This window comes from Coenobita brevimanus, chromosome 67 (genome assembly GCF_032717465.1).
Source record: "Coenobita brevimanus isolate Jiangsu-jjx chromosome 67, ASM3271746v2, whole genome shotgun sequence".
Classification (NCBI taxonomy): Eukaryota; Metazoa; Arthropoda; class Malacostraca; order Decapoda; family Coenobitidae; genus Coenobita; species Coenobita brevimanus.
The window spans coordinates 8,471,872-8,543,960 of record NC_137020.1 but is presented as its reverse complement, the minus strand read 5'-3'; the positions used below and the strand labels follow the sequence as shown (position 1 = coordinate 8,543,960).

General features: G+C 41.0%; 1 protein-coding gene across 1 annotated transcript; it reads right to left on the bottom strand.

Moving 5' to 3' along the window:
- Positions 1 to 12,163: 12,163 nt before the first annotated feature.
- LOC145405534 (zinc finger BED domain-containing protein 5-like) lies at positions 12,164 to 34,768 on the bottom strand. The gene is made up of 2 exons (XM_080276878.1): positions 33,303 to 34,768; positions 12,164 to 12,236 (listed from the first exon to the last, which is right to left on the bottom strand). Exons 1-2 carry the CDS (start codon positions 34,766 to 34,768, stop codon positions 12,164 to 12,166), a joined length of 1,539 nt encoding a protein of 512 aa, XP_080133004.1.
- Between the last annotated feature and the right edge of the window lie 37,321 nt (positions 34,769 to 72,089).

Genomic DNA, 72,089 nt, shown 5'->3' with positions numbered 1-72,089 from the left:
CAACTCCCAGTTTAATTCAGAACATATCAGAATTGTATGAGTTAACTATGCACAGTGATCTTGACCTTTGATCAGTCACTGCAACCTTCATCTTTGACTGATCTCAGTATTGAATCTCTCTTACTATCAACTTTAACCCTTCCTGAAAACCTTGTTGGACATTGGATGATAGCTGTTAAATTATCTACACTGTGTGACTTTCCCTCTAGACATATTGTTCGATCTAAAGGTCAAACTCTGAAATTGTTTTTTTGACCTTGATTTTGACTGATTATTTTTAAAACTGAATCTCTTTGTTCTTGCCTGACCCATAACACTTCCATCGAATTTGATTCAGATCAATCAGAACTGTTTGAGTAATCCTCGCCTTTTAACCTTGATCTTTGACCTCTCCCTGTGGCCTCGACTTTTGGCTAAGTTGTTCTCAAAACTTTACTTTTTTATATTGCCATATAGCCAACTCTTCCACGAAGTTAAAACAATCGGGTAATATTTAAGTTGGCCTTACCCTTTGACCTGACCTTTGACCCATTGTTAAACAATGCTACTCCATAGCTGACCCTAAATGCCTCCACCAAGACAGGGTAAAACTGGATCGCAAGTGTTGACTTTGTTACAAATATAAACCCAGTTGTGACCACCTCTGACTGCTTGTTCTCTCAAATTTCAATCAAATCATCATTGCCTTACCCTTAACCATTCCCCTATGTTTGGCCAAAATTAGAGAAAAGCTTTTTAGGTTGATTTTGCTAGGACAAATTTTGACCTAGCTGCGTGACCTTGACAGTTTGTGTGTGTGTGTGTGTGTGTGTGTGTGTGTGTAACAATACACCTCGTAAGGTGAAGGTCTTCACTGAACACCAACATTCCGCCCTGGTGAGCTTTGTGCTATGACTATCATTCTGTCGGCATTATTTGCCATACAACTTCCGCATCTTAACCTTTAACCTCTTGTTACAAAAAAATAGTTTCTTTCAGCCCATTCACCAAGTTTTGTTAAAATCGGACGAATTCATTTGAATTATTTTGCTTACACACACACACACACACACACACACACACACACACACACACACACACACACACACACACACACACACACACACACTTCTCAAAACATAACTTCCATTCTCTCAGCGAGGGTGGGTGTATTGAGTAACACCTCCACTGTTTCTATATTTTGTTACTGCCACGTAATTACTTACTGTGCGATTAACGTCTGACATTCCATACTAAACTGACGGAAAATACTCTGTATAAAAGGGATGTAAACAATAAAAAAACGGTAACATTTTTATTCCTGCATCATCCACTTGTATCCTCACCAGTAGTATAGACTTGGGTGGCAATATTTAACCTGTGAATCCTAACCAATCCTCGAATTTTAGCCCTTTTGCCTACATCTTGGTGGGATGCCTTAACCCACTAAACGAATAGGTATATGATTACCAACCAACATAGAAAATGGCTCTGTGGGTTACAGGATACCTTCTGATTTTTCACTCATGTTTAGTTACCAGAGGGTAAGACTTGAATGTAACATATGAGTGGGTGGTGGGTGCGCCCACCTACCACAGAATCTATTTTGCTAAACAAGGAGACATATTTTGAGTATACTTCACCATGCCCTTGGGTGGGAAAGGAGGTCCGGATGATGATGATGATGACTATCAATATTCTACTTAATATTAATGTCAAAGAAATCACATACAGTAGCTTTCCTACAAAGAAAGACATTAAATGGGCATGCTTAATGTTTTGTTAAAGCTATTTATCACTAGTGTTGGAACTGTACCCGTATCCATGACCGCCTTGGAGAGAGCTCCAACATACTTGACCTCTTCCTTACAACTGATCCTTCTGCATACACTCTTAATCTTTTCTCTCCGTTGGGCTCCTCTGATAACAACCTTATTACCTTAACCTGTCCTATCTCTCTGGTACGGCCTGTGGACCCTCCAAAGGAACGTCGACTATGGCACTTAGGGGCTGTGGACTGGGAGGCCCTCAGGCAGTACTTCTTTGATTTTCCATAGAATGATTATTGCTTCCATGGCCGGGAGTCATCCGAATGTTCCATGCACATTACGGAGGTTATTCTCTCGGGCATGGAAGCATACATTCCTTTCTCATATCCTTTGACTAATGCAAGAAAGCCTTGGTTTAATCACGCTTGTTCTAATGCTATCTGCAACAAGGACAGGGCCTATAAACGGTATCAGAGTTAACCCATCCCTGAATCAAATCTTTTTTATGTTTCTGCCCGGAATCGTGCTAAGTCTATTCTTCGCTCTGCTAAAAAAAAATTTCATCCGTACAAAATCCTGTCAACTCTCCTACTCGAATTCTTCCCGCTCCTTCTGGCACCTTGCCAAAAACCTTTCTACCAACTTTACCTGATCATTCTTCCCTCCTCTTTTCTACTCTGATGGCTCTGTAGCTATTTCTTCTGCTGATAAAGCAGATCTCTTCGCTCAGACTTTCTCCTCCAATTCCACCTTAGACGATTCTGGTGCTGTTCCTCCATCACTTCCCCCCTCTGACTTCCTCATGGCTGACATAAAAATTTCTTCAGCTGATGTATTTTCTGCCATCACCGGTCTCAATACTAACAAGGCATATGGGCCTGGTGGAGCCCCTCCTATTGTCCTAAATAACTGCCCTTCTGTGCTTACACGCTGCCTTGGTAAACTCTTTCGCCTTTGTCTGTCAACTTGTACCTTTCCTTCTTTCTGGAAGTTTGCTCTCATTCAACCAGCCCCAAAGAAGGGTGACCATCCCCATCCCTCTAACTATTGTCCAATTGCTCTAACATCCTGTGTCTCAAAAGTTTTCGAGTCAATTCTTAATAGAAAATTTTAAAGCATCTTTCCTATCATAACCTTCTTTCTGATCGTCAGTATGGGTTCCGTCAGGGACTCTCCACTGGCGATCTTCTCACCTACCTTTCAGACTCCTGGTCATCCTCCTTTAGGGACTTTGGCGAAAGCCTTGCTATTGCACATGACATCTCAAAGGCTTTCGATCGAGTCGGGCATGAATCTTTAATTTCCAAACTGCCCTCTTACGGTTTGTATCCTTCTATCTGTGCCTTCATCTACACCTTCCTTTCTGGTCGTTCTATAGTCGCTGTTGTAGACGGCCATCGTTCTTCTCCTAGATCTATCAATAGTGACGTTCCTCATGGTTCTGTCCTATCACCAAATCTCTTCCTTTCCTTCATCAATGATCTCCTAAGCTGTACATCTAACCGTATCTACTCGTATGCTGATGATTCCACCCTTCAAATTTCCATTCGGTTCCCACAACGTCCATCCAAGCAATTAATTCAACAAACAAGGGATGAGGCTATGACACTACTAATGTCTGACTTGGCTCGTATCTCTGACTAGGGCAAAAATAATCCTGTTGTTTTTAATGCATCTATTACTCAGTTTTTACACCTATCAACCTGACAAAATCTTCCACAGGAGTACCCATTAATGTTTAATAATATCCAGCTCAATCCTGCATCATCCTTGAACATGCTTGGAGTTTCATTCACTCGGGACTTATCTTGGAAAGCTCATATTACATCTCTTGTAAAATCTGCTTCTAAGAGATTAGGTCTGCTAAGCCGACTCCGTGCCATCTTTACCCTTGCACAGTTGTTGACTTTATACACGGGTTTTATTCGCCCCTTTGGAGAATACAACTCTCATGTGTAAGGAGGCTCCCCACATACAGCTCCTCTCAATAGGGTGAAGTCAAAGGCTTTTCGTCTCATGAACTCTCGTCCTCTTACTGGCTCCCTTCAACCTCTGTCTCTTTGCCGCACTGTTGCCTCTTTATCTCTTTTCTATGGCTACTTCCATGGTCATTGCTCATCTGAACTGTCTGCTTGCATCCCTCCACCTCTACGACGGGTGCGTAGCACCCGTCTGGCAACAAACTCTCATCCCTTTTCTGTCCAACTCTCTAATGCAAAAGTTAACCGTTACTCCCAGTCCTTCATTTATGCAACAGTTCAGCTCTGGAACTGTCTCCCTCTGTCTGTATTTCCTATTTCCTGTGATCTCCAGTCTTTCAAACGCAGTGTGTCTAGGCCTCTCGAAATGAACGGATCTTGAATTTGGCTCTTTTTTTTAGTTTTTTTTTTTCTTGGAAGGAACTATTTTGCTGGCTTCTAGCCTTTTTTTCTTCTTCCTTGGATAAATAAAAAAAAAGTGTGAGAGCCTCTGTTTCATAAAGCGTTCTCCAGCTATTGAACCGACCAGTGTTCGTTCTCCTGGCCTTTCTTTAGCCTTGTCACTGACGTCCCTCTTGCCATGTGGGTAAAAGAAGTTTTGCTAGTGACTGTACACTTTCACTCATCGATGTCTGTTTCAATTCCTCAAGTAAACACATCACTCCACTCTCTCAACTACACTAAATCATCTCTGCATATACCTTACCAAAACTTGGAACTTCCCCATTCTTCAGTCACTTCACAACATTCTTTTCTTCCGCCAGTGTCACCGTTCCTGGCACTACATTCCTTCTTTGTACACCAAAACCAGTCATGTTTACGGCCGCTCTGCTGTCATCACTCACATTCTTAAGCCTTTCAAAATATTCTTTCCATCTGCTCTTTACTTCATTTTCATTAGTTAGTATTCATCCTTCAAAGTTTTATGTTTCTCTCCACTTTCAATTCTACATGTTCACACCTCTTTCCAAAGCAGTTTCCTATTGCCAGAGGAAGTTGTATTCATTTTTTCTTCCACGAACATCATTTACCTTCTTTTTCATCTTTACTAGTTTCTTTTCATGCATCTTAGTCTCTTCGTATTCGCCTCTTCTTTCATGTGAATTAAATTTCTTGAATCCATTCTTGCCGCTTCGTCCTCTGTTCCTTCACTACCCTCTTAGCCTTCTCCTCCCACCACGCTGTACAGTACCTTTCTTCTTATTTGATAACCTAGTAACACCAGACACTACCTTGCCATTCCTACACAAACAGTCAATATATGCATTATGCAAGCTGTTCAGATACTTTTACTTCCATTTCTTGACTCCAATTCTTCCCCTACTTTTATATGGTATTTTTCTGCCACTACTCTTTTTTTCAGCTTTTCCACTTTCAGTCTTTAACTTGACTACTCCTTTCTCTGTTTATCCATCTCATTCCTATCAGCGTAACGTTGTATATCACATAATATGATATGATAAACCTCTGGATCGTCCTCTCACTGCCCTTGTGTCACCAACACTCTCAAGTATCGTTCTTCCTGCAACCAAGTATATTCTCATTCGAGGTCCTTTCAGCATTGTCTCCATTCCCTTAGTTCCATGTAAATTTGTATTCATCTTTATGCAGTACACACGTTTCAGATTCTTTTCTGTCACGTCATACAGACTCAGTCCATTTTTTTTCTCACCTGGTAATCTACAACGACCCATTATATCATTTACAGAACCACTGTCACCTCTCCAACTCATGTCACCCATCATAAACAATCAATGACTTCTGGGCATCTGTCTTATTGCTTCATCGAGCTGATCTCAGAACCCATGTCTTTCTGCCTCACAAGTAGAGCAGTCACTGGTACCTTCACCATCTTGAACTGGAACTTGACGTACGTACATACATCTCAGGCTGACACATTTATATTTCATTTTCTACTGTCAGTCATCATTCATCAGCAACACACGTCCTTCTCTGTATCTTCGACAAGCTTTGTACCCGACCGTACACATTTCCCACCCTCGCGTTCCTCCACTTAACACCTTTCCATCTTCAGGATACGCAGTGCCATCACGTTGTACCTAGCACTGTTAAAAACATACACCACTTCCACCTCCAACTTTCCTCATTCACAGTTCTCATATTCCAAACGGACATAAAAACATGCCCATTTTATTTGGGCCCTGATAGTTGCTGAACCCTCCCAGGCTTTCTTAATTTTATTCCATAGTGAAATTATTTACAATAGCTGAATCTGAGGACACTACTCGACCAAACTCCTGATTGGTATTCAAAGCTATTCGTCACCAGTGTGAATTGCCAACTATGGCGAACGAACTCGCCTGCCCTGCTGGATGTCCACTGGCTCGTGCTTGAATGCTCATCTGCCCCTTGACAGGATTTTTTTTTTTTTTTTGCTACATTGGATGCCTAGCCACTCTAGTCACTGAGCAAAGTTGTTCGATTGCCGGCTTAGTCTCCAATGACCCGACCATGAAACATGTATTACTGGATTACATGGTACCAGAAGCATGTCAGCAGATAAATAAAATAATAAACATTTTATATATATATATACATATACATATATATATATATATATATATATATATATATATATATATATATATATATATATATATATATATATATATATCAGTGATGGTCCGAATATTCGCCTGCGCATTCCCATTAGCAAATAATCGCATATTTTTCGATATTTGCATTTGCATGTCGTCATGCAATTATTCTGCGTATATTAATAATGTAACATTATTTATAAAATATAAAGAAAATCAGATAAAGAGTATAAGCATGAACTGAACAAGATATAGGATAGTGTTGCCAACCAAGCAGCTGTGCTGAGCTAGTTAGTGCTGTTTGCTTCATCTTGCAATGTTGCTAGATTCCCAAAAAAGTCTGGATTTTTCCAGATATTTTGCCTAATGACAGATTTTCAGAATTTTTCATGAAAATTTGGATAATCCAAATTTTCGTTCATAACCAGAAAAAGTACTTTAAATCTCAAAGATTTCTGAGAGAGAGAGAGAGAGAGAGAGAGAGAGAGAGAGAGAGAGAGAGAGAGAGAGAGAGAGAGGCGTCTGTCTAATGTGATCTGTTCTCCGTCCATTCGAAGTTTGTCCAGGATGCGGTGATATCCCCGGGCCGATCGCCATTACTTCAGTGAGTTCAGTGACTGAGTTACCACCGACTGCACCGAGCCCCTTAGGTGTGTTGCGCATGTGTGTGTCCAGTGTCGCTGTGTCTCACACTCTCCTAGTCATTGATAGATTGATACAACTACAGAGCAGCCATTACAGATTCTGACTGATAAGTAAGGAAGTTAGCATGAGTAGCAAAATGATGTCATCAAGTGAGGTGTGGCAGTATTTTGAAAATGTGTTCAAAGATGTTGCAAAATGCAAACTATTTATGCAAAACTATTCTAGAAAAGAAAAAAACAACATCCGGTCTCAGGAATCCTCTGAGTGGTAAACACCAAGAAGCTGAGAAAGCTATGCTAGACAAAGAGGACGAGAACAAGGAAAGCAAAGAAAGAAAAACAACCCTGACACCGTTGGTGAAAATAAAACAGCAAACTTTAGAAAGCTGCTTTGAGAAAAATAAAGCATGGGATTGTAAAACCCAACAGTACAAGGTTTAGATCGTCACGTTGCCGAGATGATAGTCATGGATGATTTGCCATTTTCACAGGTAGAAGACATCGGTTTCGCTTGTTTCATGCAAGAGGCAGTGCCACTATATCCACTGGGACATCGCAAGTACTACAGAGACCTAATTTGTGATGGTTATTTAATCTTGTTGAAAATGTAGTGTCTGATTCCATCAAGACTTTGAAAGTCCCTACCAAATTAACATTCACAACTGATTAGTGGTCAGACACTGAATCTGGTGTTTCTCTTTTCTCACTGACGAGTCATTGCATTGGCAAGGAGTTCATGCGCCAAAATCACATTTTATGTGTACATCCACTCTCTGAACGCCACACTGGAAAATAGTTAAGTATAGTATTCAACTAAATTCTTGAAAAATGGAGCATTTCCTCAGACAATGCTTGCGGTGTAACCGGTGCTAATATTAAAAAAAATGTTTCTTTCGGCCATCAACAATACAATCAGTAGGGCAAGAGGTGATGGATCGCACAGTGGGATGGTTTGGACACAGCATTTCCTGAGAAAGGTATGTGACCAAGGGCAGCGAGGTCTTGCGCGAAAGTGCAAAAATTTGTTTGCTTCTACCACACAGAACCTCCAGGTTACGAATGTCACACCATATATATATATATATATATATATATATATATATATATATATATATATATATATATATACAGTAAAAGTCCATTAATCCGAACATTGATAATCCGAAAATCCCAACTGGGCGCCAAATGCACCGAAGTGCCGAGCGGTGTGGTCATGGAAGTTTCATGGAAGGAAGCTTCTGTATACAGTACTTTGATAAACTTGTGCATTTTGTTGAAGAAAATAATCATTACAGTGGGGCTGACGTAATCAATTTCCATATCTTGTGAAACGAGTTCTACACGAAACGTTCACAGGCTGTCAGACAGGCTGATATCCGTGACTGGCTTAAGTGCATGAGCAACCAGGCAGGTAAATCCACTGATGGTTTAGGGACAATTCACCGTCAAGTCAATTCGCCGTCAGGACAATTTGCACCCTGGACGATTCCCTGTCATTCTATAAATATACTTAGTATTGATTAATTGATACTTTAATAACTAATTTTCAGGGGGATATATCAAAGTCTTTGTTCATTTAATAGCGTAGGTTTTGGATATCATTTATAAGTTGCACATTTAGACTACAATCAACTTGTTTCTACCTCGCCGTAGTTGACTTTGAATTATATTCTAGCGTCACCCATAGCTGTCTTCATTAATTTCCTTTGGTACAACAACATCCTGGGTATATTTTAAAATGACTTTGAAGAGGTACAAGTATTCAAAAACTAGTGTACTTGCTAAATAAACTATGTAAATAAACGACGGGGAATCGTCCTGATGGGGAATCGTCCATACTTTGACAGCGAATTGTCTGACGGCGAATTGTGCTTTTACATTACGTGCATATTATTATTAACCCTAGACTTACTCTCTTTGATTTGATTTACCTGCCTACAACTGCTGTTTTCAACACTACGCATTACTGGTGAGTCAAACAACCCATAACATCTCTTAATTTACAAATTACAGTTCGTGTCTTTAGTAATAAATTATTAAGTAAACAATTTGTGTAATACATTATGTTATTATGTGCCATATTGTATTATGAATGAATGAAAAGTGATCCATTCGGTAAAATTCAGTTTAAACATGAAATTAAGTGTCTTAGGGGTCCCACCCAAAAATCTGAAAAATCTGATAATCCGAATGATTCTCGATCCACTGTCATTCGAATTAATGGACTCCTATTATATATATATATATATATATATATATATATATATATATATATATATATATATATATATATATATATATATATATATATATATATATATATATAAGGAGCCCCAGTGGTAAAGTGTGCGTTTTCGTACACTGAAGAACGAGGGTTCGCGCCTAGCCGGGGTAATAAACTTTGGGAGCGATTTTCTGGCCACGTACTGCATTGGCGAACATCATGGGTGCTGTGGTTGAACCAGTGTCGCATACTATAAAGTATGCTTGCACCCAGTCGGCTTGTTCGGGCCGATTACACTTGGTTCACAGACTACACACACATCCAAAGCCACTCCAACACTACAATTACACTTACAAGCACTTCTCACCCTACATACAATCTCTACCAGACAGCCTAAGCCACTTGGTAGAGATACATTGGCTGTATCGTCCCCGCTTCGGTTGGGATAGACCGGTCCTGCAGTGGACACTCAAACGGCTGATGAGATTATATATATATATATATATATATATATATATATATATATATATATATATATATATGCACATTCTATGTTATAATTTGAATGAATATGGTAAGCTCTACCTCCAGGAATGTGACAAGCAGCGAATTATTCATTATTATGGTGAATCTGTGTTGAATGTGGAAGATATTGCTATCAAAAACGCATGTCAAACTCACTCGTGTGAAATTTGAGGGTATCTCTCAATTAATAATATAGATTAGAGATGATTCGGACAGTTGAGAAGGGGGATGGGTTCGTCAGCGTCCGAACTATCCCCGGCTACATTATGCGTTAAAAGGTATTATGTCAGTCAGCCAGTCAGTCAGAAACATGGAAATAAATAGATAAAACGAGAGATAAAGTTTCTTTTGCAATCTGAAACATAGGCCTGCAAACTGAGAAGCGAAGTCAATATTCGAGAGAGAGAGAGAGAGAGAGAGAGAGAGAGAAATAAGGCCAATCATGCATCATTTTAAGAAGAGTAAAGGTTAAGTCGGTTATCCATTATTTTGTTGAATTAATTTCAGTTTAAACAAAATATTTCTTCTAACAATTATGAAGAAATTATTTTTGGTGTTGGAGTCAAATTTATGCCTGAGAGAGAGAGAGAGAGAGAGAGAGAGAGAGAGAGAGAGAGAGAGAGAGAGAGAGAGACAGACAGACAGACAGACAGAGACACAGACAGAGACACAGACAGATAGACAGACTGACTGAGACAGAGAGAAATGAGGCCAATTGTGCATCATTTTAAAGCAGAAAGTAAGAGACTAATTTAAATATCCTTAATTCTGGTGAAGCTCATTTCAGTTTTCAAATATTATTTCTTAACAAACATGAAGAGGTTCATTTGGATTCTGATGTTTAATTTTGTACTGTAAGATAATAAGATGTCTCTGAATTGATAAAGTTTGGTTTTTAAGCAATCGAAGTCCCATAGTTTGAAGAATGTGCCAAATAATACTTGTGGTCGAACCATCCCAACCTTCTGTCCGAAGATTCACCACTGGCAGGGATGGTTCGGACGATTTAGAAACTTGTGTTTCGTTAACTATAGCTTATAACTGAAAAGAGCTAAGGTTTGGTATCATCAGGCCGAAGAACCAAATGATGAGGCAATATTTTAATGACCTAAAATAGCTGGTCCAGCTCCCTACTCATAACCTGACTGCCTCGGAGTGAGTTCTACATTCTTTACCTCTTCTTTACAACTAATCCCTCTGCTTTCACTGTTAATCATTTCACTCCGTTGGGCTCCTCCGATCACAACCTGATTACCTTAACCCGTCCTAGTGCCCCATTAACGCATGTGGACCTTCGAAGAAGTGGCGGCTGTGGCACTTTAGAGCTGCTGATTAGGCCCCTCAGATAGTACTTCTATGATTGTCCCTGGAATTATTGTTGCGTCCATGACCGAGAGCCATCTGAGTGTGCCTTGCGCATTAGGGAGGATATTTTCTTGGGCATGGGAGCATACAATTTCTCTTATCCTGTGACTAATGCAAAAAAAAAAAAAAAAATCCTCTAATTCTGGTTATTCTAATGCTGCACACAACATGGAGAGAGCCTACAAAAGTTACCTGAGCCAACCCATTCTTGAATCTCATCTCTTTTATGCTTCTTCCTGGAATCGTGCTAAGGCAGTTCTTCTCTCTGTTAAAAAAGAAAAAAAAAATTCCATTCGTACTATATGCTCTGAACTCTCCAACTCAAAATCATCCCGTTCCTTCTGGCACCTTGCCAATATATTTCAAACAATTTTACCTCATCATCCTTCCCAATTTTTTCCCACACTGATTTCTCTGTACCTACTTCTTCTACTGAGAAAGCATAACTCTGCGTGCTGAGTATCTCCTTTAATTCCACCTTAGACCATCAAGTGATCTTCCTCCATCACTTCCCCCTCTGCCTTCCTCAGGGTCGTTATTAAAATTCCTTCAATTCTTCTGTTTTCTGCCATCACTGGGCTCAAAACTACCTAGGCATATGTGCCTGATGGGGTCCCCCCTGTTGTACTCAAGAGTTGTAGCCTACACCATTATTTGCACCCTGCCTAGGTGAAATCTTTCGCCTTTGTCAACACGTACCTTTCTTCCGTGCTGGAAGTTTGCGTGTCACAATGAAGGGTGACCATTCCCAGCTCTCTATATGAATCCTGGTTGAAGGTCCATCGTAGTAGGTGACGTCATAAGGCGGATTATAGGAATATGTATTGTGGATGTGATGAAAGATGAAGCTTAACAGGCAATTGGAAACCTCCACTATGTGCAGGCCAGTCGGCAGGAGGTGAGGCAGCAGTTCGCTCTATGAGGAAATTATCTGTGGAAGAGGATTGTCATGCAGAATTAGTACTTAATGTCACAAATGCATTTAACGCTTTCGATCGAGAAGTAATGCAGCACAAAATAATAATCAAATGTCCAGTATATGCTCAGTATGTGGAGAAGACATTCCATAGAACTAGCAAACCTTTACATTTAAGTAAGTCAGATGATCATGATGTCGGCTTTATCCAGTCCTCAGGAAGAACGACCCAGGGTTCTCCGTAGCCAAGACCATGTACGCCTTGGCAATGACAGTGCTGCAACAACAGATCAAATACGAGGATACCAATGTAAAACAAGTAGCCTGCCTGTACAGATGATCTCACAGGTGCTGGCAAAGTGGAAGATGTGAGGAAATTGTCGGACCATGTCACATCTAATGGCCTTGAAATAGGTTCTTTCCCTAATGCAAGTAAATCTGTCCTGATTGTGAAACCAGCTTACTATCTAGATGCTAGATGCATAGGACGCCTTCAGAGACACAAAGGTGACAATGACAAAACAGTGCCAGAGGCTTCTAGATGTCGTGAATGGAACGAATGATTCACATGAGTGATAAGGTAATGACGTGAGTAGAAGAAATACATTTTCTATCCAACCACAGAAAAACAGAGCCTCATACAGTTCACACTGCATATACATACAGTATGGTGCAAACCACAAATGGACCTTCCTGATGCTGATCATTTTTAATATAGAGTTGCTACAATCACTGGAGGATGCTAGCAGGTTATCATTCCTCCCATCGCTGACAATGGCCACTTCCTCTTACCAGAAGACAGGGACCTTCTAGCAATAACACCAGGATGGAAAGCCTTGACATTATTTATCTAACAGCTATGGCAGAATATGAACGCAGAAATTCTCTTAGGCTTACCGAATCCTTGTTACAGAAGAATGTACCCAGACTAAGACATGTTAAATTGACCAACAACAGCAGAATGGCATAAAGACACTAATAAGCAATGTGCGGAGAGTGAAACAAAAGGATCAGCTTTAGCACATAGCTGAACGTCTTACATCAAACCAGCATAGAAGAGATGAAATGGCACAGGAGGCTGGGAAATCGAATTAGCAGACAATGCTGCCTCTCAGAACAAAGGATTTCCACTTCAGCAAACAGAATTTATTGACATTATAACAGTGAGGTATGGGTTGCGAATAGAAAATCTACCTCACTATTATGGCTTTGGCATTGTCTTACGCAAACCATTCAGTGGTGTGAAAGAAAAGTGGTTTTGTATGCATTCAGCATGTTAAAATACGATATTTCATTGAGAAAATGCTGAAGGAAATATACCGAGATGTCACCACAGAGCCAGCTCTGCTGCCTCTAAACGGTGAGCACTTCATCCACAGAATGGCAAACACATCAGTAATATTAATGCATGAGTGGAAGTCCGTTCTCGAGGTTTCTGGACCCGTGGACAGGAAGTTTTTTTTTTTTTTTCGACTTCAGGGTATTTGATCCAGTGGCAGTATGTCACCGTAACCTGCCTCCCAAGGCTGCACAGAAGAGGAATGAACAGGAAAAAAACAAAAAAACAAATGACCAATAAATGATCCAACATGTGAACCATGGACGACTCACTCCCCTTGTGCTCACAACAGTAGGTGTGATGCATCCAGAGGCGGGGAGATTCTACTCGAAACTGGCAGAGGTTCTTTCAGTGAAGAAGCATCAACCTCAGTGTTCTGTTACAGTCTGGATAAGGTATCGACTGTCATTCTCTAACGTGAGGTCTGCACTCCTATGCCTCAGGGACACAACATTTTCAGCACTCAGGCCTGTCTCTCTGGCCAGTATGGATTACGATTCTAAAGTGGTCGATAGCTGCAGTGACCAGCAACGCGAATAGGTTAATGTTTTTATTAGTACTGTAATGTTAATGAAAACATAATGTTCATGAAAAAAATTTAATATTATTGACATGAGTAGCTTATGGTTGGTAGGCACAGTCGCATGCTTGTTTGGTCCTACGGATTATATTATGAAGGTTAGTGTTAACCTTCACACTATAACTTCAAATGAAAAATTGTATTATGAAGGTTGGTATTGATTTTCACAATATAGTTTCAAAATGGATGAAGGTGCTTTTTAGAAAAGTAAAAAGTCATACATACATCATCTCATCCTGTGTTGCCCCATGAGGAGCGTAGGAGCCCGGGGCTAGGCAAGTTGGTCCTGACATTTAAGATAAGAGTGACCAGCCTCACTCAACCCTGAGTGGCATTACGTGAGGAATAAATACCAACCACCCCATGGATATAAACCTGCACCGGCTCAATCCGATCGGAGCACCATAATTACCCACTAAACCACAAGGTGCCATAATTTGTTTATATGGTTACCACCCAGCGTAGTAAATTATTTCCTGGTGTACAGGAAACCATTTGGCTTGTCACTCAGTGTAGAGTCACCCATAGGCAGAAGGAAAAGGAAAGAATGAAGGAAATAAAGACAGAAGAAGGAGTGTAAAGTTACCCATAGGCAGAAGGAAGAGAAAAGAATGAAGGAAAGAAAGACGGAAGAGGGAGTGTAAAGTAACCCATAGGCAGAAGAAAGAGGAAAGAATGAAGGAAAGAAAGGCAGATGAGGAAGGAAGGAAGACAGGAAAGTGCAGACACTCAAAGCAGCATTACATCGAGTGAGTGGATGGTGAGCGCCCCTACCTACCACAAAAAAGTAAAAAGTAAAAAAAAAAAAAAACTACAAGTACAAGTAGCAGCAGTAATACTAGTCCTACTAGTAGCAGAAGTAACACTAGTCCTACTAGTAACAGTGACAGTAGTAGTAGTAGTAGTAGTTACTGTTGTTTGTGGTGGGGGTGGTGGTGGTGGTGAAGTAGTAGTAGTAGTCTACCATTATGTAGTAGTTACTGTTGTTGTTTGTGGTGGGGGTGGTGGTGGTGGTGAAGTAGTTGTAGTAGTCTACCATTATTAATACAACTGATAGCAGCGGCAGCAGTAGTACCGGAAATAATAGTAGTACTACTAATACCACTGTACAGCTCCGGACAGATGAAACGGCTACACCCCATCCACCAGCGACTTGGTTTGGGTTTCAGTGGTTCTGGTAACAGTTGCAGGTGGAGGGAGGGGGGATGTGGGAGGGTGAGGAGGGGAGAAATGTGGGCGGAGTTATATAGGGGGTAGTGTGGGAGGGTGAAGAAGCAGCGCAGTCTGGCTGGTGGGAGGGGGAGACGAATGGTTGGGTAGCGGAGACGAGAGTCTGCTGGAGGGTAAGACAGGTGATTAGATGAAAAGAAATTACAAAAAATGAATTATTATAATATCTGCTGCATATATTGCATTTTATCTACTAAACAAAAACACTGTCTATTATTCACCACCGTATTTGGGTATCCTACTCATTATTATTATCCTTTGGATATTAGGCAATAAATAAAGATATTGGACGGTCTTTCGGACCCGAACCAATTTTTTCAAAACTTTTTTCTTCAGCTATTTCCGTATTCCTATTATCCCTCGTGCTTGAAGTCCCCCTTTTTATCACTTTCTCCTACGCCCTACATTTTTTTTAGGCATAAGGCAGTTTAACTTTCTCTTTAAATAACCATATTTGTCAACAAATATTCCTTTCATTAATCTATTTAATTACCTGTTTTCTTTCAATATGCATTTGTCTAATAATGGGTGTTACACCTTAATTGGCGCCGCTAATTGACGTTTTGAATAAATTTGGTCTAAATTTACGCATATATTGCAGTCTCTCTCAAGTAGGCTGGCAACCTCACACATCCTCCCCCCTGCTTTCTCCTTCTCTCGCTACCCGTTCCCTCCTTTCCTTTTGTAGTACTGTTTATCTGTTCTTTCTCATATTTTTAACTTCATTCCTTCTTACAAACTTTTAGTGCCATAGGAATTTCTCCCTTATCACCTACAGTCCTACTACATGAAAGTGGAAAAAACTGCCATCGGGAAAAGAATAACTGGAAATTTATGGCGAAGGTTACGATATTAGTTATTTAGAATGAAAGTGTTGGCAGATACGCATTCTTGACGTGATTATCGCAGCCACAGCATTTCGCCTTCATAAAACAGAAGGACTATAGGTTTCATGCATTACCTCCTTACGTCCAGCATTACTGTGAAGAACGCCATGTATAACACATTAAGGACCACAAGGACAGTACTGGTAGTCATCGTGATTCTCATGAATCTCTCCATAGGCTATTGAAAACAGTGCTTTATGCTCAACTTCAGAATTATGTTCTCATCATGGCAATGATAGGCAAAGATAATAAAAACAATATATACAACCAAATTATCATTTATTATACAACAAAGCTCAAACTGCCTCCGTGCTGCAGTCTCAAGGGTGTAACCAGCTCACACAATCACATGTAACCTGAAGAAATTAAATACATGATCCTATATATATCCATCCATCCATCCATATACCTAGGCTGCTTCCCCCAAGGAAAGGGAGGTAGCCGAGACAGGACGACACACTCCCCATTTACTCATCCATTCAAACACATTCATTCGCATCTTAGCCCCAAAGGGGAGAACGGACAGATCCTCACCGCACCACACCGCACAAGGGTCAACTGCGCAATGCAATCAGTGACATCCGCAGCAGGGCCCGACAGCAGAACTGGTTTACCCCTGCCACATCATAACAGACCCATCCCCTTACCCGCACCTGACCTGACTAGCTGATCAGACCAAATGCGGGAGAATATCCCCTCAGGGCTGCGTCATCACTTATTCATTCACGGTTTCTCTCCATTTATTTCTGTCACGCACAGCCACTCTTCCTTGCTCAACAGACATCCCTCTCGCATCCAGCGCTCTCTTCACACTGTCCATCCATCCTATTCGTGGTCTTCCTCTCAGCCTTACACCTCTCACATCAGATCTAGTTATCTTTTTCACCAATCGCTCATTATCCATTCTCTCCATATGCCCAAACCATCGCAACACCCTCTGCTCAACTCTACCAGCCATCTCCCGAACAACTCCAGTTCTCCTTCGCACTTCATCATTTCGCACCCGATCCATACGCGTCACTCCACACATACTCCTCAGACACCTCATCTCCATTACATTAAAACTTTTCCTCTCTGCTACACCCATATTCCATGTTTCAGCCCCATATAACGCAGTCGGTACCACAACACCCTCATACAGCCTTCTCTTTACATCCATTCTAAGCGAACGACATTTAAACACTTTTTTCATTCCTCCCAGCACCTTTCCTACTTCATTTATTCTAAACTTCACTTCTGCATCTATTCTTCCATCCACAGCAACATGTGACCCTAAATATTTAAAACAATCTACCTCCTCAAGCAACTCACCATTCAAAAATATATTCATCCCCCTACCATCTATCGACCTCGTACACTTCACCACTTTACTCTTATTCTCATTTACTTTCAATTTCCTTCTTTCACACACCCTTCCAAACTCCTCTACCAACTGTCTCAATTTCTCCTCTGAATCAGTCACCAGTGCAGTATCATCTGCAAACAGCAGCTGCTTCAGATTCCACTCTCCACCATCAACATTCACTAGACTCAGACCTCCACCTAAAACTCTTGCATTCACCTCCCTTACAACACCATCCATGTAAATATTAAACAACCAAGGCGACATCACACAACCCTGTCGCTGCCCCACTCTCACGGGAAACCAATCACTCACAGCATTTCCCACTCTTACACACGCTGAACTATTTACATAAAAACTTTTCACCCCTTTTAGTAACCTACCATCAAGTCCATACAATCTTAAAACAGTCCACAAAGCCTCCCTATCAATTCTATCATACGCTTTCTCTAAATCCATAAATGCCCAAAACACATCCTTGCCTTTCGCTAAATACTTTTCACACACTTGTCTCACAGCAAACACCTGATCAATGCATCCCCTCCCTCTCCTAAAGCCACACTGCTCATCACCAATCACTCCCTCTGTACCCTCTCTAACTCTCATAATTAACACTCTACCATACACCTTACCTACAACACTCAATAGACTTATGCCCCTAAAGCTCGTACATTCATACTTATCACCCTTGCCTTTATACAACGGGACCACACAAGCACTTGCCCAGTCAATTGGCACCATACCTTTCTCAAAGCACACATTCAACAATCTTACTAACCAGTCAACAATAGTCACTCCACCACCCTTCAGGAATTCCACAGCACACCCATCCATACCTGCAGCTTTCCCTGTTTTCATCTCCTTTACTGCCTTCTCCACTTCCTCCTTCGTGATCAAAGAATCATTCAACTCTCCCAACACATTTATTCCTTGCACCCTTCCATCCGCCACAATCTCAGCCACCCTTTCCTCCTCTACATTTAATAATCTTTCAAAATACTCTGCCCATCTCTTCCTTACTGCATCCATCTCAAATAACATCCTTCCATCCTCTGCTTTTACTCGTTCTTCCCTCCCAGACTCTCCCTTTCGCACCCTTTTCACCTCCTTCCAAAACATTTTCTTATTCTGTTGAAAATTCTCTGTCAGCCGCCTACCCCACCTCTCATCTGCTGCCACTTTAGCATCACGCACAGCCCTTCTCGCTCTATTCCTCTTTTCCTTATACCTTTCATATGACATCTCATCCTTCCTCTGCAGCCACACTTCATATGCACGTCTCTTCTCAGTCACAGCCATACTTACTTCCTTGCACCACCATTCACTTCCTTTTCTTACACCACCACCCACACATCTCACACCACACACCTCTTCTGCATGCCCCACCACAGCACTCCTAAACAACTGCCATTCCTCCTCCACGCTGCCATTTTCCCGATCTTTCACTGCGTTCCACTCATCTTTCAATTTCTCCTGATACTCTATCTTTTTCTCTCTTTTATCCAATTCACTCGCTTTCAAAACCTCCCTGCCACACCTAACCCTCCTAGCTCTCACCCATTTCTTACCTACTCTTAACTTTCCCTCCACCAAGTAGTAGTCAGACATACCTCCACCCTCCCCTCTCAGAACTCTCACGTCCAACAATCTTCCTATTACATTCCTAGACACAACCACATAGTCCATCAAAGCTCTATCAACAACCCTTCCACCCTCCTGTCTCACCCATGTATACTTATAAATATCTTTCTTCTCAAACAGCGTATTCCCAATCACCATCTCTCGCTCAACACACATCGCTATCATTCGTTCCCCATTTTCATTTCTTCCAGGCACACCATGCATACCAACTACGCCTTCAACTGCTACATTTCCCACTCTAGCATTCAGATCTCCCATCATTACCACATTCACATTCGCTCCAAAACTCTGCAGACACTCATCAACATCATTCCAGAAAGACTCCCTCTCTTGTTCATCCCTTTCACTACCAGGCCCATATGCACTCACAAACACCCACAACTCACGTTCAAATTTCGCTTTCACCCACATCAGTCTCGATGACACCTCCTTCCATTCAATCGCACATTTCTGTACTTCCGGACTCAGTAACAAGGCCACACCTTCTCTTGCCCTTCCTCTATCAACACCTGACAATCTTCCATTCACACTTCCAAACATAGACTCCCCCTTCCCTTTCATCTTCGTTTCACTCAAAGCTAACACATCCAACTTTCTTCTCACAAACATTCTCCCAATCTCTTCCCTTTTAGCCTCAATCATACTACATCCACGCACATTCATAGACCCAATCTTCAGGGTACGGGGATAACTCCATCCCCCATCCCTTTCTCTGGCCTGTCTCTTTTTAGGAACTAAAAAACAGAGGAGGGGGTCCCTAGTCCCCTCACCCCGCCCCTTTTAGTCGCCTTTTACGACACGCAGGGAATACGGTGGCAGTATTCTTCCTAACAACCTGGCCGCAGAGTAGCATAGTGCGGCCAGGTTGTGTCCCCCCCCGCCACAGTGGGGGGACACATGAACAACACTGTTTGATCTAAAATTTATTGTGTTGGGTAAAGCAGAGGACACTAACTAGCATGGCAACCTACCACACGGAAACCACCATGTTGCACTACACGCCACAGAAACCGATGCACAGACCATGATATCAGCGAAAAGACTATGGGAAGAGTATTGCACGAAGCAGGGTTGCATCACAGGACCCTAGCAAACGTTATGTTGACAAGCCAGAGGATTTTTGGAAGTGTGTCACTGAAGGCGCAACTGCTGGAGAAGGAATAATACTCGGTGAGTATTATTTCTGAGGTTTTCGCTTGTATAAACTAAACTATTCAGTCATACATGACCATAAAAATATATTAATAATTACTGCATGGGGACAACCAGTTTCGTTACAACGTCAGTCCATGCAGAGGAAATTACTTTGGGCATATAGGGTTACTCGATGTTAAATTTCATAAGTGTAGAGCCTGTATTATTATTATTATTATATATATATATATATATATATATATATATATATATATATATATATATATATATATATATATATATATATGACAGGTATTTAATTTTTTCAGGTAGCACGGAGGCAGTTTGAGCTTTGTTGTATAATAAATGATAATTTGGTTGTATATATTGTTTTTATTATCTTTGCCTATCATTGCCATGATGAGAACATAATTCTGAAGTTGAGCATAAAGCACTGTTTTCAATAGCCTATGGAGAGATTCATGAGAATCACGATGACTACCAGTACTGTCCTTGTGGTCCTTAATGTGTTATACATGGCGTTCTTCACAGTAATGCTGGACGTAAGGAGGTAATGCATGAAACCTATAGTCCTTCTGTTTTATGAAGGCGAAATGCTGTGGCTGCGATAATCACGTCAAGAATGCGTATCTGCCAACACTTTCATTCTAAATAACTAATATCGTAACCTTCGCCATAAATTTCCAGTTATTCTTTTCCCGATGGCAGTTTTTTCCACTTTCATGTAGTAGGACTGTAGGTGATAAGGGAGAAATTCCTATGGCACTAAAAGTTTGTAAGAAGGAATGAGGTTAAAAATATGAGAAAGAACAGATAAACAGTACTACAAAAGGAAAGGAGGGAACGGGTAGCGAGAGAAGGAGAAAGCAGGGGGGAGGATGTGTGAGGTTGCCAGCCTACTTGAGAGAGACTGCAATATATGCGTAAATTTAGACCAAATTTATTCAAAACGTCAATTAGCGGCGCCAATTAAGGTGTAACACCCATTATTAGACAAATGCATATTGAAAGAAAACAGGTAATTAAATAGATTAATGAAAGGAATATTTGTTGACAAATATGGTTATTTAAAGAGAAAGTTAAACTGCCTTATGCCTAAAAAAAATGTAGGGCGTAGGAGAAAGTGATAAAAAGGGGGACTTCAAGCACGAGGGATAATAGGAATACGGAAATAGCTGAAGAAAAAAGTTTTGAAAAAATTGGTTCGGGTCCGAAAGACCGTCCAATATCTTTATTTATTGCCTAATATCCAAAGGATAATAATAATGAGTAGGATACCCAAATACGGTGGTGAATAATAGACAGTGTTTTTATATAGTAGATAAAATGCAATATATGCAGCAGATATTATAATATTTCATTTTTTGTAATTTCTTTTCATCTAATCACACTCACCTGTCTTACCCTCCAGCAGACTCTCGTCTCCGCTACCCAACCATTCGTCTCCCCCTCCCACCAGCCAGACTGTGTTGCTTCTTCACCCTCCCACACTACCCCCTATATAACTCCGCCCACATTTCTCCCCTCCTCACCCTCCCACATCCCCCCTCCCTCCACCTGCAACTGTTACCAGAACCACTGAGACCCAAACCAAGTCGCTGGTGGATGGGGTGTAGCCGTTTCATCTGTCCGGAGCTGTACCTCATACCAATTAATCTGGCCAGACATGTATGGCAACACTGTTCCCGCCGAGATTCTGATTGGCTGATGGTGTTTGTTCGATTTCGTTGTTGCTTAAACCGATACTATCATTATTATCGGACGTGATACTGAGTTCGTCGACGATACAATCGTCAAAAGCAATAAGAAATTCGTTATATACTTAACAACAATGAAATTTTCGTAGGAAGATAGAGATATGAGTCAACAAAGTGTTATAATAGTCCAAGCCATGGTCAGCATTCGAACAATTCCTTTACGTCTCCGGCACTCCATATTAGAGAATTAAGGAAACCTGATTAATCTAAGCGTTGGTGTAACACATATAAATTTTAAGATCAGTCCGTACTGTGATAAGAGAGGAGATATAATGAAATACTTTTCCTTTAGCCTACTTTGATTTTCGCGACTAATTCTCCGTCCCTCCCATAGGACTCATCTTTTCATGAGAATTTTTAATGATTCAGAGTTGTGGCACGATTTAAGGGCGCGGACTGATCTTATAATTTAAATATGTGTTATACCAAAGCTTAGATCAAGCAGGTTTCCTTAATTTTCTGTTATATTAAGGAGTGTCAGAGACATAAAGGAATAGTTCGAATGCTGACCTTGACTTGGACTATTATGATACTTTGTTGACTCATAGCTCTATCTTCCAACGAAAATTTCATTGTTGTTAAGTGTATAACGGATTTCTTATTGCTTTTTACGACTGTAGTGTCGAAAACTCACGATCACATCTGATAATAAAGAGAGTATCGGTTTAAGGAACAATGAAATCAAACAAACACCTCCAGCCAATCAGAATCTCGGCAGGAACAGTTTTGCCATACATGCCTGGCCAGATTAATTGGTATGAGGTACAGCAGGCAGTAGCAGCAGCAGTAGAAGCAGTAGTAGTATCAGTCAGTGCTGGGCAGGTGCGCAAACACTTGCGCAAAGCGCAATTGTGACCATTGCGCTCCGGTGAATATCATTTGAGCATTGCGCACTGCACGAGACCATGCACAATACTGCGCCTGTGCACATGAAAAGGCAGGTGCGCAAACGCAAATTTAGTTGCGCTTGCACAGTTAAATTAGCATTTGCGGATCTGCATTGCGCACCTGCCCTGTGGATTGCACGCTGCACAATCCAAGGGACACATGGTCTTGGGAGCTTCCCCTATGTCTGGACAAGGGATGGGGGAGGCTCGGGTGGGTCGCGAGGGTTCTGCTAGGTGGAGGCGGGAGGGACGGAGGGTAGTAGCATTTCTTAAAATGCTTCAACAGAGATAATGTATTTTAATATTTTTTGAATTACTATTAGTAGTAAATAATAATAAATTAAAAGTACATGATTTATTAAGAGCAGCATATGTAATTCCTTACAAAAATCATTAAAACATATTATTTAAATCAAATATCCACAGCCTAATAATTTATTAGGCTGTGGATGTTTGATTTAAATAATATGTTTTAATGATTTTTGTAAGGAATTACACATGCTATTGTATATCTGGATAAAATTATTAAATACAACGTCTTGCAAAAATGCAGATAAAAATAAAACTGGCAACATCACAGCCTTTGTTTCCCTGTACCTCCGCATCACAGCCCGCTCACTCCTCTGTTTGAACTTCCACAAGTGAAAAAGTTACTACATGACAGTACTGTGATACCAACTCTAATGTATGGAAGTGAAGCTTTGACCTTGTTGAAGGGACACAAGTCAGTGAGAGCTGAGGAAGTAAATGAGTTATTTGAGAGAAGCATGTGGAGTCACATGCAGAGACAGACTGACAAATGAGGAAGTGAAGGAGCGTTGTGGTGTGGATGTGGATGTGATAGGAAGCGTTAGGAGAAACACACTGAGGTGGTTTGGTCATGTGGAGAGGATGGAGAGTGAGACTAACGAGGAGAGTGTATGTGAGTGAGATGGAGAGGGGGAGAGGGAGGGGGAGGCCAAGGTTGAGATGGAGGGATGGAGTGAAGTATATGAGAGAGGGGTGTGTGAGGTGGGAGCAGGGCAGTGAAATGGCGGGCGATAGGGCGACGTGGAGGCAATTTGTTGCTTGTTTGTGGCCAGTGGCCACTCCTTACGGGATTAAGGCATCTGGCAATAGTTAGATAGAATACTAATAGAAAAAAGTAAGTATGCTAATTTATTTACATATCTCAATATTTTACAGTAATTCCCACAAATATATGCAAATAGTTTGCGTTAGCGCATAGCGACACTGCGCAATCTAAATATTAGATTGTGCACTTGCGCAGTTACAAATAATAGAAAATAATAATAATAAATAAAGGTAAGTAAGTAAGTATGCTATTTTATTTAAATATCTCAATATTTTACAGTAATTCCCACAAATATATGCAAATGGTTTGTGCTTGCACTTTGCAACATTGCGCAAGCTAAATATTTGTCAGATAGCGCACTTGCGATTGTGCAAGGTAGTGAACTGTGGATTGCGCATTGCACTTGTGCAAGGCCCTTCTTCGTTTGCGCTGCCCACCACTGGTATCAGTAGTACAACTAGCTGTAGTAGCAGCAAGATTAGTATTAGCAATGCTGCCAATACTACTGCCAGCAGCCGCAGCAGCAGCAGCAGCAGCATGAACAGCAGATGGGGTGGTAAAGCAAACAGAGAAACGTCTGCCGTTGAAGTGAAGCGAGTTCCATCCCTTGCTAGGTGACTGATTACTTTCATTACTTCAGTTTCGTACAAAACTTTCTCTGGACTTTTTGAAGACTCATCTATACCATACAACTACTCGAGATAATATCCTACCATAACCACGGTCTTGAACTAAACAGTCATATTATGTATTCAGTAGGGGTGGTGGGTACTAGTGTTAAAGTGCTATGGCACTTAGGACTGGCGCTAGACCTCAGGGAACACATTACGACACATTAAAGCTGATTTAGGAATGTGCAAGTAACGCAGGTGTGGCGGTGTGCCACCTGACACTCTGACTAATCTAGAAAGAACGTGTCGGTGGTGATCATAGTTTGCTTCGTGTGACTTATTCACGATTCTAAATGATGATATTGGTTAAGTGGCACACTCTGATGGTGAATCCATATCAATACCGCCGCATCGAAGTATATCTTAGTTGTTACAGTCATTGAGTGAGTTTGATTTACGTGCGTAAACTGTTATCTGGTTTATGGTGCGGTCAGGTAATATGTATTGTGCTTTGGATTCGAACGCATTTTCTTTACATGGAAATACTTTAATCGTACTAGCATTCTTGTTACTCAGTTTATTTTCCTTACATTCATACTACAGATGGTATTAAAGTTATCACATTATATTCCATATGTCTACTGATAATAACATGAAGAAACGCTTCACTATGAGAGGTTTCGACAAAACTGATTATTATTATTCGGCATTAGAAGATGGAAAATGCATTGAAGGTCAACATTACGAAAAGCTTTGATGGTAATTGCTTCCAACCACTGCACTCGACTAGTGTCTCTTAAGGTGAATAAAATCGTCTGGCGGTAGCAAAACTTAAAGAAACAGTAGTTCTAAAGAGTTTACTGAAAGGTGCTTTTAACCATTCGGTGTGGGGCGCCTCCTGGATGAGAAACACCGTCTGCGGAATGCGGGAATAAAAGTCATCATCGTGGTAAACAGGCTGACTGATACACATCTCTTCACAGAATACTTCCGTAAATTTAGGTATGAAAACATGAAACACACACACACACACACACACACACACACACACACACACACACACACACACACACACACACACACACACACACACACACACACACAATCAAAACATGAATGCATGTGAAATACGTATACATGTCATTGAGACAGACAGCCAACTTTTACTGAGTCGCAGCGTTGCCTTCTTGCACGACACAAAATGATCAGATATACATCAAAACTCCATTGGTATTGCTGGGTGAACAGGAAAATAAGTGAAACTGACTTAAAAAGCAACGGCCTCAGAATGGGAGAGTGTGAACGTTAAAAGAATATAAAACTATGACGGAAAGAGAGTGACAGGTGAGTAAGAGTCCGTGGTGACAGACGAAGAAAGTGAGAGTTTAAGCGAGGGAGATTGTGTGGCAGACGGTGAGAGTCTGTGCGATTGAGAATGTGTGGCAGACGGTGAGAATGTGATACCGAGCGAGGGACATAGTGTGGCAGACAGTGAGAGTGTGATACTGAGCGAGGGAGATTGTGTGGCAGATGGAAAGCGTAAGAGTTTGAGCGAGGGAGATTGTGTGACAGTGATTTCAAAAAGGAAATGAAACTGTCTGTTATTAAGGCCAGTAAAGAGCGCTTTGTGAGCGGCTGACGAGAAAGTGAGCGTTTGTGTACATATGACTGTTATTATAATTTCATTTTTGGTGTAACCTTTCAACATTTCTAGTGAAGTAGTTTAACAGTAACAAAAGAATGATTTAGCTAAAATATTTACTTTCTCACGTTTTCTCTCTGGAAGTGCATATAGCGAGGCGCCGCTGCATTTATCGCAAGCACAATGTTCATTTCTCTGCTCCCGACTTGCCGTGTCAATGAACGGCGTTTGTAAAAGCTTGGCTATTGATCGAGTGATAAAACCCAGCAGTGGGACGGCTACCCATGCTGGTTTCATCCCCTAAATATAGAAAAAAACGTTCATGTAAAATTATGAGCTTAATACCGGATTTCTAATTGTTAAAATTCATACAAGAAAACATAGTATTACAAGAAAAAATCTTTTTTAATTCGATTTCATAGTAGAGCATGTCAACTGAAGGCCTCCGTACATTCCCTTGGAAAGCTGGGATTCCATGGGGTTTCTTTGGTCTTTGAGTAATATATAGCTAAGAACAAAATTTACTGACTGTATCAACTACCTACTGAAAGAATCTTTTCTCTATATCACATAGTAAAAAACAGTAACCTCTGAAAACCATCGTGGTGGGGCCGCGTCGTGTCAGGCCGGACCGGGTCGTGTCGGGCCACTCATTTCTCGGCTGAACGTACTGTACCGTAGGGTAAACGTTGCATCTCTCGCTGCGCTCGCTCGCGAGTAAAAATGAGTATGATTGAAAATAAACTCATCTAAAAGAATGAGTGAGAAAAAATGAAAATGGGTAACGATCACTGAGAGAGGCGGAGGCTGCACAAATGGGAGAGTGTGAGCGAACACAAGTAAGAGTCAGTGTAAATAAATGAGTGTGAGTGAAAGGCACTGAGAGTTCGTAAATAAAAAAAACGTGAGGGAGAAGTTTGAGAGAAGGGGTGAGTCACTGAGTGAGAGACAGCAACAGTTAAGGAGAAAGTAAGGAAGAGAGGATATATGTAAGTGGGTGAAAAGTAAATAGGGAGAGAAAAACCGTCACAGTGCATGCGTGATTATGAGTGTGAGAGGAGAGCATCTCATCTCATCTCATCAGCCGTTTGAGTATCCACTGCAGGACCGGCCTATCCCAACCGAAGAGGGGACGATACAGCCAATGTAACTCTACCAAGTGGCTTAGGCTGTCAGGTAGAGATTGTAGGGTGGGAAGTACTTGTAAGTGTATTATAGTGTTAGAGTGGCTTTGGATGTGTGTGCAGTCTGTGAACCAAGTGTAATCGGCCCGCACAAGCCGTCTGGGTGCAAGCATACTTTGTATTATGCGACACTGGTTCAACCACAGCACCCCTGATGTCCGCCAATGCAGTACGTGGCCAGAAGAACGCTCCCAAAGTTTATTACCCTGGCGGGGCGCGAACCCTCGTTCTTCAGTGTACGAAAACTCACATTTTACAACTGTACCACAGAGGCTCCGTGAAACTAATATATATATATATATATATATATATATATATATATATATATATATATATATATTTGTAGTTTGGAGAGAGAGAGAGAGAATACAGATTGCCAAAATTCCCAAGAAACTGTGGAATAGTCTCAATACAGTTGTAGTACACTGACATAACCCTCAGCAAATTACCATAATTAATGAACACACATGAACATAAGACTCCAAAAATCGTGTGTCTGTATTGTTTGGCGCTTGACCCCATAAAGCACACTCTAAAAATACCTAATAAAAGAAACATCGAGAAGGCTGCCTGCGGTTATTCACTTAGGCAACATTTGCGCCAAGTTCGAAGCGAAATGGTGAAGAAATGAAGAAATTACCCCAAATTTTTGAAAGTGTTTAGAAAAAAGAAAAAAACGAAAGAATAAAAAGAAAAAGAAATAATAACAAGATTCATTGGTACAGTACACCCAAAAACCATACCCAACAATACTACGCCTCAGAAGCGTCGTTATTCTTCTACAAGAAAACAGTTCGCTAGACCCAGCAAATGAGACAAAATGACACTTAATTTTTCAGTAGAATGTCCAAACAGAGAGAGAGAGAGAGAGAGAGAGAGAGAGAGACAGACAGACAGACAGACAGACAGACAGGTGAATAGCAAGAGGAATAACATTTGCAAGTGAATACGTTCATGGGACGTATTAAGAAGAAGAAGAAGAATTAAAGTAAGAGCAATCTGTATTATGATGATTCGTATGTTTGTTTATTTGTTATCATAACACAACAAAAATGGCGCATGTAACGCAAATTTTTGTTATTTCATGGTATTGTTAAAATGTCCTAACCTGAAGAAGAAAATAATTTCATGTCCAATCGGGCCATGAGTTATGACTTATTTCTGAAGATAGGAAGTGAAATGACATGGAGTGGAGGCCGCCGAAGGTGGCCTTTAGGGGAGTAATACAAATAATAATAATAATAATAATAATAATAATAATAATAATAATAACAATAATAATAACAATAACAATAATAATAATAAAATTAATTATAATTATAATTCAAGTGTTGCCAGGCACAACAAACCTCGCCCAACAGCAATTATTTTATTTTCATCCGCTTTCAGGTTATAGCCCTCTGCCAATCCTTGATCATGTGTTTGACTTTTCAAGGTCACCCAGGGTCAAAGATCATGGTGCCAAATGAAAGTCCATACGAGACTTTCTATATCCTGATAACAGTAAATATCTGTATTCAACCGGTTCCGAGTTATAGCCCCCTGAATATCCGTGACTTTGAGTTTGACCTTTCAAGGTTACTTAAGGTCAAAAGTCATGGTACCGATTAAAAACCCATATGGGACCTCCTATATGTTGATAATAGTAAATATATCTTCAGCCAGTTTAGGGCTGTAACCCCCTGAATAACCGTGACCATGAGTTTGACCTTTAAAGGTCACTGAAGGTCGAAGGTCATGGTACCAATTAAAAGCCCATATGGGACTTTGTACATGTTGACAATAGTAAATATTTATGTACAAGCAGTTTCGAGTTAAAGCCCCCTGAATATCCGTGACCTTGAGTTTCATCTTTCAAGGTCACACTAGGTTGAAGATCTTGGTGCCAAATGAAAGCCCAGATGGGAGTTGCTGTATACTGTAAGTAGTAAATATCTCTACCTTCAACCGGTTTCAAGTTTTAGCCCTCTGAAAATCCGTGACCGTGATTTTGACCTCTCAGAGTAGCTAGATTACCTCCATGATTTAGTCACTTTCTTTGGAAACCAGTGCTCACATATCCTGAAAGTTTCATGTAATTTCGTTCAGCCGGTTTTCCATAATGTTGCTAACAAAGAAACAGAGAAACTAAGAAACTCGACCAAAAACAATACCTCGCAGGACTCAGCCAGGGCGCATGTAACCCCGCCGACTTCCCTAAGATTTATTTTTTAATCATATCTCAAAACGAAAATGAAATGTATTTTGCTGATGGCATTAATGAACAATGATAGTCTCCTCTTTACGAGGTGTCTCCTGAAGCTGTATAAGTTCATCTGAGGGCAGCAACGATTTTTTTGCGACATTTTAAAAGAGTTAAATAAGTCTGTCCGTCTGATGTCAGCCATTATACAGTTCTGATCCGGTAATCAGCAGCATTAGACAGAATAAACACTTTTTAATATCCTTACTAATTTGGGTTTTCTTGAGCCACAAAAAATCTTCAGTGTAAATTTAGAATATGAGTCACAGAAAAAGAAATAATCTAATAAAAACGTCATCGCGCTAATTGTTTAGAGGAAAGAAAAGGAATACAGGAAAGTGAATTATAAAATAAGTGAAAACGTTAAACCAACCTCCCGCCTTGAAGAAAATTAAGAAAATCTGGAAAATGAGAAAACACGGGAATGACGAAAGGAATCGAGGAAATGACAAGGGCAAATAAAAGAAAAAAATTATAAAATCAGATCCTGGAACAAGGAGGAAAAAGTCTGTATACCGGCATAGTAAGAACGCTGAGGGAAATTCGAATTGAAGTAAGTTAATCAGTTGTTTTTCTTTTCTCTCAATTCGTTCAGATAGTATTTTACTTTTCGTCCAGCTTCCACCATTTGGAATCCTTTTCTTCTTCCTGCCTTAAGGCAGATTCGACTCTTGCGGCTTGTGGATGATATTATCCAGTGTAAGGCAGCTCTCTTATCATTCAATGCATCTTAGTCGTACTGCATTTTATATATTCTTCAATGCGTTTACTTTTTGTTGCTTTTATTCCTACCGCCGTTATAATCCCAGACATACTATGTTGTCTTGTTTTATGAACGTGCAAATTTCTCAAGAACTTATTCATCTTAAGGCGATGTTTCTAGTAATATTGGAAGAAGAAATTAACTTCAATATATGTTCTTTGTCGTTCTCTGTATGGTGTGGTGACAAAAACAGGGATATAAGTGAAAGTTGAGTAGGAGGGAATTAGACAACTACACCAACACATCACTAGACCTTAAAAATGGGGCAGATACTTGTGGATATAAACTGCATGACTGTGATGACGGAGTCAGCAACCCCAGTCTTATAAGCTCCTAGAAAACGGCAACGCTCCTCCAGGGCATCACCTTAATTCACAAAAACCAGAGAAGACTCACAGTTATATTGCCCTAAGCCATATTATGCACAAGCCATTAATTCAACACTCTCATCTATGAACTAAGACTGTTCTCATATCCTCAGTTGCCCTACATCATTGCATTCATACCCAGTCTGAAACATATATATATATATATATATATATATATATATATATATATATATATATATATATATATATATATATATATATATATATATATATATATATCATCATCATCAGCCGTTTGAGTATCCACTGCAGGACCGGCCTATCCCGACCGAAGTCGGGACGATACAGCCAATATATCTTTACCAAGTGGCTTAGGCTGTCTAGTAGAGATTGTATGTAGTGTGAGAAGTGCTTGTTAGTGTAACTGTCGTGTTGGAGTGGATTTGGATGTGTGTGTAGTCTGTGAACCAAGTGTAATCGGCCCGCGCAAGCCGACTGGGTGAAAGCATACTTTATAGTAAGCGACACTGGTTCAACCACAGCACCCCTGGTGTCCGCCAATGTAGTACGTGGCCGGGTGAACACTCCCAGAGTTTATTACCCTAGCTCACCTGTGTACGAAACGTACACTGTACCACTGTACCACAGAGGCTATATATATATATATATATATATATATATATATATTACCTGTACTAAAAACCAAGATACAGAGAGGACGTTGCTTGTTACCACTGAATAATGATGATTTAGGTTATTGAGGTACTGTTTAATCTGTACGATGTTAGTCCAGTTGCATCAATTCACCAAAACATAACCCAATTCTTCGTCACATTTTATGATATACGTTAACTTTCTCGTACCCCAAGATCCCAAAAAATAGTCTACAAAGCACGTTTTATATTTCCAGCATTTTTCTTTCTATTGTAGCTGTCGCTCTGAGTTTTCCTTCCTTCACTGTTTTTTTTTTTTCTCCAGCTTCTTTCCTTACAATTTTCTCTCGTCAGTTCTCTTCTTTATTGCACTCTTTATTTTTTTCCTACTTATCTTGTATTTCTTTCTATATATTTCCGTTTTTTCCTACCAGTTTAATTTCTCCTCCCACGATAACTTCACCCACCGAACTCTCGCACTTCATCTCTTTACTTTGTTCCAGGGGAGGGGCTTAGAGAGTGTGGTGGGGATAAGGTGCGATAGCATGTGAGGGAGAGTGCTGTGTCGCAGGAATAGGGTCATTACTCTGTAGCGGCGAGGAATGCCAGGATGTTCGCTTGTTGAGACAGGCAGTTGGACAGGTAGACAGTTTTCTCTCTGTCCGTCTCCAGTGCTCGGACTAGCCAGGTCACCGGGGACCCCAGAACGGAGGGCGCCCTCATAATTATGCATGAGTTTCCCTTGCGTACCTCCTCCTCATTTCCTCATTCTACTTCTCTCTCGGTACTGTTTTCCTGCACCTTCTCATTTCTTTTTTCCGCTGAGGAAGGCTTCCTTTGAATTTTCTGTCAGTAACGTTTTCTTCGTTCTTGTTTTATACCAAGCAGCTTGTCTTAATTTGTTGTATTTCACCTATCTGTACTCCTTTTTTATCCTCAGTATATTTGGGGTTTGATCCTCTCTGCTTATATTTTTACATTTAGTCTTGGGGGAAGCTATTTTCAACCCCCTCTGTCACGTAGGTATCCATTACTTGTATTAATTCTCTCCAAGTGTTTCCGTCTGGCCCAGTCTGTTTGCCTGGCTCTACAAGCCAGTGGTCGTGTGTGTGTGTGTGTGTGTGTGTGTGTGTGTGTGTGTTTCTCTCCTTGTTTTATTACGGGAAATATCGGGGTTGTTCTTCTTATGATTTGGCAATAAATATTTTCGTCTTATTCTAAGTCCTTCACGAATTCCCTCTCTCTCTCTCTCTCTCTCTCTCTCTCTCTCTCAGTCTCTTCTTCGCGCTTTAATTGCGCAGGAATATCTACTGACGTACCAGTCATTGAGTTTTATATATATATATATATATATATATATATATATATATATATATATATATATATATATATATATATATATATATATATATATATTAAACCTTTGGTCTGTTACTTTTCTTTTGTCCTACTAAGTACGATGACCTCAAAAAAATTTCTTTTACCATCACATAATTTTATTTGGCTAAGGAGGGGTTTTTAAACTGGAGTTAGATATGGCTTGCTTTAAGCCCTTCAGTTTGTGATGTCTCCCTTTTGCTAAATATAACATGGTAGTGAAAGAGATAGTCTACATCAGGGGTTTTCAACCTTTTTATCCCCACGTACCCCTTCTGGTATTTTTAATGTCAGTAATGTACCCCCTTCACTTTGTATAAAGTGGACAACAATAACTCAGATAAACATTCCATTGTGTTTATTTGCCTGAGATGTAAAAACAAAATACATTATTATTGCATGAGTTGCAAAGGATGTTAATGAGATGGCTGAAACTGTTTTTCATCAACTAGCTTAGTCAGCCGAGGAGCAGTTTTTGCTAAAGCACATCTAAGGTCAGCTTCCACATTCAGTCGAGACCTTAGTTTTGATTTTATGACACGTAAGCTGGAAAACCCAGTTTCACACAAATATGTTGATGGGAAAAGTAACAGAACGAAGAGGCTCCTCTGCGACATGTGGATATGACTTGGATATTTTACACCAGAACCTGACTAAAGAAGACTCTTTCTCAAATAGATCACTAGAACTGGAGTCATTCACAAAGTCAATAAACTCTTCCTGAATCTCATCATTGACAGAAGCAACATCTGTATGGAAAGGGTCTCTAATTAGCTTCAAGATTCCTTCAGACACATCAGGAAAGTATCTCTTCATTTCACTTTGCAGTGAGGCAAGGTGATCCACTATTAAGTTTACCATCTGGTCTGATATGTCTTGCCTCTCAGCAAGTGCCTCAAACATCTCAAAATTTCCTTTCTTTACTTTTGTCTCCCACAGTTTCAGCTTCATCTGAAAACTCTTCAATTTGTCAACAGCGTCAGTGACAACAGCATCAGCTCCTTGCAAAGATTTGTTCAAAATATTTAGGCGTGAAAATATGTCAACAATATAGGCAAGGCCAGTGATCCACTTTGGATCATTCAGTTTCGCAAGATAAGCCTGAGTTACCTTCTTGTCATTACAGCTAAAGAACAATCCCAGTTCGTCCTTTAACTCAAACACTCTTTTGACAACATTTCCACGAGATAACCATCGAACCTCCGTGTGATGTAGGAGTGTTTCATGAACAGAATCTAAATCTGAGCATAGAAGCCTAAATAGTCTAGAATTGAGAGCACTTGACTTTACGAAGTTGACCATCTTTACTGTGTCATCAAGCACCTCCTTGAGCTCAGTGGGCAGTGTCTTGGCTGCTAAAGCCTGCCTGTGTATCATGCAGTGCATATGTTTGACCTTGCTGTTAATAGCTTTAACCCTTGTTTTAAATCCTGATTGACTGCCTAACATTGCAGGAGCTCCATTAATTGTGCAACCACATAAATTTTCCCAGTGTAGTCCCTCACCTTCAAAGAAAGAATTAACTAGCTCAAAAATATCTGCACTAGTAGTTGAAGATTCGAGAGGGTGACAAAAAAGAAAGTCTTCCTTAAAATCATCATCTTTGATGTATCTCGTGAATACCAGCAACTGAGCACAATTATTTACGTCAGTCGTTTCATCCAACTGGAGAGCAAATATCCCTAGGGGTGCTGTTTTTATCTCAGAAACCACCTGGTCTTTGATATCTGTGGACATGTCAGATATACGTCGCTGAACAGTGTTATCTGACAACGGCACAGTGTCAAGCTTTTTAGCATGTTGTTCCCCCAGCATAATCCTAACTATTTCTTTGGTACATGGCATGACCAGCGTCTCCCCAATGGAGTGAGGTTTCTTCTGCTGAGCAATTTTCAGTGCAACTACATACGAAGCATGAAGAGCAGCTTTATTTGACTGATGAAAACTGCCTGAGTGATCCAGTTTTGAGCGGTTTAGCATGGTTTCTCTGCGCTTAAAGTAGTCCACATCTTTTCCTTTCAGTTCTTGGTGAGAACCGTGCAAATGTCGTTGGAGCAAGCTTGGTTTCATGGCTGCTGGAGACAGTACTTTGGCACAGATGACACACTGAGGCATTTCAGTTCCATCTTTAATGATGACTGAATCCATACCTTATATACTCCTCACTGTAGCGTCGTTTTTTCTTCTGAGCCTCCATGTCAGCTACGCTATTGCAGTCTACACTGAAAAAAAATATAAGCATTTTATGGGGTTTTGTTATATATATTAACGCATTGCAATGTATTATCAAGAAACATCTTTAACAACATAAATTGTGCAGTGAAAAAAAAGTTCGTTACCCAATTTACTAACGCAAAAAAAAAAAAGAATCAACATTAAATAAAAAATATGGGACCCGAATATACAAAAGTTTGCTGTAAAATACTAATAACGACAAATAAACTATGCGACTCATAATCAGACCACGGCAAACGTGAAAGTTAAACTACACTACACGGTATAAGAAATTACGAAAATTACTCCTCAAGTGGCATAACTTATCACGTATATTCAATTAATTGCATAGAAACAGACAACTGGAAAGGAAATAACTACGTGATTTTTCATGCTAACGCAAGCAAAAAAATATTATATTAGCACACGATTATATTATCACATAAGTACACAATGCCCCACATCACTCACATCCACACACACTTGACACATCACACAACTACCAAGCTCTGACCAAACCGTACTCTGATACTCCACATCACACCCAGTCATGTCACACAGTCACACTACACATCACACTTAAGTTAAGGTGATCTTACATCGTGACTACACATCGCCGCTATAGTAAATCGTTTGCACAACACCACTTGGGTCATACGAAATGCTATGTAATGTTTTCTGTTTCATCAACCATTTCCATTAAGAATAAGTCAGGGTTACTTAACAATATTATACTTGCCAACGATATGCAGTTTGCGATAATAATGTTATTGAAAAAGACACAGCATCCCGATATTAATATATCAGCAAAGAAAGTAGCCACAAAGAGACCAACCTGCCAAAAAACAGCAACACCAGTCAATCTCAATTCCACGGCTGTTGGGTGGTGACTGGTGCGTTCCCAGCAACACCTCGCGCAACTCTCTCTGTCCGGTACGCGTACAGTACAAGTCAGGCAGCAGGGCCCCTACCCAAACGACGCGTGGAGAGCGCGTACCCCCTGACAGACCCTTTGCGTACCCCAGGTTGAAAACCCCTGGTCTACATATTCTGGACACCATTATATCAGTGTCATAATAGTAGGGTCAGACAAGAGTCAGTTCAACATGTCGGGGTTTTTGTTGGAAACGTATTCTGGGTGTGACAACCAAAACCACCAGCCACTGGGAATGACAGCCCTGGGATGCTGAGAGGTTTAATCCCTGTAGCACTATGATGTGCTCTCTCTCTCTCTTAGCTTATTATTCAACCTATGGTAGGCATCTTATGATGAAGGAATTTGAGGAATATTAATAGTCACAAATAGAAAAGTCTTGACAAAGCAGAATTACATACTCTAAAATAGTAAAAAAGAATGTGTGTCCTCGGTTTCAAGAGATTAAAGTCATCAGTTCTCCGACGAAACAAAGGACATGTGTGCTGGAACAAGTACAGGCAACATGTAAACAACACAGTAACGAACATGCTGCAAACATGTTGGGAACAGCAGCGTCCACATTCTGTTGGCAACATCATGATGAAGTTTCAGCTGCCTGATAGGGACACTCTTATCCCAGTCCTTCTGCTGCCAGTGTTTGAAGCTGCACTGAAGCATGTTTGCATACATTTTCTCTTTATGCAAGGAAGAAGGAAGCAAAGGCAAGGAGCCCGCAAAATGTTCCTTCCAAGAAAAAAAAAAAAAAAAACAAAATCAAGATCCGTTCATTTCGAGATGCCTGGGCACACTGCTTTTGAAAGACTGGAGATCATAGGAACTGGGAAATACAGAGGGAGACAGTTCCAGAGTTGGCCTGTTGCATGAATGAATGACTGGGAGTAACGGTTAACTCTTGCATTAGAGAGTTGGACAGAAAAGGGATGACAGTTTGTTGCTAGACGGGTGCTACGTGCCAGTTGCAGAGGAGAAGGGATGCAAGCAGGCAGTTCAAAGAAGCAGTGATCATTGATGTAGCTATAGAAAAGAAATACAGATGCAACAGTGCGGCGAAGAGACAGAGGTTGAAGGGAGCCAGTAAGAGGAGGGAAGTTAATAAGACGAAAAGTCTTTGACTCCACCCTATTGAGAAGAGCTGTACAGATGTGGAGAGCCTCTTCACACCCGAGAGTTGTACTCCACACAGGGGGGAATAAAACCTGTGTATAAAGCCAACAACTGTGCAGGGGTAACGAAGGTACGGAGTCGGCTTAGCACGCCTAATCTCTTGGAAGCAGATTTTACAAGAGATCTAATATGATCTTTCCAAGATGAGTCCCAAAAGAATGAAACCCTAAGTATGTTTAGGGACGATGCAGGATTGAGCTGGATATTGTTAAACATTAGTGGGTACTCCTGTGGAAGATTTTGTCGGGTTGATAGGTGTAAGAACTGAGTCTTTGATGCATTAAAATTACAAGATTACTTTTACCCCAGTCAGAGATACGAGCCAAGTCAGACATTAGGTGTGCCACAGCCTCATCCCTTTTGTTGAAGTAATGTTGAGATGGACATTGCGGGAACCGAATGAAAAGGTGAAGGGTGGAGTCATCAGTGTATGAGTGGATGGTGTCAGATGTACAGCTTAGAAGGTCATTGATGAATAAGAGAAAGAGAGTTGGTGATACGACAGAGCCCTGAGGAACACCACTGTTGATAGATATAGGAGAAGAACGATGGCCGTCTACAACAGTGGCTATAGAACGACCAGAAAGGAAGCTATAGATGAAGGCACAGAGAGAAGGACAGAAACCGTTAGTTGGCAGTTTGGAAATTAAAGATTTATGCCAGACTCGATCGAAAGCCTTTGAGATGTCAAGTGCAATGGCAAAACTTTTGCCAAAGTCCCGAAAGGAGGATGTCCAGGAATCTGAAAGGTAGGTGAGAAGATCGCCAGTGGTGCGTCCCTGACGGAACCCACACTGACAATCAGAAAGAAGGTAAAGATAGGAGAGATGCTTTAAAATTTTACTGTTGAGAATAGACTCGAAACTTTTGAGCCACCGGATGTTAAAGCAACTGGGCGATAGTTAGAGGGTTGGGAATGGTCACCCTTCTTTAGGACTGGCTGAATGAGAGTAAACTTCCAGCAAGAAGAATGGTACAAGTTGCTAGACAAAGACGAAAGAGTTTACCTAGGCACGGTGTAAGCACAGAAGCACAGTTCTTGAGGACAACAGGAGGGACCCCATCAGGCCAATATTCCTTGATGGTATTGAGGCCAGTGATGGCAGAAAATACATCAGCTGAAGAAATATTAATGTCAGCCATGAGGAAGACAGAGGGAGGGAAGTGATGGAGGAACATCACCGGAATAGGGGAGGCGGTGGCTCAATCGGTAGAGAGGTGGCCTGCAGTCCTTACGGACCCAGGTTCGAATCCCGGCTGGGGCAGGGAACAGTTTAAGGATTTGAATTTCATTAAATCAGGCTTTACTGATCTACCAGAAGACCCGCCGACATGTCGTAAAAATACCCCCGCTAATACCAATACACCAGTCCTGTATGAGACAGCCCTAGCATGTATTCAATATGGACGGTGGGTGTTAGCGCCGAAGTGGTGACATGTAGAGGTGTATGGTATGTAGGAGGACTGCTGGGCCTTGATAGCAGGCTGTGAAGCCTATGTCCAGAGTCGGACACATAAAAAAAAAAAAAAAAAAAAAAAAAAAAAAGTTGGAATTGGGGGAGAAAGTCTGAGCAAAGAGATCTGCTTTATCAGTAAAAGAAGTAGCTACAGAGCCATCAGAGTAGAAAAGAGGAGGGAAGGATGATGAAGTAAAATTGACAGAAAGATTTTTGGCAGGGTGCCAGAAGGAGAGGGAAGAATTCGAGTTGGAGAGTTGAGAGCATTAAGTACGGATGAAATTATTTTAACAGAGCGAGGAACAAACTTATCACGATTCCGGGCAGAAACATGAAGAAAGATGTGATTCAGGAGTGGGTTGACTCCGGTACCTTTCACAGGCCTTCTCCTTGTTGTGGACAGCATTAAAACAAGCGTGTTTAATCCAAGGAATGTGTGCTTCCATGCCAACGAGAATAACCTCGGTAACGCGCGAGGGACACTCAGATGACTCCCGGCCATGGAAACAATAATCATTCCAGGGAAAATCAAAGAAGTACTGTCCAAGTAATGCTGCATACATTTATCCAAACATGTGCCCAGCATATGTTGTCAACATTTGTTCGAGGGCACCTGTGGACGTGCACTAAGTTGGAGGCAATGATATCGGGATGGGTAGTTGATGAGGTAAGATGCAACGGTTCCCTTATGACTCATGACTGAGCAGACAAGAGAAGAAGGCAGAGCTCGCTGCATTTTTGTTGTAGTTCCAAAAAGGTTTATTTGAGAGTACAGTGAGATATAAGTAGGAGAGAGAGAGAGAGAGAGAAAGAGAGAGAGAGAGAGAGAGAGAGAGAGAGAGAGAGAGAGAGAGAGAGAGAGAGAGAGAGAGAGAGAGAGAGAGAGAGAGAGAAAGAGAGAGAGAGAGAGAGCGAGAGAGAGAGAGAGAGAGAGAACATCTTCCACAGTCAGTCAGATATCAATTCTCGTAAGTAAATGGTCTGGGAAAAAAGAAGCAATACATTATTCAACAGAAGCTTTTGAAGCCTGTTACCTGGAAGTATGATGTTACCTGGAAGTATGATGTTGGTAAGTCTGTGAATGGCAAGCATGGTCTCTCAAACCAAGGGAACATTCTTTACAGTAAAGTGTGGGGTAACTGGACAGTAGCTAAAGGCAACCTTCAAAAAGCTGATCTGCTGTATAGGATGTTTTTCATTAAGATGACTGTCCCTGAGCTCGACAGATCGGCTCCTATCTCCCACATATGTTACAAGAACACTGAAGAAATATTCATTTGCCTCCGGACAATCACTTATGGGTTAATGTTGCAACATACTGTACTGCGTTTCACATACTGCATTGTAGTCTATAAAACCTATGCATTTTACACATATTCCTGCTTTGAAATGCATACCCTTCATGTTATTCTATCCATCTCAAATCCTCAACCCTTAGAGTTCAGAATCAGTTTCATGACAGTTATATAACTGATTCTGGGTGTTGCTACTAAACTTTGTTTGTATTTTTAGCATTACTTGAATGGCTGCACTGATTTATTGTGTGTCATAAGAAATTACTAACAGATATTTATTCACCCGAAAGTGTATCAGTAGCCGGCACTATTTTAAAGCCTCTTAATATGCAGTTAAGCATTATATTGCAAGGACACACCAGGTGATGTTCTAGAAGTTCAGCAATTTCGTGCCCCCGAAATTTAAAGTTTTGGCGGTATTCTTGGGAAGTGAGATAATATTCAGCATATATTTGTAATCACGACTTATGCATAATAAAGTTCATGAAGAAACTGGTGTATATAGGCCAGTGGATATTCATCACCCCAAATCTACCTCAAATTGACGGGGTCGAGGTGTATACAGTACCAGTAACATGTTTTTCTATGGATACACTTAGAGTCCGTCCACACTTGCCCTCGAACATTGATTGGCAACATGTTAAACAGCCTACTCTCGAACAAGCTGTCAACAAGCCAACAATATGAGGCTGAGGAAAATTTTGCTGACAAGTTGGCGAACAATTGTCCAATAACCGTTGCCGTCATGTAATTCAACATGTTAGCAGTGTTGCAAGCATATGATCAAGGGCAAGTATGGGCTCACCATAGTCATCCAGTTATGTTGGTAACATCGAAGCAAGTTCAGAGAGGAATGATCCTGCAGTGTCGCGCCTTTGCTCAAGAGACAAACAAAGAAGTAATAAGAATAGTTGCGCTTTGACATTAAAGCAATCTATACCTAACCAACTTAGAACTAACCAAACATTAACCTGTTATAATACTGTAAATTTTCAGTTACCCTTTGTAGCAATATCTGGCCCAATGTAATATATGGAACTTTTGGAGGGGACTCTATTGAAACAATATCTGGCACAGTCATGGGAAACAATCGGTGGTCCTATCCATTTTCTGGCGGTGAGGCATATCATCCATGTCAGATGCGGAACTCAATCAGCGCGTACGAAAACCCTGCAATACACCATCCAGTCACAATGCATTGTGGAAGCGGCACACCCAGTGTACCGAGCATACCATCACTTTCATTCTCTCCCAAGGACACTGTATAGTGAGGACGTATCTGTGTGCTTTGCTCTTCTGACCCACACAGTGGCTAAACCGTAGACCCTAGTGCTGTGGCTTAGTCTGTGGCCTGCCATGCCTCACTGGTTGCTGTAGTGCTGCGACTAACCTTGTGACCCCTTAGTGCTTCATGCTCTAGTGCTCTCATTACTGTAGTGAGAACATATATGTGCACTGCTATTATGTGACATGTAGTGCCTACTCCCCAGTGCTGTGGCTTTGCTTGTGGCCCCACGTGCCCTGCTCGTTGTTGTAGTGCTGCAACTGATGTTGTGGCCTCTCAGTGCTCCGTGACCTAGTGTTCTGACTACTCTACATGTATAGTGAGGACGTAAATGTGCATTGTGAACTGTGACCCATTTGATGCCTGCCCCTCAATGCTGTGACACTACCTGTGGCCTCACATGCCTCGCTCATTGCTGTAGTGCTGTGACTAACCTTGTAGCCCCTCAGTGCTCCATGCCCTAGTACACTGACTACTGTACTCTAGTTCTGTGTGATGGCTGAGTTTGTGCCTCTTGTGGCGGTGTCCTGCTGCAGATCCTGTTAGCCTTGTGCATGGTCCTAGTTATTGTCTCCACGGCTCCTCCACCACCTACTAAGAGGTGTCGTGTCCTTTACTACATGGGGAAGATGGATATAATTAACTAGATGGAACAAGGCTGGACCATCGCAAGACTGATCCGGCACTACAACATGACCCACACCATATTGCAGGATCTGCAGAAAAACAAAGACTCCATCCAAATGTTCTTCCAGGGTGAACATGGCACGACTGTTTGAAACAGTGAGCGCAAGATGATGGCCAAGCCACGCTTTGGCAAACTTAATCAGGCCTGCGTGAAGTGGTTCAAACAACAGGATAGCAGTGGCTTGATTGTGCTTCCTGTCAAGCTGATGGCTGCAGCCAAGTTCGCTGGCAACTGGGGATCGCGGATTTCAAGGCCTCTGAAGTTTGGCTGACTGTGTTCAAACCTCGACATGGGCTCTTTAACAGGAGTACTTATAGTGAAGCTTTGGATGCAGACACCGAAGGAGTAGATGGGTTTTGCATAGAGCTGACAAACCTGATTGAAGAAAAAGGCCTATGCCTGAATCAGGTTCATAATGCTGATGAAACTGGTCACTTCTTTCGGTCTGTCCTGATTAATACCTTGGTTGACGAGAAGAAGAAGTCAATACCTCGTTGTAAGGTGGGTAAACAGCATGTCTTTGCTTTATGTTGTGCCAGTGCAATAGGCTCATATCATCTGAAATCTGTTATAGCGAGGCATACAAAACAGCCACTTTGTCTCTGGGGGTTGATGGATTGGTTCTTAGTGATTAGGCTTCGTTCACAGCCAAGATCTTCAAGGAGAGGTTCTACAGTCATTCTGTGAAGGAGATTAGTCATTATCAAACGTAGAGTCTTGATCTTGCAGCGACCATGTGAAGACCCTGCTTCTTCTTGATAATCTTCGTGTTCAATCTTCTGAAAAGGAGTTGGTTGGAGATGGAAGTCGTTTTAGGGTGATGTTCTTGCCGTCTGATTCGACTTCCATCTAGCAACCGATGAACCAGGGTATTATTGCATCAACAAAGTGGCTGTACCGGAGAAGGTTTATGCAAGACGTGATGGTTGTCCTCAAGGACGAGAAGGAGGCAACTTAAGGCGGGGACAGTACGGGAGAGAGAATCTTGGCCAACTTCAAGCGGTATTCTCTCAAGTCTGCCATCTATAATTGAGCCCAGGCTTGGGGGAAACTCTCTGCACTCACGCTTGTGCATGGAACAAGCTCTTCAATGATGAAGAGGCCATTGTTGGCTTTACTGAACTGGAAGCTCAGGACTTCATTCAGCGGATGAAACCAGCAGAAAGACGGGCAACTGAGGACACCATCCACAAATTCTCGGAAGTGGATGAAGGAGACTTTGGGTACCAGACTATGTCCAGCCAGGAAATCATGGAGTTCGTGACTCCAAGCGACACCAAGGTTGCAGGGGGAGAAGCAAGAGGATGATGACAACGAAGTTCCTGATCTCCCGAGGCTCCTTCAAGTCCGTGATGCTGTGGAGGTTCTTCTCAACCACTGTGAGCATCCCACTTGCCAGGCCATCTTTACCCATGCCATGGCCACCTATCTGCGAGATGGCCATGAAAATATTAGGCTATAAAGCTGTAATTTAGAACGACCACTAGGCAGTCCTCCATCATGTCCTTTTTTCCTTCCAGTGATGCTTGCCACTCCATTACTCAAGCCTTTGACTTTCTGGAATTGGCCTCTGTCATCCTAGCCCTCTATTTCCTCTCGTTGGCCTCGTTCATCCCAGGCAGGCACCACCGCAGCCACTGCTTCTCCACCTTGGCCACTCACCTCTGGCACAAAACCATCGGTGTTAGAATGAGGCACATTTGCCATGGCCCCATTATCTCACCCTTCAGCACCTCCACGGGTGGTGTCACCGCCTGAGTTCTCTCCGCCGTCAGAGGTCTCACTAGATCTGCATCTCACACCCACTGCCACTTCTCTGGTGCTTACTCCAGCAACCCTTGCTGAGATGGATGCTGAGGTGACGGAGCTGGAGTAATCTTTGTGGGAGCCATTCACCACTAAACTACACGGGATTAAGTGCATGATGCACTGCTCTCCCTTCATCATTACCAATACTAGGTGAGTGCAGTATGATTATGATTTTATTATATACTGTATTATTGTACTATATGTACTGTATCAGTACTGTATTTTATTTTATGCTTCATTCTAATCTTTTACTCATGGGTAAAAGTGTAGGAGAGTTTTTAGGATAGAGGGCCGAGAATTATAGTAGCACATTATCTGGCTCAGCGCCGAATGGATGGCTGATTGGGGGTACCTATGCAATACCTAGCGTTCTGGAATATGGGACGTTGGGGTTGGCTGAATTACGCCAGATAATTGAGAGTTTACTGTACCTTATTTAGTCTGGGGGGAGGACGAAGGTGCAGAGTTGCTGACCTTTTCCTCGAGGCACTCGGTCCGACTTTACCAATATGATTGGAAGACGAATTATGCCCGTCATGAAGTAATCGCACACAGGCTTCACAATGTACTGTTAATACCATTTATTATGTAAATATTCGTTATTGATCATTATAATGTACATTTTTGCGTAAAGTGATTAAGATTGATTTGCTGGTATAGAGTTGATGCTCTATGCTGAGATAACTAAGATATTCAGCAGTGTGGGCATTGTGTGAGGGTAGCCTACTGCTTTTAAGTTATCCACACATCTCAGACCACAAATATCTCATTGCCAGGAGAGGTTTATTATTTTCACAGACCTTGGATACCGTAAATATAGAAACAGTCAGCCATCAAGATTTCACACACACACACACACACACACAGACTAGAAAAATTTACATCACTAAACAGCGGGGGTGTAAGAAAAACATACTTCAGCAGAGGGCACAACAATTATGAGGACTGACATCCAGTTATACTTGATTAACATCTGCATACTTTCCCACTCTAGAAGCATGTAAATAATTATTTTGTTGAATTTTCTCTCTCTCTCTCTCTCTCTCTCTCTCTCTCTCTCTCTCTCTCTCTCTCTCTCTCTCTCTCTCTCTCTCTCTCTCTCTCTCTCTCTCTCTCTCTCTCTCTCTCTCCCTCCCTCTTTCTGTGTGTGTGTGTGTGTGTGTGTGTGTGTGTGTGCAGGAGGAATAAACCACGGACAAAACTGCGGCAACAAAATGTCTTTTTTAAAGAAATATAGAAAGACTAATTCTGTAATCAGATTAAGTAGATTTTTGCTGAGCACATTTTTCCTCAACTCTCTCTCTCTCTCTCTCTCTCTCTCCCCCTCTCTCGTGTTGTGTTGGTGGGGTCTGTTTTTTGTTATTGCTACTTCTCACAGCTCTGTCTTTTCCCTTCGTTTTCATCACTCCGCTCCTTAATAGGTACAGAGGTGTATCTGTACCACTGTAGGTACAAGGGATACATGCTACCCCAGGAGGAAAAAATGTAAGAAAATGCCAAACCTAATCATCATTAAACAAAATACACAGGACTACTCTTCAGCATTGTATGTGTGTGTTTAACATAAAACAAAAATCTAAATGACGACAATTCCTTGCTTTCCCTTCAAAAGAAAATAACTTCTTTGAAAATACAGAAAAGTTTTGAAATCGGTTAATGAACAAACAAGATATTGAAATAAAATCTACTGACAGATAAAATCTAACGCAAATACGCAAGACTTCACATGGGAAGAGGCAAATCTGCGTAAACCTCTTACCTTCCTGGAACGAGAAAATTGAAAATTACCCTTTTTTGTATTTTTTATGGTATACTGTCAGGAAACTAAAATATCATAACACACTGCATAATACCTAATAACGTATATATGTAATATGGAGTTCGAAGAAAGTCGTCCCCAAAGGAGAGGGCTAGAGGAAATAACGTCGCTCATTCTGTCATTAGGAATCTCACACACAGCACAGTAAGACCCCTGATGAAAACTCCCCCAGCTTGGAAAGTTCCACACACCCGTGCCTTTACACGTGACACAACCAGTCACATACAGGGGAAGTGGGAGAGACAGGGCTGAAGGGGTTAGGTGAGAGAGACATTGAGGAGAGGCAGGAACAGAGCGCGCGGAATTAGCGAGCATAAAACCGCTCTCACCTCAGTACTGCTCTTGTGAGATACTCCCTCTGAAGAAATAAACTACAATCAAACCCCAGACTCATCTTTATCTTTCTCCTGCCATCCACGACAAGTACAACAAACATTCTCTCCTTCTTAAAATCCCTACAATCTAACACACTATTGGAAAAGTTCGTCGACGACTACGATATTATACTTGGTGGCAGTAAGCGTACGATCCATGGGGCGGATTCTGAAAGCTCAAAAATCCTCGCAAATCCACCATCTTTGGGCGTAAGAGCAACTTTTCACTAAGGTGCATATTCTGGAGCCCTAGAAAAAGAGTGCAAACTCTATGTGGCGTTGTCAATTCTCCTCTTAGAGTTGCGCCATGTGAGGGGCAGCCCTAAGTACATCGTAAGCCTTATAACTCTCCTATTTTTACAAATATTGTAGCTCAGGCATCCCCCAAATCCTCAGAATTAAATCATGCATCAATTAATCCTTAACTGCATACAACTGTTGCGATTTTTCAAAAAATAATAAGTACAAGTGGCATCAGAAGGTCGTAGACGATGCCAGAATACTATAACGGAGCAAGTACTATTTCGACTTAAGTGGTAAAACTAGCATTGTCGGCCAATATTGCCTTTACTGCAAACAAATTACAGCCTAATGATATAATGTTCACAAAAATTCGATTAAACATGCCAGTGTAAAGAAGTAACTCATCAAAAATATGGTGATAGCCTACATGACACAATGTCGAAAAAAAATATAAATCAGCGCACTTATTTCTTCCTCTGAGAAGTTCACTGCCCTTCTATACATAATATTTTGGTGGTCTTCCACTGCTTCAATACTGTCTTGGAAATTATGACTGGCGGTGTGAAAACATCGTCTGCTACCACTATGACGTCATACTCCTGTGTACTGTGATTGGTTGCTCAGGTATAAATAAAGAAACCTTCCGCTCCTTGATTGGCCAACACTTGCGCTGGCGCAACCTGGTGTTGGTCTTAAGACTGTCGTACAACACTCTCCAGAATACCACTTGTCAAAACCTCGTATGCACATCGCAAAAGTTCTCGCAGATTGTCTCGTAACCCAGACACCTTTCAGAATCCGCTACCATGTCTACAGTTCTACCGTTGAGTCTATATCATCAAGATAGAAAACAAAAACCACCACAAGTTCGAGCCATGGTTTGACAATCTACAGTTACAACCAACCTACCAATCTCTGTCTATTTACGACTACGTATCGACTTTGGGGGCAAGCAGCGAACCGACGAACCACAGTACAATCTATTTACGCCTCATGATTTTATCATCATTCAACATTCAGCTACGACAAGTCTAGTTAGCTTCGAGCTTCAGTTCTACGATTCACGGTAAACTACAAGCATCTACGAGTGCCACGAAATAAGCCATATCTACAAGCAACATTCATCCAGCAAACGAACCTATGCAGCAGAGAATGAAGAGGCGCTGATTCAGTGGTGACGGGAGAGACAACGCAACACTACCAGAACCAGCCCTGACCCAGCACTCACCTCACTCACCATTACTTACCACGGCTCTGAGTCTCCGAGGGTGACACCATTCTACATTTGCTAGTTGATGTATGTACTTTTACTTTGTTTTTCCCAGAGAGCATAAACATACAATCACTGTTTTTTGTTTATAACTTCAGAAATTATCACCACTATCCTATAGGGATGTAGCCTATTGTTAATACAAGAGTGATAAAAAAAACTTTGCACAAGATATACAATTTACAACAATCAAACTAAGTAACAGTTAAGATAGAGTTGATGAGGATTACAGGGTTAGGAAAAAAAAAAAGATAAACAGGCAGTGAGTGGCGTTACGACCCGAGTCCTCAAACCACAACGGACTCCGATAGCCATTCACACGTCATATAATTCTTTATATTCTTAAAAAAGTTTACCTTTTCTAGTAACAAACACCACTTCATCTATATACAAACTTACATGCATATACCTTCTTCAGTTATCTATATTAAGTCCAATACTAATTACTAGTACCAACAGTAACAATTATATGTGTATATATATATATATATATATATATATATATATATATATATATATATATATATATATATATAGTGTATTGCATTCATTTATTCCTAATAATTGTCGTTATCTACAGAGTTAACACATACATAAAATGTTTCATGGCAACATTCCATAACAAAATGTTCCTCTTAATTAGTTTAATGCTATTGTAGATGTTTTCAACATCACCAATTTTATTGCCAGAGGAGACAGCATTTGAATTGCCCAGTGACGATTCACAGTTAGTAGAACAACAGGAAAACGTAACAAACACACATAGTTCTCCACGAACAAAAGATCAAGAAACAAACACTTCTGTGAGAGGATTTTAGGATAATGACGCCTCTTGGACAGTTTTCTCTGATGTGGAATGGGAAGATTATAGATCTGGCATACACATCTATGAAAACTTACTCAATAGGATACATTGGTCTGGAAATATTGTACATACTCAACAATTCCTTCCCATAACGACAAGGGACTTCAAGTGAAATTGACCAAACAAAGAAACACAATGGCTAGTGGATCTAACACCACAGCTCCACCTTCCCCACATCAGGTATTCGTGTACCATGAGGATAAGAATCTCACAAAATTCTCAGGCACCAACAAAGACCGCTTCGATGTGATGTCCCTTATAAATCAGTGTGAGCAACTTTTTGTTGAAAGACACATGAGAGATGAGAGTGAAAATATAGCTGTTTTTTCATCATGGATTAACCAAGATAGATGCCCAGCTAGTGATCTGCTTAGATCTGATAAGCTCTTACAAGCCCAGACATATGATGCATTTAAGACAGAATTTCTAAAGAAACGTTCTGAAGGTATAATTTTTTGTCATGAATAATTCCAGAATTACATAAGATCGTGGATCTTATGAGACAACGTACCACAAACCCTGTCTTAAGTGAAATAACAGCAAATGTGTCCACAGTTAAGAGAATATTGTTAGCCTGTATGAAGAACTCAAATTGGGTAATAACTGATGGGAAGATGTCACTAATACGTGTCGTAGACATGCTGGGTTATGTACAGTAGCTGCACTGTGTAAATTACCTGACAGGGTTTCGAAGACAGGAAAAACAGTTGCTTATACCACAGGAATGTGTTTGTTAGAGTTCATAAACGAGGTAGAGCTGAACTCTAGCAAAGCAGAGGTGAGTGAATGTGAAGTAAAACAACCCAGTACAACCAGAATGAGAATTACAGACACTGTGGCAACCATGAATACATCTAGCCCAAGTACAGAACGAAAATGATCGCGACCCGAAAACAGACAAACCAAACAACAGCTGACATCGAGGCAGCAATCGTAAACACCAGGCCACAGGCAGCCTCAAAAGTTTACATGTAGTCCAAGCGGAAACTGTGCCACAGAAAAACCAAAATAAGGAAATCCATTTCGTGGGTCACATTCGGGAGATAGGTCTACTCTATGTTATTATTGTGCGAATCTTGGTCACACGAAATCTGAATGTTACATTAAACTTAGGGATGATAGTGACAAAGAGAAAGGGATGCAACCATATTGCAGAAAGAATAAAAACACAGGACACTGGACGTCACATTGGAAAACAGTTGAAAGGTTAGTATCTGTTATTAAGTCGGGAGAAGGGCATGCCATGACGAGAAACGACCATACGTAAAGAAAAACAATCTAGAGTGCACACAGGATACATTTTTCGAAACGAGTGTATATTGGTGTCCGCTTCCTGTGAAGATCAAAAGCTTTCATTATTCTTGGATTCAGGGTCTCCAGTGGATGTAATAACACAAGAGGAATTAGATCGGCCTCTCAGGTATAGCAGCACCCCTTTTTTGCAGAGCAAAAAGAATGCCCACCTGGAGTACCTTCTGCAGCACTACATCATCCCCGCTTCTAATCGTAAGAGGTCGGATAAGCTGTTATGGGGCCAGAGCGACCTCCTTAATAACCTTCCCCAGGTGCCTGAACACCAGATCGTGGATGACCCTGATAATATCAACTGGGAATACGATCCAGTCAGGGCTCCTGCAGTGGATGCCTAGCACCGCCTCTGACCACCACTGCATCCACCATCGCCGACGACCCTGGACCGCATGAAGGATTACGGTAATGAACTATGGATGAATAACTCGAGCTGAACTCTGCTGTTTAACGTGAGGGGAATGCATAATATTTCTGGTTCCTGTTTATTTTATTATTATGGATTTTATGCTCTGTTTATTATCATAGTAGCATAGGCGTTTTTTTCTTAGGTATGTTTATCATAACATTGTTTTCTCTCTCTCTCTCTCTCTCTCTCTCTCTCTCTCTCTTAGGTAGAGTGATCAGTGTCGCACTAATTATTATTATAATCTTTCACCTCTCACTGTGCATTTTGACTCATCTAATACTCATTCTGATGCATAATGTTATGTAAACATCATAATGTTATGCCCCAGAACGAGTAGTAGACAAGGCAAAGTGAAGGGTGAGAGTTATGCAACAATCATTGTCGCACTAATTACTATTATTATCAGCATTGTGTTATTGTTTACCTTTCACCCTGCACTTTGAATCATCTAATACTTGTTCTGATGCATAATGTTATGTAAACATTATAATGTTATGCCTCCAAAAGAGTAGTAGACGAGGCAAAGTGAATGGTGAGAGTTATACAATAACACTGTGATTCACTCCAAAATCCTAGTGAAATGAACTTTTGTTTTCTTCTTTCTGGTACCTGACGATTTTATTCAACATAGAAAAAAAATTCAGCATGAAAACTATAAATGAAACCAAGTTAAAAAAAAAAAAATTCAGCTCGAATAATCTACCTAAGGTTGAATAAATTTGTCTGGTAGCAGCACGAATTAAGTAGAGAGGACATTAAAATATATTGTGTGTTTTTATGATGGTAACTACCATCATAATATAAATTTTGCTTGGAAACCACATTCCGAAAAAATCCATATATCCTACTTTAGGTTATAAAAAATATATATACATATATATTTTCCCCCGAAAATTCCATAACATACCTGCATTCCCCTTGATGCAGAGTTTACTATGGTTTTTGAATGAAGCGTCTGTCGATAGCAAAAAACCGATTTTTTTTTTTTGAAGTTGTGCAAACTTCAATCGCTTTTTCTGACATATTTAATGTCACCTACATCACATCTCTGTACTAGAAACTCGGAGTACGTGAGACGACCAAATTGTTGTCTGGCTTATTCTTAGTTTTTAGTACTGCATTTACTGTATCTTCCCAGCTTTTCCTTGCATTACCTCCCTCCCCTTCCATTGCGTTGCTTTCCTTTGCCTTCCCTTCTTACCTCCAAATCTGTTTTCCCATCCATTGCCTTCCCGCTGCCTATTCCTTGCCTCCCGTTCCTGCCTTCACATATCTCTTCCCCTTCTCTTTCTTCCATCTATCACTTTTCCTTCCTCGTCTCTCTTCTTCCTTTAGTTCCCCCCTCCTCATCCACTTCACTCCTCTTTCATCTTTGCCTCACTTTTGTCTTTTTTCCTCTTTAACATACCGTTCCACCCCATGTTTTTCGTTCTTTCATTTCTTTGTCATGTATTTCTTCCCATTCTTCCCTATCCTCTTTCTACTCCAATTCCCATTCCTCCAGTACCCTGTCTCCTCAACTCCTCCTCCACTTCCCTCTTTTCTTCCATCACCCTTCCTCTCCCTCACTCCACTTCCGTCTATGTCTTTACTGGTGTTCCGTATCTTGACTTTCTATTTCTTAAGTTCCTTCATTCTGTAATATCTCCTCTGTTTCTCTCTTGATCTTACTTTCCTCCATTTTGCTTCCTCGCCAGTCTCAATTTTCCTCCGTCCTTCAGTTTTATGGGCATTCTTTCCATGTTTATATTCTCCTCTTCCTGTCGGTTCTACTTTCCGTGCCGCTTCTTCTCTACTGAGAGAGAGAGAGAGAGAGAGAGAGAGAGAGAGAGAGAGAGAGAGAGAGAGAGAGAGAGAGACAGAGAGAGAGAGAACAGGAGGGGGGATATCTTTCCTTGTCCAGGGTTTCCTTTCATCTCTTTGCCTTTACTACTAATAACATTGACTACTTTTTTCTTTGCCCACCCTCTCCTTTACTCCTCTCCCGTCCGCTGTGTGTCTTTTGCCTTTTTATGGCATTTTTAACAGTTTAATCCGATTGGCCTACAGTACCATAAGAATGTGCATCAAGTTCTTCCTACCTTCTCTCTTGGCGTCAGGGAAGAGACAAGGGGTAAGAATTGGGGATGGAGAGGTAGAGGGAGTCGGTGGTGTACTGGTAAACACTCGCACCTCGCATGAAAGAATGCGAGTTTTACCTCGCCTGGACGGAGTCCGGCAAGATATTGTTTTTGGTCGAGTTTCTTTATGTTTGTATCATTGTTAGCAACACTATGGAATAACGGCTGAATGAAATTACATGAAACTTTCAGGATATGTGGGCATTGGTCTAAAAAAGTGAAAAAAATTTTGGAGGTAATCAAGTGAACCTGAAAGGTCAAAATCAAGGTCACGGATTTTAGAGGGTCATAACTTGAAGCCGGCTGAAGATAGAGATATTTACTATTATAAGCATACAGGAACTCGTAACATGGGCTTTCATTTGGCACCAAGACCTTTGACCTTGAGTGACCTTGAAAGGTCAAACTCAAGGTTACGGATATTCAGGGGGCTGTAACTCGAAATTGGTTGAAAATAGAGATATTCACTATTATCAACACATACGAAGTCCCATATAGGTTATTAATTGGTAGCATGACCTTTGACCGTAAGTGACCTTAAAAGGTCAAAATCAAGGTCACGGATATTTAGAGGGCTATAACTCGAAACTCGTTGGAGATAAGGATTTACTATCATCAAGAACTAAGAAGTCTCATGTAGGCTTGTATTTGGCACCATGACCTTTGATCTTGAGCGACCTGAAATGGTAAATGCAAGTTCACAGATTTTCAGAGGGTGTAACTTTAAAACATTTTCACCGTTACCTTGGTCATTACTTGCGTATCCTATTGACACTAAATGGTAGTATTTTTCTCCCTTGTCACAATTCATCTATTCCTCAACAAAATTTGTTTTTCCCACGTCAGTGTTTTTGTTTAATTCTTGTCAGTGTTGATCTGATTAAAATTCATTTCTCCCTTGTCACAGTTTATTTCGCTTTCGTCAAAGATTGTTTCTCCCTCTTACATATTTATTCTCTCTTGTGAATGTTTGTTTCTCCGCTTTCAAAGGTTATTTATCCTTTTTCATAGGTTATTTATCTCTTCTCATAGATTATTTTCCCCCTTGCCACTGTTTACCCAGCATTGTAATCGACGAACATTGATGTAAACTGAGTACTGTAGGTCGTACTCTCGGGAAGAATGGTGTTTTACTTGCATTTAGTAATCGCCCATGCTCAATTGACTGACACGAATTTGAACAAAACTTCCTCCTTCTTCAGTGGCGGTTGCATGTTTTCCATTTCCGCTACTAGAGCCGGATATACTCGTAAAGTATTATATCTGTGTCTCTGCTCCTATACCTGTCCCTGAATATTGTGTGTCGATGTCCCTGTTTCTCATTCCTTCCCAGTCCCTGTATCTCGTCCTTGTCTCTGTTTCAGTCCCTGTCCGTATCCCTGTACCTGCCCCTGTATGTCCCTGTCCCTGTACCTCATTCTTATCCCTGTCCTCGTATCTCATCCTAGTCTCTATATCAGTCCCTGTCCATATTCCTGTATCTCGTCGTTGTCCTTGTCCCTGCATTTCGTCCTTGTCCCTGTCCCTGTATCCTGATATTGTCCCTGTCCTCGTATCTCTTCCTAGTCTCTGTATCAATCCCTGTCCATATCCCAGCATCTCGTCGTTGTCCTTGTCCCTGCATCTTGTCCTTGTCCCTGTCCCTGTATTTCGTCCTTGTCCCTGTCCCTGTATCTTGACACTGTCCCCGTCCTTGCATTTTGTTCTTGTCCCCGTATCTATGTTTGTATGTCTGTCTCCTTTTGCATCTGTGTCTTCATCTCTGTTTATCTATCTGCCTCTGTTTCGTCCTGTGGGCGTGTCTCTGTCCCTGTTTTTGTTCCCTCACCTCGTTCCTGTCCGCTGTTTCCCTGCCCCTGTCCCTGTTCCTGTATCTCCTCTCTGTTTTGTACGTGTCCCAGTATCTCGCCAACTTTCCTGTCTCTGTGTTACCCTCCTCTCCCTGTTCTTCCTGCTGTATCTTGTCCCTGTATTCATTCCTCTATCCTTGTCCCTGTCCCTATTTTACGTCCCTGTCTCCCTACCCGTCCTTGTATCTCGTTCCTGCCCTTCCTGTCACGCATCTCAAACCTCTTTCTTTCCCTGTCCTTTTTCTTGTCCCTATACTCGTCCCAGTATCTCGTCCCAGTCCCTTTCCATGCTTCTATATCTAGTTCCTGCTCTTGTCTCTTTCTCTGTATTTCTTCCCTCTCCCTGTGCCTGTTTCTCGTCCCTATTCATGTCCTTGTCCCTGTATTTTGTTCTTTCCTTGTCCCTGTGTCTCCTTCCTGCCCCTCTCCCTTCATTTCGTTCCTGTCTCTGCGCCTGTATCTCGTCCTTGTCCCGGTGCATGTATCTTGTCCCTATTTCCTACCTCTGTCCTTGTATCTCGTCCTTGTCGCTGTGCTTGTATCGCGACCCTGTTCCTGTTCCCGTCCCTGTGCCTGTATCTCGTCCTTGCCCCTGTGCCTGTATCTCGTCCTTGCCCCTGTGCCTGTATCTCATCTCAGTTTCTGTCCCTGTCTCTGTATCTAGTTTTGGACCCTATCCCTGTATCTCACTCCTGTTCTTGTCATTGAATCTCGTCAACGTCCCTTTTCCTGTTCCTCTATCTCGTTCCTGTTCCTATCCCTGTCACTGCATTTCGTTCCTGTCTCAGCTCCCGTATCTCATCCCTGTCCCTATCTCTGTATCTAATTCTCTTTCCTCTCTCTATTCCTGTGTTTCATTCCTGTCCATTTCCCTGTAACTGGTCCCTGACCCTGTATCTGTGTTTGTGTTTGTCTCTTTTTGCATCTGTATCTTCATGTCTGTCTTTGTCTATCTTTCTCCGTTTCTACCTGTGAGTGTGTCTGCGTTTCTGTCGCTGCAGCTGTTTGCAAAGATATAGTTGTATCTCTATCTCCAGCTATGTTTGTCTCTGTCTGTCTCCCTTTCTTTCTTTATGTATTTTTCCTTGCTTGGGCCCTGGTACTAGATGCGCTTTTGTTTGCCTATCTACCTGTTTCTCTTTCATTCTCTTTATATCACCCTGTCAGTCCCTGTTTATGTCTTTGTCAGTTTGTTTTTGAATTTCTATCGTTCCTTCTGTCTATCTGCCACTGCCTTCCAGTTTGTATGTAGAGTCACTCATAAGAGATGTGATCCTTCTCCAGCCAACCCCTCGCATTTTGATGTGGAAACACCGTAAGCCTTGAAGCTTCATAAGGTTCATGTGCTATTCTGAACTTTTGTGCCTGTATGAACCCCAGTATACAAAGAAGCATTACATCCTCCAATGTGGTGTTGCGGGCCATTATCAAATGCAATACCGAAAAAGAATACTGAATACTTAACAGTTTTGATGACTGCACCCTGGAAAAAAAAATTCCAAGCTACAGTCACGCATGTTTCAAGCAAGCAGCATATTTCTATGGAAGGCGGATTGAGCAAAGGAGTGGAGTTAAGGGGACGGGGCCGAACGTCGAAGCAGCCAGCCAGAGCAATGTGTAGCAATCAGGAACTTGTTTAGGAAAAAAAGTGCCGTGAGGGAGGATGTGCCTATCATGAGATTGAATGTGTTTTGCAATGGCCGAAGTTTACATTCACACCAAAATTTGTCGTTCATATAACAAATACAAATGGTGTAAAATCTGGACACGATAAGAGAACCTACCCTTCCACGACGTCGATAGCACGCCACCACAATACATCTTACCACACAAAACACAGCAAACACCGAACACCATATCACATTTTAGTTAATACCACACATCACAGCACATAGTACAGAATAACACAAGACATAATACACCATACATACCTTGCAAAGCACATCACACATAACAAACCAACTCCATCTATCCATCCATCATCCAATCCTACGTTGCCCCATGAGGAGCGTAGGAGCCCGGGGTTAGGCAGTTGGTCCTGACATTTAAGATGAGAGTGACCAACCTCACTCATCCCTGAGTGGCATTACTTGAGCAATAAACCCCTACCACCCCTTGGATATAAACCTTCACCGGCTCAATCCGATTGGAGCACAATAATTACCCACTAAACCACCAGGCGCCAAAATTTGGTTATATGGCTACCACCCAGCGTAGTAAATAGTTTCCTGGTGTGCAGGAAACCATTTGGCTTGTCATTCAGTGTAGAGTCACCCATAGGCAGAAAGAAAAGGAAAGAATGAAGGAATGAAAGACAGAAGAGGGAGTGTAAAGTCACCCGTAGGCAGAAGGACGAGGAAAGAATGAAGTAAAGAAAGATAGAAGAAGATGGAAGTAACGAAGGATGGAGGAGAGGACAGGGCAGACACCCGAGAGCAAAACACACTAAACACCAAAGCACATTAACACAACACACATGCAAAACCAATGAGAACCCCACCACATCACAAACGACAACATACACCACACCACGCACATCACACACACAACAAAACACACCATATCACCATATCACACGCACGAATAAGCACTTTACACTACGCACATCACACACACCACCAGGCCAACTCACATAACACTCACCACCACGCCAACAGCACACACACCACCACGCCACACCACACCACACCACAAAACAAAGCAAAACAAAACACACCACACCACACACCACCACGCCAAACCACATCACACACATGCCACACATGTTCTGGTGTCAACATCTTTTTCCATATGAAGTTGTAGTATCACACATTTTACATAATAATTTTTAAAGCTGTTTAGTCATAATTAACAGTGTGTAATGAAGTGTGAATGATGAACAACCAAATATCATTTCGCTGTTAGCTGTGGTATAGGAAGAAGGTGGATGGCAGACCACAAGGGCCACCCTGTTTCAATTATAAAATGAAGGTTAGGAGAAGTGAAAAGATATCTGAATAAGTGCGTAAGTGTAAAGTCCTGGGGAACCATTTATTATGTTGGTATATGTGAATGTACTTAATACCATTTTATAGAGGTGTATAATGTGCTAGTAGATTTGTCATTTATCTCTACTTTTTGCATAAGCCCAGAGTATATGTAATGCTCGGCACCTCACTTTTTAGCTGACCTCAGCACCGCGCCCTTGTGCGCTCGGTGACTGTACTGCGTCAGAGATCGCTTTACAGTTATAAAGGGAGGTGGTGTCGCTCCTACATATCTCTCGGGTCGCAGTTATATTATTCTGTACCCAATAAAGAGAGATTTAATCTGCTCATTTCTGTCACCTTACGCTACCACTTAATAACAGACCAGCTTCCACCTTCTCGTGGCAGAGGACCTTTGGTGGGAAGTGTCGGGCAGTGACGGCGAGTAGCTGACGTGTACTACAGACAGTGTCGTCGATCCAACACGGTGGTCTAGTTATACTACACAGCAGAACACTTAATATGTAGTCAACTGCTACTCCATAACGGCTACATTAAATTGTTTGGCCAGCAGTGCGACGATACATTTTATTGGTGCTAGCGGTGGCACGATATTTAGTGCTAGCCGTGTACCGATACACACACGCCACACCATACCACAACATATCTTTCTTCACAACACAACATACACTGCATCACACCATCCTACAGACGAGGACACACACCCACAAATAGTAAGTCACACCACACCACTAGACACAAAACTGAGACAGCAACCACTCCATAGTACACCACACCACATCACACACCATACATAAAACGCCACACCACACCACACACTACACACCACACCACATACACATTCACACCACACCACACAATAGACACATTCGCATCACACCACACCACACCACGCACACATTCACACCACACCATACCACACACACGCATTCACACCACACATACATATTCACACCACACCACACCGCACACAGTCGTTCACACCGCACACATATATTCACACCACACCACGCACACATTCACACCACACCACACCGCACACACGCATTCACACCACACACACATATTCACACCACACCACACACATTCATACCACACCACACCACACCACACACACGCATTCATACCACACACACATTCACACCACCCAGTTCACATTCACACCACACCATTCACATTCACACCACACCACACCACACCACACACATTCACACCACACCATACACACTCACACCACACCACACCACACCACACACACGCATTCACATCATACATACATATTCACACCACACCACACCACACCACACACACGCATTCACACCATACATACATATTCACACCACACCACACCGCACACACGCATTCACACCACACACACACACACACATTCACACCACACACACGCATGCACACCACACACACATTCATGCCACACCACACCACAACACACCACACCACACCACACACACATTCACACCACACGCTACACACATCACACCACATACACCACCATAATGAATACACCACATGGAACATATCGCATTTTCATACCACATCACACCACACACCAAGTATCATGCCAAATCACATCACATACGACACGACACGTGCGCGCGCGTGCACACACACACACACACACACACACACACACACACACACACACACACACACACATGCACACGCACACACAGACACGCACACACAGACGCAGGCACACATGCACATACACACAAACACACATACACACAAACTCACACAAATACAGACATACTGTACGTACACATGCACATACACACACAAATGCTCTGTATCGAGAAAAGGGTTGACCAAATCACTTCATCAATTAATGGATGGATGCGGACATGAGGTCTTAGGCAATGGTTCCTAACCAAGGATAAATTTACTCCTAAGGGTAATAGGAACTATAGCTTGAGTTAAATAGACCAACTCCAAAATTACAAATAAGTCTGAAAGGATAACATGTGGCATTAACAAAAGAAAAGTAAGTTGCAACGTAAGTAAAATGCAGACACTACGTCTTCCATGTTTACCATTTAATATAATGTCAGATTTACATATCATTTTACTGACATGGCATAATACTTGCAACTGTATTATAAGATTATGTCCGTCTGTTTCTGCTGAAAAGTGTTTTTACATCGATATCTAATATATCCTACAACTGATGTCGTGGCTTCTTCACGGGGTAGGAAAAACATGGTTAATAAATTCTTGGCTTAACAGACTTCACGAAAATTGCTGGCCTCCATAATGGAGATTAGTTTATTGATAACGAAAAGCAGTATGCCTCTATTCGTAACAACGGCATTCCAAACCCTACGTATTTTGTGCACGATCTATCTTTTTTGACACCAGTCGTATAGTTAAGATATTTTTAAAAATCTTAGTTATGATGCAATTTTTTTATTACCATAAATGATTGTGCTCACGCTACAAAAGAAACCATATTGGTAAGGGCTCTTAAACACCCTCCATTAAATCTTCAGTTCCAGAAGACTTCCCTAGTTTGAATAAATAGCTTGTCAGCGGTAAGAATAAAATATGGACCACCGAAATGAAGGAGTTAACTGGCCAAGTGAAGGGTGTCATGTTATAAACTCAACTGAGAATGTGTGGACCATGATGGTTAGAACTGGAGTATCGGATATGAAAGGACCCTAACCATGACTGAAAATTTTGCAAGAGACGAATGGGATGTCTTTGCACGCCTTCCCAACTATTGGCAGTGGCTTAAGGGAATAATGCTGCGGAGGATAGATATAGTTATATCAGAAAATGAGAGTTGGAGTAAACATTAGACTAGAAATATCTACACTGACCCACATTAACCGTATTCAGCAAGGACTTCGCTTTATTTGCTACAATTGTCTATTTCCTATTTTGCTCTAGCTTGCCTTTGAATGATCATTGGTACTTGTGGCATCACTAATATTTCGATTTTTGTGGAGAGGCGGCCTGCAGTCCTAATGGACCCAGGTTCGAATCCCGGCTGGGGCAGGGAACAGTTTAAGGATTTGAATTTCATAAAAGGCAGACTTTTCTAATCTACAAGATGACCCGCTGACATGTCATAAAGGTACCCCCGCTAATACCAATACATCAGTCCTGTATGAGACAGCCCTAGCATGCATTCAATATGGACGGTGGGTGTTAGCGACGAAGAGGTGACATGTGGAGATGTAGGAGGACTACTGGGCCCCAAGGAGGACTACTGGGACTTGGGAATAGGCAATGAAGCCTTTGCCCAGGGTCGGACACGAAAAAAAAAAAAAAGTCAGTAAATTACTGAAGATACACATTGCATGACATTAAATACTTCAGCCTTACCGTTATCTTTTCTACTCCCCACCTTCCTCTATGCTCACACAGGTTCTTTAAATAGGTGAGTGGGATTTGCTTACACTTACACTGCCACTATTGATGCCAATATGCTATTGTAATCTTACTTTCTCCCTGAAGGAGAAACTTATGTTTTAGATATAAATTTTTTACTTCACTGTGTAGACAAGTGCATACTGTATTACCAGGTTATTGACTTTTTTAATACCTCTGTATTTGCTGAAATTTTAATGTGTTCATGTAAGTAAACATAACATTTTCGATTAGGTACAAATATCATATTAAAATTTAATGTCATTTTCTCATAAAAGTATCACGAATTTCTGCGACATCTTTGTCACTGAATATTACTACTTACCCCGAGTTATAAGAAATGACATTAACATGCATATATATATATATATATATATATATATATATATATATATATATATATATATATATATATATATATATATATATGTGGACGGTGGGTGTTAGCGCCGAAGTGGTGACATGTGGAGATGTAGGAGGAGTATTGGGCCCCAAGGAGGACTACTGGGACTTGGGAATAGGCTATATATATATATATATATATATATATATATATATATATATATATATATATATATATATATAAAAACCATTTACAACTTTGGATGGAAACCATATAACCAAACCATACGTGCTCCCTACGTGTCAGCAAGTGGGTTGGTGGAGGGTTAGTGCCCCTCCCCGTAAAACAAATAACTCAAAATCAAATGGCCACCCTTTGCGGGATTGTATGGCGTCTGGCAATATATATATATATATATATATATATATATATATATATATATATATATATATATATATATATATATATATATATATTTCCAGATGGTCACTGAGATCACAGGTTTTTTATGTCTTTCCAAGATACATCATACCATAATTATGTTAACAGGGAGTCACTACTTCATCATACTTACGTAGTCTAAAAATTACCATCATAAGGCATGCTGCAGAAAAAATTTCGAAACCTCAAGTTTTTTTTTTTTTCTTTTTGATAGCTGAAGATATCAGGATGCAGGTAAATAAAGATAAATTAATTATATTTCTGGGATATGTTCTAACATGGCAGCTCCAGTTCCTAGTGTTACCATGATTTAAGATACATAGCGTCACAGGTTACATGATGAAATGTTATCATTACCAGTGGAGCAAATTTATGACTTCCGTTAAGGGAATATGGAATTCATAAGGAAATGCCTGGTCATTACGTTTCAGTGTGGAAAAAAAAAGGTAAATTGCAATACATGTACAGTATATATTTTTAAAATTATCTTTATAGGGAGTAAGACTTCACTGCTTCCAATATGATGCCTTCCCTCGTGCTACACGGCCATCCGTGTCACAAAGGACTTCGTATCTTCTTGTAGTGATGTTTTGTAGATTAGTTATATATGTATTGAACTTGTGGATGAGCGGTTGTTATACGTGAGTAGTTTGTAAGTAGATAATCTTGGTTCCCATTTGTCATGCAATGACAGGAGAGGTAAAGAATAGTATGGGACTATTTTTATTTGTCTTGGAAATATTAACAAAGTCTCTCACACACGAGTGAAGTATAAAGTCCCGTCCAGACGATCGAGCAATGCCCGCGGGCACAAGCGAGCAGTTTGCCTGTTGACGGGCTCACCGCTTGTGCCCGCGGGCAAATGCGTAAATTGCCCGTGGCAATTTACGCATTTGCCCGCGGGCACAAGCGCCGTCAACAGGCAGCTGCTCTGGGCGCGTTGCTCGATCGTCTGGACGGGCCTTAAGTAGAGACCCGCGAGCTACCTCCCTGTCTCGCTCTCTCTCTCTCTCTCTTCTCTCTCGCCCATGTTGCTAGGTTCGTTCTCCCTACTACCTGCCGGTTCTATGGCCTGTCTCCTTCTGCCCTCTGCTTCCTAAATTCTGGTGAAGCAGGGGTCGTGTCACGTGTGTTACACTGTGGTTGGAAAGTTCTAGAAGCCTGTGTGTGAGTATGTGTGTATGTGTGTGTATGGTCACTAGGCTTTGGTCGTATACAATCTCACTGACACACTACCTACATCATCCCCTGACTTGCTACTTCCTGTGTATTGTCAACATTTCCTCAGTTAACTTGCAAGATCATTTCCCTTTCCCAGGCTTGCCTGGAGCTGTCTATCTATCTATTTATCTATTTATTTATTATGATTTGTAATTATAATATGGAGTCCTGACATTGCTCGGCCGCGCCACTGAAGGTCCTCCGACAGCAATCATCATTGACATATGCTAATCTATTAGTACATAATATTGATTATAATATTGTATACATATAATATTCATAGTAAATTGCAATGATCTAGTAATATTACATTTTAAACAAGTTGTATACATATTTGAATCAATGCAATGGTTGTTGTATGACATTTTGTAAGATGTGTATGTATAACAGACATACGCATATAATTGTGCAATGGTAATACTGCTAGGTTATTACATTACATATTGAGTTATCCCTTTAGTAATGTCTAATATTTCACCTAACTTGTAAGATGATTTTGGTAATACAGAATTGTGGTATAAGTGTATGACTTATAATATTGTAGTAACATTGTGGTAATACATAATTGTAACTTTGTGAATTGTTACATAATTATATTGTAATTGTTACATTGTAGTAACATTGTAGTAATACATAATTGTAACATTTTATGAATTGTAATAATATTGTGGTAATGCATAATTGTGTTGGCCTTATAATTGTAGTTACATTTTGTTAATGCAAGTGTTACATAATTGTGTTGGCCTTATAATTGTAGTTAAAGTTACATAAAAGTTACATCTTGTTAATGCGACTGTTACCTCTACGACGGGCGCGTAGCACCCGTCTGGCAGCAAACTCTCATCCCTTTTCTGTCCAACTCTCTAATGCAAGAGTTAACCTTTACTCCCAGTCTTTCATTCATGCAACAGGTCAGCTCTGGAACTGTCTCCCTCTGTCTGTATTTCCTCCTGCCTATGATCTCCAGTCTTTCAAACGCAGTGTGTCCAGGCATCTCAAAATGATCGGATCTTGAATTTGGCTCTCTATTGTATTTTGTTTTTCTCTTGGAGGGAACTGTTACTGCGGGCTCATGGCCTTTGGTTCCTTCTTCCTCGCATAAAAAAAAAAAAAAAAAAAAAAAAAAAAGTTACATAATTTTAGCAATTGTAATATAATACAATCGTTTGTCGTTACATAATTGTTACATATCATTTGTAGTTACATAATTGTAATAATTGCAGTCCTGACATTGAATCCGGTCATGCTGCGGTCGATGATATGATGTGCCATGCCACTAGCTTGTGGAGACAACAATTTGCTTTTTTTTTTTTTTGTAGTTTATGTGGTATTTTGGCATTTGTAGTAACACACTTATTTTCATTTGTTTGTTATGTGATCTTACTCTGTTTCTTTCTTTTTTTTTTTTTTTTGTATATTTTGATTTTCTATAGTTTGTTTTTCTTCGCTGGTCTACGTTTTTTCCGTGTTGCTCGAGGTTGCATAATTGCTGGCTAATTTCCTTGGGACCCTTTTTTAAGGTTTAGTTTATATTGCACAAATATTACTGAAAATGATGTTATATAGTCCCATATTTTGTTATTTTATATAAAAAAATATATATACACTATATACAGTATTAACTATATACACTGACTTGTTCTTCACTTGTACCTATCGTTGGCAACGTATGTGTCAGCACTGTGTGGAAATCTTTGTCTTCACGACTGTGTGGAAGATGTTCGTTCTTGCTAACGTCATTTGTGTTGGCCATTTTTTTTCTTTTCTGATTTTCCTTGTAACTTAATTTATCTGTTTCCACAAGGTAGCTTTAATTAATAAATGTTTAATACAGTTCTTTTAATCGCTCACTGAGTAACTGTGATGGTATATTTTCTTTATTACTTTGTAGATGTAATAATGTATAGCTGTAGGTATGCAACACGTATTTATGTATGTATAAATGGTAACACTTGCTGGTAGTAAATAAATGCTATAATAAATGAATGAATATATATAGTGTAGAATATTTATTGTTGGTGATTATTTAGTGTTTGAGTTATGCAGATAATTGAAGTAAGTATGTGTACCTAAGTTGTAACTATACAGCACGTTTTATATGTTTGTGCAGAAGTTTTTTGCCTATCACTGTGTATTGTATAAATGAAGTAACTCACTAATTTTTACCGTGGTGGAAATGGTGTGAGTGGTGTTGCGCGTGGTGATAGCATTGTTCTTCACGGTTGATTGACGTGTTGTGGGGTGTCAGACACACTGCTTGGCGACGTCTCAGCACACGTATGGTGACGTCGACTTCCCACACTGGTAACTGTGGTGAGTAAATGAGTAGCGATGAGTAACTTGAGTGAAGATGAGTAAGATGAGTTGTGAATATGGGCTTGGTATTTGCTTCGTCGTCTTGACCTCTTGACTCCTGCGTCAGCGATGGAGGTTGGGAGACGGTAGGAGAGAAAGGAGGATGAGGTCTGGTGGTTGTGAGTTGTGAGTTGTATCTCACTCTTTGTTTGTTTGTTTTGTTTTTTCTTTCTTGATGTATTCTCGGTCCTTTTTTCTTGTGATTTACTCGTTGTGGGATGAAGACTGCCACTACTTGTAGGTGCGTGTAGAAGATTATACAGATAACTCGTAGAGTTGTTACTTGTAGTTGATTGTAGATCATTGTAGTTCGTTGGTTCGTCGTAGAAATTGCAAGATTGTTTGTATCAGTATTTTGTTAAACTACTGGCAAGACGTCGTGTGATCACTTCTAAATCAGCGTGATGATCGTGGAGACGGAGGGGAGGTTGGAGAGAATACTGTCAGGAGTTGGTTGTGAGTTGTTGGTTGTGAGAGGTATTTTTTTGTTTTCACTCTTGATAATGCAGAATCAATTGTACACTCGTGGGCTTGTATTTTGTAGAAATTCATTGTAGATCTGAAGCTAATCTTGTAGTGTCTCCTGTTCTTGTAGAAATTCACTGTTAATTCGAAGACGAGGTCCGTACTTTCGCTGCCCACCAAATGTCACAAAAGACTTTGTAGCTTCTTGTAGTGGAGTTCTGTAGATTTATTATATATATATTAGACTTGTGGACGAGTGGTTGTTATACTTTAGTAGATCTGTAAGTAGGTAATCTTGGTTCCCTTTTGTCATGCAATGACAGGAGAGGTAAAGAATAGTATGGGACTATTTTTATTTGTCTTGGAAATATTAACAAAGTCTCTCACACACGAGTGAAGTATAAAGTCCAGCGAGCTAACTCCCTGTCTGTCTCTCTCTCTCTCTCTCTCTCTCTCTCTCTCTCTCGCCCATGTTGCTAGGCTCGTTCTCCCTACTACCTGCCGGTTCTATGGCCTGTCTCCTTCTGCCCTCTGCTTCCTAAATTCTGGTTAAGCAGGGGTCGTGTCACGTGTGTTACACTGTGGTTGGAAAGTTCTAGAAGCCTGTGTGTGAGTATGTGTATATGTGCGTGTATGGTCACTAGGCTTTGTTCGTATACAATCTCACTGACACACTACCTACATCATCCCCTGACTTGCTACTTCCTGTGTATTGTCAACATTTCCTCAGTTAACTTGCAAGATCATTTCCCTTTCCCAGGCTTGCCTGGAGCTGTCTATCTATCTATTTATCTATCTGTTTATTATGATTTGTAATTATCATATGGAGTCCTGACGTAATGTTATCATTACGAGTGGAGCAAATTTATGACTTCCGTTAAGGGAATATGGAATTCATAAGGAAATGCCTGGTCATTACGTTTCAGTGTGAAAAAAAGGTAAATTGCAATACATGTACAGTGTATATTTTTTAAATTATCTTTATAGGGAGTAAGACTTCGCTGCTTCCAATATGATGCCTTCCCTCGTGCTACACGGGCATCTGGTAGCGTTCATGTCTGGAATGTCAAGCAGCCATTTTGCATGACGTCTGCCTATCAGAATTCTTTTATTCCCCGAACTGCATCTCTCTGGACCTCGATTCCCCGGAGTTGTTTCCCCCCATCTTCAACATACAGCTGTTCAAGTCCAACTGTTACAGATACATTATGAATGCAGGACGACAGTAATCTGGTGTATCGATTATTTTTTTAGTCATTTGTTTTTCCCTCCTCTGTTCTGTTATTTTTAAAAAATAAATAATGTTATTAATCAAAGCAAAATCATGAGTATTTTCACACTCGCGAATGCTACATTAGTCGACCAGGAAATAAAAACATATCGGAAGCCGAGGTTCACTCGTACATTACAGCTCAGATCATCACCCGAATCACCTGAAGCAGCAAGGCCTACAGCATTATCATACTAAGCACGGAGGGACTGGCTGGTGAGGTGTATCACTTCTATGCTTTACTGTATATGCTTTATATGTTAACCTATGTAGTACCACCACTTCTCGCTACGGCCACTGCAATGAGGGACGGAAAAAGGGAAGGGCTGGCTATGCATTCTGGGGACAGCCAAAAATTGTTTGTGATACTTCATCATAATACTTCATCATTCACTTCTCTCGCGTCCGCTGAGTGTTTTTCACTCAGCGGACGCGAAAGAAACAAAGGACTGGCAAGGAAGGAAAGTGGATTTGGTTGTCAGTGAGAGTGAGGAAAAAATAATGGTGGACAATATAACATCACAACCTCCCTCCCTCTCTCTCTACACGAAGAGAAAAGATAGGTGAAGGAAGAACGAGAGTAGGAATAACGTATGAACCTAGAAAGAATTCACATAAAACTAAAGGACTGGAAAAATTGAGAGAGGAGTGCAAGGGAAGAGGAGGTAGGCAAGAGCAGGCGAGAGATTAGATATGAGTAGAATATACAGGAAGAAAAGGTTTGGAGGAGCGGGACAGGACAGGAGGAGAGGGGAGTGAAAGAGGAGAAGAAAGGAGAAGAGAGGCTAGTGGTGGAAGAGGAGGGAGGGAATGGAACTGAAGGAAAATTTGAAGTGCAGGCCTATGATGTACGGGAAGGGAAGGGAAGCAAGAGGGGGGGAGGGAAGGAGAAGCATGTGGAAGAAGGAGGGGGGAGGGAAGGTAAGTTGAGGAAGAGGGAAGAAAGAGGAAGAGAAGAGAAAAGAGACAACGGTGGGGAAGGGGAAGGAAAGGGTAGGGGGGTAGAAAATCGATGGAAGAGAAGAGTCCGAACAAGAACAACTCTGGAGAGAGAGAGAGGAAATGGGAGTGGAACCGGTATCACTGGTAGAGATACAGGCAAAAACTATAAATCTTGCTTAGTAAAAGAAACGGTAATTTTTACAAGAGTGAGAAAGATTCAGCCACACACACACACACAAAATGCATTTCGAGTCTCGTATCACTCTGGTGGTTATGGCAGGCAATTATTTTTGACTGTCTCTTTCGTCTGTATAATACAACCGGCGACATTCAGGTCCTGCTGATGCTGCAGCATAAACAGGTGCAAAGAGGGCAACAAACTCAGTTAGATTCTTTGACAAGGCCAAGAATATCACTCGGGATCTTCTCTTTTCTAGCTGAATATGATAAATGTGTACCCGACCTCCCTTGAACCGGCTACTTGAAGACGTATTGTAGGAATGAAAGGCTTGGTTAGCAAGGAAAATTCAAATGGCAGACAAAAACTAATTATCCTCTCAACAGCAAGATATAAATGCAAATCCATACGCGAGGCGAAGGGAGAGAGAGAGAGAGAGAGAGAGAGAGAGAGAGAGAGGAGAAAAATGATCTAGTTTTTCAGTCATGACGAGAAAGGAAAAAAAGTGGAGATAATAGATTCTCTCTCTCTCTCTCTCTCTCTCTCTCTCTTTCTCTGTGCTAGCAGGAAACAGTAAGTAATGAAAAAAGGAGAGGAAGAGGAGAATATAAACTTGGAAATATTGCACATGAAAGGGAAGGATGGGTGAAGCTGAGAGTGGAGTGGAAGGGAAGCCAAGGCAAAGCCATGAAGGAAATATGAGGAGGAGAGGACAGGAAGTAGGGGAGATGAAGGAACAGGGAGAGGAAGTACAAAGAGGCAGGAGAGGCGTGGAGGTTAAGGGAGTCAAGAAGGACTGGAGGAAATGGAAGTACAGCGAGAAGAGGGAGAAAATGGATGGCTAAAAATACAATGGAAGGGAATGCAGGGAAATGCTGCAAAACTGTTTTGATGTTGAGCAATCCCAGTGTGTCTGGCCAAGCAGACCCATTAACCGCAGCAATGTATTCATCCCTACAGGACCATCCTCTGCAGTGAACCAGTGTTCTCTTGCTGTAGACATTTCGCCACAGCGAGACTCGGGAGTGAAGGTTGGGTTTGTGGATGGATGCCGCATTTACCTCCCTTCAGCTAGTTAACAGGGCCACCATAGAAGATTCCACATCACCCCGTTATTCGTGGCCGTGCCTCCGATATTTGTCGGGACCCACAGGCCTACCACAGAGTCGATTTTTTATGTTTCGAAAATCGATTTTTTTTTTTCTGCCAAACTGAAGAGTAACGTCAGACGCACCTGGCAGTGCAATTTTGACGTTCGTAGAGACTTAGACCCATCCTGAGCCGTGCAATGGAGCGTGGAGGTTGGGCATCTTTACGCAGATGAGATCGGTGACAAAGATTTTTTTTTTTTTTTAATTATTCATCTAATCCTGTGTTTCCCCATGAGAAGCGTAGGAGCCCGGGGCTAGGCAAGTTGGTCCTGACATTTAAGATGAGAGTGACTAGCCTAACTCATCCCTGTGAGCAATAAACCCCAACCTCTCCTTGGATATAAACCTGCATAGGCTCAGTCCGATTGAGTGCTTTAATTACCCACCAAATCACCAGGCGCATAATTTGGTTATATATTTTACCACCCAGCGTTGTAAATGGTTTCTTGTCCAGGAAACTACTTGGCTTGTCACTCAGTGTAAAGTCACTCGTAGATAGAAGGAAGAGAAAAGACTGAAGAAAAGAAACACAGAAGAGAAAGGAAGGAAAGAAGGAACGAAGATAGGAAAGGGCAGTTACCCGAGAGCAGCACTACATCAAGTGAATGGATAGTGAGCCAATGGTGCTGAATGGTAAGAAATGACTAAGTATGTGTGTTGCGAAAAAGCAGTACATAGTATGGAAGGTTTCATTAAAAAATAATCATTATTACGAGTTTTCACATTTTTTGATGTTTATTGTGTTTATGCAAGTATCGAGTTGCTTTTGTGGTCTGGCTGGTTTAGTTTGTGTCTAAAGCGAGGCGAGAGATGATATTTTTAGACTCTAACCAAATAATGGTAATCCTTTGTGTGCACAGACCGAAACGTAGCGTCTAAAATTCGATACAACTCGTGATTCGCACCTAACACAAAGGAATTAATGTGATGGGATGGGATGGATTTACATCCATATATTCACCATAAGAACACCTCATATCTTGCTAAAATGCTTGTGCAAAGCAAGAAATATGTAAAATGAACAAATTTAGCAAGGAATATGTGTACATATAAAAAAAATATATAAGTATGAATGTTTCCCTCTTTTTCATGTTCATAATGTTTATTCCTCTATGAAGTTTTTTTTTTTCTTTTACTATGGGTGGTCTAATTCGTGTGGAAAGAGAGAATAAGGATGCTATTTTTAGTCTGTTGTATGTATATAGGCCAAATCATCTCGACCAAGATTCGATATGACCCGAGATTTGCATCTGGAATGAGGGAATTAGTGTGAAGGGAAGGGAAGATTTTACATCCATATATTCACCACGAGAACACCTCATACGTTGCTGGAATGTTTGTGCAAAACAAGAAATATGTAGTGGACAAATTCAGCACATAGTATATTATGCACTAATAAATGAAAATGTAATTATGAGTGTATTACCTATTTTTTGTTTATAGTGTGTAATCCCGTATTTTTTTTTTTTTTTTTTTTTTTTTGCTTTGGGTGGTTTAGGGAAGAGAAGAGAAAGATAATGGGTGCAACACTTTCTTTTCTTAACTTTCTTACTTTCTTATTCTTACTTATATTAACACTTCAGGGAAGCAGAAGACTGAAATCCACTCATGACTGATTCATGAGATGTAGTGACTGTTTACGTAGTTAGAGGCTAGAGTAGGTCTGTGTCAACAACTCCCAGGCCTCGGTTCCCTTCCCCCCAAAATTCACAGTTTTCTACAAGTCTCGCTGCATCGACGCCATAGAGGGGGTGAATGGTTACCACTTAATATTATAATTGATATCCAGGGTTACAGGTAGCCATAAGGCTTCTATCTCAGTGCAGAGCCACCTGAAGTGGAAAGAAGGATGAAGTGACAGGAAAGATGGGTAAAATAGAAAAATAAGAAATGTGAAAAAGCAGTCAACTGTACATCAAGTGAGCGAATGATGGTCGCAACCACCTCCCACACAGCAACGCAAAGTGAGAAAGTGTAGTGCAGTCAAAGAGGGAAAGGGATGTAGACGAACGAGAGGAGGGGGAAGGGAAAAGGAGGCAAGAGTAAGAGGTTTAATGGGAGAAGTGAATTAGGAGAGTATAAAGAAACGTAAATGGAGGAAGAGGGTGGATGGGAAGGAAGAGGAGAGATGTCAAAGATTGGAACGAGAAGACGGACGGGAGGGGAAGGAAGGGAGGCAGAAAGTCGAATGAAAAGAGTCTGGGACCGGGTGGAGAGCGAGATAAAAAATACACGTCACTAGATACAGAGAGAGAGAGAGAGAGAGAGAGAGAGAGAGAGAGAGAAAGAGATTTGGAAAAGGAAGTTCTAAACATATATATATATATTTTTTTTTTCAATACATGCTGCTACCCCCTCACTTTGGGTAGCTGTAGAAAACAAAAAAGGCAGTCTCATTTTCAGATATTTATTCTGTCTGGTGTTGAATATTATGACCCATAGAAGGCCATGCCACACACAGAGTAAAACGTAATGACAAGAATGAAACCTCAGCTGAGGTCAGTCTGTTTAGACGTGTCTCCTGGATTCCCTAATTGTACCCGTCTGTTGTGAGAATTGTCTCAGTTTGTCAAGTGACCTGTGACAAAATGCTAGTGCGTCCTGCCAGTGTATTAAACAAAGTGTGTTCTAGTGTTACAGTTGAGAATGTTGGGAGTGCTGTAAATTAGTGTATTTGTATTGTAATTTTGTATTTGCGTGTGTTGTTTAGTGTGTTAAGCATATTGAATTTTGAATTTGTATTACCCTTGTGTGATTTCTGTACATGAAGCTTCCTCTACTGAGAGTTGTTTCTCCACTGCAAATATTGAGAGGGACTACTTTGGGATAAAGGAAGAACTTCTCAAATTAAAATGGGAGATACATATTATCAGATCGGAGATATCACAAATGTGGGTATTGCTGGAGGAGATGGAGAAGGGAGAGAAAAATGCTGAAGGTTGGATGCTTGTTCACAAGACTGCAACAAAGTTCACCCTCAAGAAACAAGCAGAGATAAAAACCACAAAGGCATTCGACGCTTTATATGACGAATGTAATGGGGAGGAAGAGAGGGAAATAAGAGGTGTAGGAGAGGTAATAGTATTTCCATTGCAAATGCTGTGAAGATTAAAAAAGGTAAGAAAAATGTTGTCGTTGTTAGAGGCTCACACATAAGATACCTAAATAAAGCAGTTTATACTCCACTTGGTAAACATGTGTTTCTTGTGGTTGTTATGGTGGGTAAGAGGTTAAAAAAAATATGAAAATATCGTGAAGAATAGTGGAGATAAACCCACTGTCTGCCTCAGTGCAAGAGGCAATTTAATGAGTAGGTTTAGGAGTGAGGTACTGTTGCACAGTACAGGAGTATATTGTATAAGGTTTGGGAAAAGGAAGGGACCTCTGTAGTACTCAGTGTTTTGCCTAGGAGGCAGGTTGGGAGGGAATGGCTGAGCGGAATGATAGGTTTTAATTGCCTCCTTGAAAGGTACAGTATTGCAAAGTTAATGCAATACCTTTCACAGACATGAGGGACAGGTTTTTTGGATGGAGTGTGATGTATAGATGGGATGGGACTTATCATAGTAACCAGGGAATTTCT

What these genes read in the sequence shown, in the direction of transcription:
- LOC145405534 (XM_080276878.1), bottom strand. Translation starts at nt 34,768, where the DNA reads ATGCCTCAGTGTGTCATCTGTGCCAAAGTACTGTCTCCAGCAGCCATG. An exon ending in AAAGAGTCTTCTTTAGTCAG is followed by an intron (nt 12,237 to 33,302) that starts GTTCTGGTGTAA and finishes CTGTTGTTGCAG; the next exon opens with CACTGTCATTGCCAAGGCGT.